Source organism: Protopterus annectens, chromosome 5.part1 (genome assembly GCF_019279795.1).
Source record: "Protopterus annectens isolate FY-2018-M chromosome 5.part1, PAN1.0, whole genome shotgun sequence".
NCBI lineage: Eukaryota > Metazoa > Chordata > Ceratodontiformes > Protopteridae > Protopterus > Protopterus annectens.
This window is the reverse complement of record NC_056736.1, coordinates 777,336,306-777,408,394: the sequence shown is the minus strand read 5'-3', so window position 1 is coordinate 777,408,394 and position 72,089 is coordinate 777,336,306.

Genomic DNA, 72,089 nt, shown 5'->3' with positions numbered 1-72,089 from the left:
ATTGCTGCTCACAGTCTCTGTGTGTTCCTGGATCACGTGTGGATATGTGTTTAGTGACTGCTTGATGTGTATTCACATGAGTCATCATCAGTGGTGCATTTATGAGTGGTAGATTACCATTAGACCAAACACACAGACATTGTACTGTACCTATGATGAGTGTAGAGACCATTATTGACCATGATTGGGCCCTGGCTGATGTTGCCTGTGGTACACAGAGTTTCATAGGTGAGTACTGTTCTATTGGTCCTGGGGCCTACATAAGCCTAGCCACAGGTGTTCCCTGCCATGCACCACCCACTAATGTTATTCCCCTGTGTCCCTGTCAGGCTGTGGCACACACACATGTTACCCAGGGTGTATTCCCCATTCCCCATCCAACTGCCAAGTGTTTTTGTCAAGAGAACCAATGAGTAGCATTGTCTGACATGTATGGGTAGTCCATTCCAGAGTGTGGTGATTCTCCAGCACAGGGCCCTATCCCTCCATTATGTTCTGTGTAATGTGTTGATTAGGTTTAGGGCCCTGGAGCATGTGTTAGCAGAGGGAGTGGGATGTCATTATATGTAGCATGTTCAACTGCTCTGTGTATGACATAGCTGTGTATGCTGGGCAGATGTCAGCTGTGCCTGGGCAATGTGCACTGCAGTGTAGCCACAGTTGTCTGAGATGGACTGTGTATTGCATGTGTTTGAGGCTGGTAATCCCATTAGTGAGGTGTGTGCTGTGTCAGTGCACATGTACAGCATGCATTATGGGTAGGTGTGTTAGATGTGTACATGGCCTACACCTTAGCTATGACATGCACAGTCAATTGCCAAGCCTAACCTTAAACCATACTCACCGACATCTGGCCGCTGCCTTGCTGGTATCCCAGGGGTACCTACAATGACATGGGTTAGAGTTGATGTCAGTGGCAACACCTGTGGCATTGCTACCGGGTGGCTGCAATATTATAGTACAGCAAAAGCTGAAGTCCACAGTACTACAGTTTATGCATTACTGCTTATCGGTACTACACAGCAACATACCCCACATCTCAGACATGCATGGTCTACCTGTACAGATGCATACTATACTGTAGTCTACTGATATGCCCTGGAACCTTACCTTACCCACCTCCATGACCGTATAGGTCTGGAGCTCTTGCGGGTGGGCAGGTGCTACCAGGCTGATGAGCAGCTCCTTCACTCTGTTGAGGCGGGAATGGATGTTATGCCTCCCCCTGTTGCAAGGTGGTCACCCCGCATAGCAGCGGCACAATGTCGTACTTGCTGGAGCAGGTCGCTACAATGGTGGCAGACCTGCTCATAGGTTCGGTTGTGCAACCCCACCTCATTCACCTTGTGGACCACATCAGTCCACATGGCTGTTCTCTCCTGCTGGTCCATGCTTGTCCGTGAGAATAGCAGCTGATAGTTCTGGATCATGCTGGTGATGATGATCTCCTCCTCAGCGGCACTGTATGCAGGGTTTCTCTGGTGTGCCATACTCCCTGAAAGACATAATGATGGAAATATGTCTGAGCAACTCATATGTCAAGTTTACCATGATACTATACACATATCATTCTCCCGCCACCATATCAGCTCCAACATAATGTTCACACTACGCTACTGGAATGTGTCTGGTATGTGTACCATTGGGCCATATATTGTATTGTACAACACCTTATGCTATGTGGTTATAGGCATGCTCCCTGTGGGCACACTGTTTTAGGTCTGTTACAGGGTATTTCACCTGCATGCCATTGTCACTGCCACTATGTTTTCACATATGCATGTGGTAGGCCTGCTATGTGATTGCTACACATCTGCCATTCTATAGTATTGGGGATATCTATGCATGCTGTTGGACATGATCTGGGATTGTGTGGACTATTACAGCCCACGTATGTTCCATGACAGTTACACACCAGTATGTGTAGGAGTTATTTGCCAGTGGGAACACCACTCCAACCTAATATGCACATGTTGCCAGTCCACATCACATCCATGGCCCATCATGGAACCTCATTTTTTACTGTTCCATCACTACCTTCATGTGGAACCACCTCAGGGGATGGTGTCCCCCCATGGAGCACACACAGACATGCGTCTGTCACCAAGTAGGTCACGGGTATTGAGCATAGGGAGGTCCACAGTGACATGGAATATGTGCTACATCACCTGGAGGCATGCAGTACACATACACAAGGTTTGACATACATGTCCCTCCTGCCCAGTGCACAGCCCAGCACCTTTATGTCCATGTAGATGCTGTTGTGAATGTCCATGGGTGGCCACCATGTTCTCTTTGTTCCCATGTGGGGCTCAATGTCCTCCACATTCCAAATGTAACTACCCGTCCACAGTGTTTAACCACCACATGTGCCATATACCAGCCCTGTATGCTGTTTTGTTTGTCACCCAACCAGACCTACATACCAATATGTGCCTAATACCCCTTACCAACATATATACCCCACCATCCCATACAATTGCAATGTTTTCCCAGCATGGGTTACACACCTCACTCCACACTCCATCTTGCAGTCTATTTTTATTTTATTTCAATTTTCAACATTTTGTTGTCTTTTAAAACTATTACATGACTAATTGTTTTGGTAAGGATAGGTTAACCATTATTTTATTGCTGGTTTTGAGATGTTTTACAAGAAGCAATGTACATCAAGCATTTTTATTAATCTTATAAATATATATATTTTAAATGGGTGGTTTCCATGTCTCTTATATTTAGTATTCATTTTATGTTTTTTAACACATTTAACATGGTATTGGAATAAATTTAAACATTCATATTTCATTGTAACTATTTTAACAGTGGGGTTGGGGTGGATTTGTGGTTTGGAAGCTTTGTAACTTATTTTATTTATATGAATTACTATGAGGAACGACGTGGGGGTCACCTGATGTCACGAGTCATTATTTAAGCACATGGGTGCTCATTTTGAAATGTTCTGAAGAAGCCTGGGATTGTTTCCAAGGGAAAGCGCTTAACTATTTTATTGTTGTGACTTCCACTTTTGGTTCTTGGTTTTGTCATTTCAATTTCTACTTTGGAATAAACCTGTTTGTATTCACCGTACTTTATCTGTTGGAATTAATACAGTCCGGTGGGCATTGCACAATACTGTTTATTGGTCACCCTGCTGTGTCGTCTTGGTTGTTACATATATACACATTGCTTGGATCTACTATTTTGTGTGGGCCTTGCATTCATGACTGATTACATATTTCAAACCATATGTGGTGTCAGTTCTTGGCATACATTATTGCATAGTACAGGAATAAAGGTTATCTTTCGACTCTCAGCTAGAGCGTCTTCTGCATGGAGACATGCGTGAACGGGCATACCTTCGTTGAAGGTTGTGCATTAGGGCTGGCAACTCAGCACGTAAAAATCAACTGCCAATCATTAGCGGACCGGAGTTCCGCTGTGGCAACCCCTAAAAAGCCGAAAGACACAACAACAACAGGAATAAAGGTTATCTATGTATGCATACCTGTGTGGTGTCATGTCATGTCCTTTGAATTGTGGGTGGGTATATGTTTAATGTCAGTATTCTCATTTGTGGGAATGGCTGCCACACTACACATTTCACAGGTGTCAGTTACAGGGCTTGTGGCTGAGGGATATATTTTGCACCCAGTACTTCCACACTACATCTACATATGTATGGCTACTGATACCTTTTGTGTATCTATATGTGTATTATGTGTATGCACCTATATATATCTCATATGGCTCTCTCTCTCTCTTATATATGTGTGTATCTATAGATATATACATCTGTGTATATATATATATATATATATATATATATATACATATATATATATATATATATATATATATATATATATATACATATAGCTGTCTATCTGTCTACATTTACAGATATATCTGTCCATATGTCCATGCATGTTCAGCTCATATTTTGGCCTGTTCCTCATTCACTTGGCAATTGTCATGGATGATCCCAGCATTAAAGTCAGTAACTAGTGGCAACACTTTTGAGTTTCAGACTTCATCTGCTTCTACATATGTGTTCTAATACATATAACTGTGTTACTAGCAGCATTTTGAGTGTAATTAGTTGACATATATCCCTATTTATACCCACAGTGTGGCATCCTTTGTCCATACTTCTTGCATTAACAGGTTATGTAGTTTGATTATAATAAATTACCTGTACTGTTGACTGATTGTGCTGCAGGATATGTTTGTGCAAACTTCAGGTTATGTATGTCTGCCATGGTTTAGTGGTAAAACACTTTGTGTATTGTGTGCAGGGTCCTGGGTTCGAGCCTTGGAGAGGTGGTTTATTTTGTTGCTGAGCAGAACAAAGGACATTGGCTACAGAGTGACTGAGGCAGTCTTAAGCAGTTGTAAGCAAGGTTGCACAGGTTTGCGTGGAGCTAAGCAATGCCTACACAGGTTAAGCAATTCAGCAGGTAACTAAGTATAAGAAACTGTAACCAGACTTTAGCAGTGTTTACCCCCATGTAAACGCACCTAAACACACTTACTACTGCTTATTTGTGCTTAAACCTGTTTGCTACTGCCTAAATTCATTATGACACTGACACTGATGCCATTAAATACAGACAAGTAATTGGGTTTAGGACCCCACATCCTTCAGCTGAGTCATGCTAATGCATAACCTATTATTCTATCAGCTTTCTAAGGTTGTGAGTGGAATATGTGCTTTCTGTCCCTATTTGTCCCCCCAATGGTTTAGGTTTTGTGCATTGGTTTTGCTCTTAGAGGATGAGAGGTATGGGTGTAAGCTTTGCCCAATTCGCAATATTACTTACATCCCCAGGGCAGTCCTAATACAACTGTGCCAGCCAACATCTGCAGGCCTAGGCCCATAATTGCATACCCATAGTTTCCCCACCTGCCCCTCCTCTACAGCATTTATCCTTACTGTGGGTGCAGGTGGGGTCTAACCACACCACTGTACACTACCCACTCTCCATGTGTCAGGACCCATGTCGTACGTTGTGTCGACCCATGGGTCATCAGGCTTGCACAACCTACTGGTCCGTGTATGTATACAGCCTGGTTGGATAAATCATTACAGGGACTGACTCTGATGATCATTAATTTTTGGGGTGTCCCACAAGGGACACTGATGTCTTTGTTTCAAGATTAGACTTGGCAGGTCTCTCCCACTGGTAGTAGCCTGCCTGTGGTCTGGGAAGAAGTGGTGTGTTTACTTTTATCGTGTGTTTGTATGTTTCACCTGTCTAGGTGTGGGGGGTTGATGTTACGTGTTACATGTTTGTTGACTGGATCTCGCACCCCCATTGGTATATATATATATATATATATATATATATATATATATATATATATATATGCTGTGTAATACTATTTAACAAATTGTTTTCTAGTCCTGAGGAGGTTTTCTCCTTGTGTCTCTGCTGTAAATGAACCAAAAGCTCAGCTAGACTTACCCGGTTAACAGATGTGATTTACATGCATGATTCAATTAATACCCTAGCTATATATATATGTGTATGTTTACACACATATATACATATATATTTCTACATATCTATATACATATATATGTATATATCTGTATTTGTATGCATACATGTATTTATTTATATATTTCTGTCTATATATATCTAACGACACATGGGTGTATGGGTGTCTGCATATGTATATATCTATATGTGGGTATGTATATGTATTCTGTCTCTGTATGTATACATTTGTACTACTGAGAGGGAGAGGTATATCTCCATGAAGCTATGGGTAGATATACACATACATACCTCTACATATAAACATCTACAGCTGGTTATTCCGTTCTTTGCCATGTAGATTAGACTGTGATGCAGTGGGACTCATAGCGGGTGTGGCTGCTCGTTGGGTGACACCTCTGCCCAATGAACACTTTTGCATACATCCTTGGGGCTGTCCGTTTAGACGCACATCAGCCAACACCTGCACACCTAGATCCATAACTAGCTACCCATAGTTCCCCCCCACTCACACCTCCTATACAGCACCCATCCTTACTCTGGGTGCAGGTTGGGTCTGAACACACCACTACACGCTGCCCACTCTCCACTTCACGGGACCCATGTCGTATGTTGTCTCGTCCCATGGGTCATCAGGCTTTCCTACCCTTGTATTCTGGGTATGTACACACCCCGGCCAGAATGGTCGTCGCATCAGCTTCCTTCCATAATATGTCAATTTTTGGGGCATCCCGCAAGGGATGTTCCTGTCTATGTTCCAAGAATAGATTTCATGGGTGCACTGTGTACTCCCCCTGGTTGTATCCTGCCTGTGGTCTGGGGACCAGTGGACTATTTACATTGTTTGTGGATTTGTGTTTATGTTTCCTCTCTCTGGCTGGGGGGGTCATGCTACGTGTTGCATATTTCTTGCTTGGGCCCCTCACTTCCATTGGCATAGCCTGTGAACATATGTCATTCTTGCATGCTGTTTCCTATCATAGCTGTATATCTGTGCACACACACACATATATATATATATATATATATATATATATATATATATATATATATATATATATATATATATGCTGTATAATTATGTTGTTGTTTGTCTTTTTCCCGGTAAGGGGTCGCCACAGTGGAACTCCAGTCCACTAATGATTGGCAGTAGATTTTTACGAAATGCTGAGGTGCCAGCTCGACACCCAAACTTCAATGAAGGCATGCCCATTTATGCACGTATGTCTTTCAAATGCTACCCAACTTTGGGGAGGACATGCAGACTCCACACAGAAGGCACTCCCAAGCCAAACCAAGAATCAAACAGGAGAGCCTCTTGCTGTGAGGTAACAATGCTACCACCGTACCACCACAGTATTTATATATTTATATATATATATATATATATATATATATATATATATATATATATATATATATATATATATATATATATATATATATATATATATATATATATATATATATATATATAAATCCATATGGGTGTATGGGATGTATGGCCTTAATCTCACTTATCTATTGCTGTGATGGCTTAGTGGTTAACTACTCTGACTATAGTGTACAGGGTCCTGGGTTTGAGTCTTGTCGAGGCAGTTTATTTTGTTGCTGGGTGGAACTTGGGCCGTTGGATCCAGAGTGATCAAGGCACTTTACAGCGATTGTGAGTGGGTTTGCGTGGGTTTGCATGATGGTAAGCACTGCTAACCTTCGGGTACAGTTTCTTACACTCATTAGCTTCTACTTTGCTTACTCTCTGTGGGCAATGCTTACCCCCATGAAAGCGCACTTGCATATGCTTACCACTGCTTATTTGTGCTTAGATCTGCATACATGTGGCTTATTTTTTATGACACTGACACTTCACATGCGCATTTCATGCAGTACTCCAGTTCACATTTAATTGTTATTCTGTAGGTTATATGACAAAATGATGTAAAATTATGTTCATATACAGATTTCACGTGGAAAATGAATTGCGCTGCAGTGGGACTCGAACCAGGAATGCTAGTTCATTAGGCAGATGCTCTGACCACTCCACTGTTGCTGTGCTGCTTCATTTTTATATATATTCCTTGTTATCCTCTTCAGCCTTTTCAGGTGCTTTAACCGTAGCTAGGCGATGGGCAAACCCGCGCACCTATGGTTAGCTGCACTCAGAGTTTTAAAACAAATCAGTAATAGGGTTTCTTCATTTTATTTGACTGTACTGTTGCTGTTGAAATAAAGGGGACTGTTGGTGGGGATATGTGGATACTTGTGAGCTGTCTCGCCCATTTATTTACACATTCTTCATTTCTGCTTTGCAGGGGCATGTTTATTCTGAGAGCTCTGCTCTCAGACACACCCCCTGCACTCGTCCACGCACTGTGTACCATTTGGAGTTCAGGCAGCACACCTTCATTAATATGCATGGCGTGCTGCCGTCCTCTTCTTCAACTGTCACTTCCATGCAGGACTAGATTAGTCCTGTATGGAAGATTAGTAAATCTGGGGGAGTGTGTGAGAGATGTACCTTTACCATCGACTGCTGGAGTAAATTTGGACAATACCTTAACTAGTTCTGAAAAACCCATCACTTGGACCAAGTTTCAGAGGTTGCTGGACCTGGTGGAGCGGATTGCAGTGAATCAGCTGAATCAAAACAACTGTTTGAACTCTAGCCTGCCTGGGAATCAGCTGCAGTTCCAGGCAGAGGGTAACCACCAATCACAAGGTGTGAATGCAACGTCCACGAGAATGAGTAATGGCAAACTTGGGCTGAACAGCCAAGAAATCAGTGGAGCAGCAACTTCTTTAGTGAACAATAGCCAGAACAAGCATTTTGGAGGAGGATTTAACTTGAGATACAACAACAGTGAATTTGACTTTTCAGCATGGGCTGGTAAGCGTTTTAACTTTTTTGAAGTACAACAGCCCAACGCCGAAACTTATACGGACATTTTACTGACATTTAAAAATAAATTAATGCAACTCAAGGGTTTGCAAATGGAAACTGACTACTTAAATGAGTGTATAAATGTATGGAGGGTTCCTAAAGGGCTAAGAATAGTGAAATACCGGAACAATGTGGATGTAAACAGTATTTTTCACAAAGAATTGATTGGACTATTTAATAATTTTGGCACTGAGTTGCTAAAATTGATGGTTAGAAGGTATTGAGAACAAAGGGGTAAAATGCTGACAGAAGTTAATAATTTGCATGTTAAATTTACAACGGATTTGATGTTTGATGTTGAAAGAATAAACTATGTGAATATTTTTAGTGAAATAGATAAAAACTGTGATAGGGTGTTGGAAAGGAAAATTAATAAAATGAGTAGAGACTTGTTTGAATATAGGGAAGGTAGGGCTTACCCCCCACCACCCAGAAGTGTAGAAAAATGTAACCAGAAGTGGGGTTTGATAACAATGAAGTGTTTGAAGTAATTAAGGAACACACTACAACCCCTTTTGGAGAAGACCCTTTAGACCCTTTGGAGAACATACCTACCTTACCCAGGAGAAACGAGAGGTTGGCAGAAAAAACAGAGGTCCAACAGCCACTGGGAATACAGAAATACATACAACATGAGGAGAGGAGGGAAACCGAAGGAGAGGAAATTACAAGAGAACATTTCACAAAAACAACGAATGGAATTAGAGGAAGAGCAGATAGAAAGTAATGAGAACATAGTAAGGACTCATTCTGCAGCAGTAAATATTAACGACAACTTTCACATATTTAATTATACAGATTTAAGGACTCATTCCGCAGCAGTAAATGTTAACGACAACTTTCACATATTTAATTATACAGATTTAAGGACTCATTCCACAGCAGTAAATATTAATGACAACTTTCACATATTTAATTATACAGATTTAAGGACTCACTCTGCTGCAGTAAATGTTAACGACAACTTTCACATATTTAGTTATACAGATTTAAGGTCTCACTAAGCTGCAGTAAATATTAACGACAATTTTCACATATTTAATTATACAGATTTAAGGACTCACTCTACTGCAGTAAATATTAACGACAGCTTTCACATATTTTATTATACAGATTTAAGGACTCATTCCGCAGCAGTAAATGTTAACGACAACTTTCACATATTTAATTATACAGATTTAAGGACTCACTCCGCTGCAGTAAATATTAACGACAACTTTCACATATTTAATTATACAGATTTAAGGACTCACTAAGCTGCAGTAAATATTAACGACAACTTTCACATATTTAATTATACAGATTTAAGGACTCATTCCGCAGCAGTAAATATTAACGACAACTTTCACATATTTAATTATACAGATTTAAGGACTCATTCCACAGCAGTAAATATTAACGACAACTTTCACATATTTAATTATACAGATTTAAGGACTCATTTCGCAGCAGTAAATATTAACGACAACTTTCACATATTTAATTATACAGATTTAAGGACTCATTTTGCAGCAGTAAATATTAACGACAACTTTCACATATTTAATTATACAGATTTAAGGACTCATTCTGCAGCAGTAAATATTAACGACAACTTTCACATATTTAATTATACAGATTTAAGGACTCATTCCGCAGCAGTAAATGTTAACGACAACTTTCACATATTTAATTATACAGATTTAAGGACTCATTCCGCAGCAGTAAATATTAACGACAACTTTCACATATTTAATTTACTAAGGGATTTCAATATGTTCCCACTAGACCTTTGAGAACAGTTAACACTCTTATCGAATTAAAACTGTTCATGAACTTAGACTGTGGTTTTATTTGCATGCAAACGCACTGTCGTTTTATTTTTATCAACTATGTACAGCATTAAAGGAGGTTTTGTGACTCAAGAGTGGTATTTGGTTATCTTTAGATGTAAATATATAATATTCTGGGAGATGAAACTCTCACAAACTCATACACCAAAATCGTCATCAGTACACCACACACACCACATCTCTCTAAGGCCATCACAATACACATAACCTATTATATGATGAGGTTCTAAAGATTAACTTGGTTAAACCTCAGTGACCTCCAAAACACAACAAAGCACTTAGCACATTTATCATATTAAGCCTACCTGCTCACATAGCACAAGGAGTCCCAAAGTCATGAATGCTGAGCTCATAAGGCAGGCATCAACCCAAACAAGCATTCCTGTTATAGGTGACTCCGTTATGAGACATACAGAAGTGCCTCTTACCAGGCTGAACAAGGAAAGAGTGATGGTTATTTGCTTGTCTGGTGCCAGGATTGGTCAAATCACATATGCTCTCAAGTCCCAGTAGGAATGTGTCATGGTTTATGCCAGTGTCAATAACTTGAGGTGTTCCTCTCTAGAAAATATCAAGATAGACATGATTGTGCCCTCACACTATGTGTCCAAGGCAGGTATGATCCCAGCAGTGAATAGCATTCTATTTTGTCCAAGGATGATGCTGTGATGTAAGCAGAAAATAACTGACCTCAATAATTGCCTTTTAGGTTTTGATGTCATTCAAAGGGGGTCCAAGATTTGTAAACCTGTGAGAATATGAGAATATGATTGACAGACCACTCTGCTCCCCAGTGGATGGCCTGCATCTGTCCCTCTAGGGTTTCATTTATTGGCAAATACATTGCTCACCCCCATAGTGCCTTTTTTTAGGCAATGCCATCATGAGAAACCTACCAGTGCAATGAAACAAGCAAAGGAAAATATGAAGGGATTACTGATCAATGCTAGAAGCCTGAACAAGAAACTACACTCCCTAAAAGCCCTTCTTACCCTGGAAGACATTGAAGTATGTGCAGTGACTGAGATATGGTTTAAAATTAGCGGATAGCACTCTGGCTGTGCAGGTGATATATGATGCCTTCCACATGTTTAGACCAGCTACTGCATAGGAGGGGAAATGGTGAAGGTGTATCCGTCTACATTCAAAAGAGATTCACATCAAGGCTGGCAAAGCAGCATGATGCACTAGTGCTTCTTCATGTCCAAATAACCATCAGAAATGTCCTATATGTACCTCTCAAATGTACAGATTTTTGCAGAATATCCAAACTTTTGCCTTATATTTTTGGTCATTTTTTTCACAAAATTGTGTTTTTTTTATGAAATCATTGACGACTGAAGTCAGAAAATAATGGCAGACATTTGAGTTGCAGACTTCATATCCTTCAAAAAAGTCATACTAATGCAAAGTCATATTAGGGTCTGAATGGAGAGATGATAAGTCAGCAAGCAAGGGTAGTACTGCTGAAACTGAATTCATCCTCAAGTCTTAGTGAGTACCTTCACGAGGTGGACCCTGCTTTCACAAAATCTCACCAAGATGACACTGATATATAGACTGTATTTGTATAGCATATATCATGGACAGAAGTAGTTTAAAAATAAAAAAAAGATAGTTGGCTAAACAAGACCCAGGATAAAAAAAGTGGCCAATCATGGTAGGCACACTGGTGCCAGGACTGGAAATGATGACAGTGTAGAATCCTCAAATACAGAAACATTCCTACAGTGGGACCATGCCAGGCCAAGGGGGAGAATGTTCCCCCTGTTGTAGAAAAAAGTAGTAGTCCACAAAAATCACAAAAATTAATCGGCGAAAGAAGAAGAACCATAAAGATGATAATGTGGACTTTTGAGGATAAGAAAGAAATTATGTATTGTTACTGTTATGCAAAAAGTTCAGAATTTCCAGACACAAGATATACAAAATGATTAAGAGAGAAATTAGAGGAAAGAAAAATACTTCCACAAGAAAAACTGTCAGAAGCTTCAAATAAAAAAATTGTATTCATTAATACAACAGATTTGTGAAAAACAGTATATAGATCAAGAAACTTTAATCTGTTTGGAAAAAGAAGCATCTGAGGAAGTGCGAAAATATAAGCAACAAAACATAGAGGATTTTGAAAAGTATAAAAAAGAAATATGGACATGGGAAAAAGAGAGAAAGATTTGATATGGTGCAATATTTATGCAAAGGAGAAAGCCAAGTTAATCAATATAAAGAAGGCAGCCCCAAAGATATTTGAAGAGAAATACAGTCAAAGGCATCCAGATATGGAAAATTTCACAATACAAAAATAGTATCGCAAAGAGGGAATATAGAAAAGAAGATTAGTAAAACAGAAGTTAAAAAATAGAAGTTGAAGTTATGGAGTGCCTGCAAAGTGAAGGATTTGGTGTAGAAGATCTAACACAGATTACATCACAGCATGATGGAATGAATCCCCAAAGTAAGGAGAAGCAGGAAGATCAAGAGACATCTGAAGAAGAAATATGGACATGGGAAAGGAAAAGAGATTTAATATGGTGTAATATTTATGCAAAGGAGAAAGCAAAACAAACCAATACAAAAAGAGCAGCACCAAAGATATTTGAAGAGAAAGACAAGCAAAGGAATCCAGGCATGGAAAACTTTACAATACAAAAAATAAGAAGACACAGAGGAAAAGTAGAAAAGGAGATGAGTAATGGAGAAGTTACATGAGAACCATACCCACAGACTCAAAAATATGTTTATTTCATCCTGGTTTGGTGCTTCCTACATTTTAACACCACTCTGGGACTATTTACAGTTTTTTAAATATTTTTATACATAATTTCTGAGTCTGACCAGATGGGGTCTGGCATCTTGATTTAATTCTGATTGTTTAGTCTGCTTATAGGTATCCCACAATGCAGTGATTGTCTGTAAAAAAATTACATCATGCAGGTCTCTTTCTTCCTAAAGCTCCTGTCACTGCATTGATTTTACATGAATACACTGCTGTCTTTCAGTCAGTTAGTTTTAAGTAACATTTCATGCCATTCAATGACTACTTAAAACACAAACAGTGGAAGCTCAAATTGTATTACTTTGACTCATCTCCCACCCCCCTTCACACCTAACTTCCCTAACAGTCAAAGTGATAAGGATAATTTGAGCTGTTACCTACTGTGATTGACAGCTCACAGCAGGAGACTTGAATCATGTACTGTTTCCTTGCTCTAGCCTTTACTTTCTGTATGGGTAGGGGAAGGACCAAGGAGCTGTGACATCACAGCATGGGTGAGTTTTTAGGATGGTTGTGGTGATGTCAGTTTGGGGAGGGAATTGGCCATAAATCTACCTGAATTCATTGGCCTTGAGGACATCAATGAATTGGAGACTGAAGTGAAACCACCACAGTACAGTGAGGTACTGTTCTAGTGGAGAGAAACATTCGATTTAAAAACATTTTAAATGCTGTATTTTTGTTTATTTATACCAGGGACAGTAAATAGGGAGAAAAAGAACAGAGAATTTTAACATTTAATAACAGAATCCCATTGTTGTCCTTTAAAGAAATAGAGACTGAGGCTATGGAGCACATGTGAAGTGAAGGATCCAGTGCAGAAAATCCAATTCAGAAAGCACCACAACAGGATAGAGCAATGGATATCCAAATTAAGGGGAAATCAGTGGAATGGGAAGCAATTGGTCAGGTGCCATATGAAGATATTTTGCAGCCTTCCACAGGAAACCAGTATAAATATTCACTTGAAGCTAGACAGCAAAGGAAGGAACAGGAAATTTTGGAAACTCTGACTCAGTGAATGTTGAGGAGTGATAGGCCAGTGAGTTCCCATATGACAGAGCAATGGATGGCACAGGATGAAACTGAAGAGAATGTGACACAGGAAGATGCTATAGAACTTTCTATAGAATGCCAGCAGGAAATGGAAAATAAAAAATGTGTCCTCAGTTTAGAAGAAAATGAGCTAAGAGAAGAGTTGCTTGATTTAATAAGGATAGATAGACATATTAAGATCAATGAAAGAAACAGACCGTAGAAAGTCAATAAAACACAAAAAGTCAGAAGTGTGATAAAACAAATGAACACAGCAATTAAGATTGTCCATAGAGATCCATGTGATATAACAGAAGTAAACAGGCTATATTGCTGTGCAGTTAAATTAATAACTGATAAAGTTCTTCCACAAGAACACAGGGTAGTGAGGGAAAGAAAGGGGAGAAATCGAATACCATCATGGAAGTATCAAATAGAGAAAACTATAAAGCAATTAAGACAAGAAGTGCCACTGTTAGAAGACTATAGAAGAGGGAACAGATCAACAAAAATAGAAAGATAGATGTGATAAAAGCAATGCACAGTATTACAACAGACCAGGGTCTAACATGTACTATCACAAATAAACTAAAAATCTCAATACAAGTGGAAAAACTTAGAAGACAAACAGATAAATATAAAGGAAAAGTACAAAATAAGCAATTTATTGATGACCCAAAAAGCTTTATAGAGAATTGGGAAACAAGGTAAAAGGAATTGAAAGACTGCCAAAAAAGAAGTAATGAATATATTTTGGAGAAGTATCTATGAAGATCCTATGGAACATAACAAAGATGCTAAATGGATAGAAGAAGTAAAAGAAAGAATAAGAAGTTTAAAGGTGCAGGATACTTAATGGGATGAAGTAACACACAGAGAGATTGAGACAAAGTTAAGAAAAGCCTCTAACTGGAAAACCCCAGGCCCAGATGCAGTACCTAACATTTGGTTAAAAGTATTAACATCTTTGGATGAAGATTTATCCATGAGTGAGAACTATTTATATGCGCACCCTGAACAGACACCAACCTGGCTAACAACAGGAAAAACAATTCTCCTACTTAAGAGTCAACCTGAAAGCTACTCTAAAAATTATAGACCAATAATTTGCCTTCTGATGACATATAAACTATACAGTGGAATTGATGCCAACAGAGTTTATAGTCATTTAGAAGGAAACTCAATTATGGCAATATAACAAAAGGGCAAAAAAGAAAGCCATATGGAATATGGATCATTTGTTGTTAAATAAAGTCATAGTGGAGAACTGTAAAAAGGGGAAGAATCTAAGTATGGCATAGATTGACTACAAAAAGGCATTTGATAGTATCCCACATTCATGGATAAAACAGTGCTTGGAAATGTATAGGATACACCCTAAACTGATCAAATATATTGCAGTGACCATGAAACAGTGGCAGACCACTTTGAAATTAAGCTATGATAAATGACAAATTATTATCCCAGGAATAAAAATTCAAAGGGGGATATTCCAGGGTGACTCTCTGTCACCACTGCTATTCTGCCTTGCCCTTAACCCACTAAGCTGTCTACTTAACAGCTTAGGCCATGGCTATAATTTGGCTTCTAGAAAACAACAAAGTATAAACACTTCTAATCTTCTCTTTGTCAATGATTTAAAACTATATAGCTCAGCAGATGAGGAAATGAAAGCACAACCGCAAGTTGTCAAATCTTTTTCAGATGATATAGGAATGTCATTTGGTCTTGATAAATGTGCAAAAGCAACCTTTAAAGCAGGAAAACTGCAGCACCAGGAAAACATCAGTTTGGGACAAGAATGTGAAATAAAGGAACTTGAGCAAGAGGGAGTGTATAAATATTTGGGAATTGATGAAGGCTCAACAATAAAACATGAACAGGTGTGAATAAATCTTAATACGGAAAATGCTTTAGAAGACTTTAATCTAAAAACAGTACTGACATCTAGGAACAAAATTCAAGCTGTAAACCAATTTGCTCTTCCTGTCCTATCTTACAGTTTTGAAGTGACTGACTAGCCCCAAAACATGTTGGCTAGATTAGACAAGAAAACAAGAAGGATGATTCATGGTCACCAAATGATTTGTATCAAGTGCTTACCAAGACTATATATTCCCCATGCCAAAAGAGGGATGGCCTCCTTGAAACTGATTACATGTATAGATCTGCAATCATGGGACTCTACACATATCTGCTGACCTTACAAGACATAAACGTAGTGAAAGTTCTGAAACATGAAGAGAATAAATCTAAGATGACGTCTCTGCTTAATCTAGCAGAAGCATATCGGCGTCAAGCAGGAATGAAAATCAAACCAGAAGTAGATAAAAATCAGGCAGCAACTGAATGTACTAAAAAAACAAAAGAAAGAATATAAGGTAAAGGATTAGATGAGAAGGCAAGAAATGTGGAAAATGCATAAATATAGCTCCAAATATAGAAAACTACTGGAAAAACCTCATGTTGATCAGGAACAAATGCAAAAATGGTTAAGGAGAGGTGAATTCAAACCAAGAAATGAAAGGTTAATATTGGCGGGCCAAGAGAGTGGGCTACGTACATGTTGGTTCACAAAATCCATTGAACATGTGGGAGAAACAGACAAATTAACGGTTTTGTAAAACTGAATATGAAACAGTCACACACCTCGTTGCTGGTTGTGACATACTAATGAGAGAAGGACTATATACACTGAAAGGCATGATGTGGCAAGATTGTCGCATTGGGGATTGGGCAAACATTATGGTGTGAAGTGTCTGATAAACACTGGAAAAATGAGCCACAAAGCATCATAGAAAATGATGATGTTTATATCACATGGGATCACCCATTACCAACAGTTCAAAAGATAGATGCTAGAAAGCCAGATAATAGTGGCCAATGAAAAGAAGACAAAAGTAGTATTGATTACTGAAATCTCCACACCCAGTGACTACAGTGTCCTGCATACAGAGAGACACAAAGTTATAAAATATCAGGATTTGCAGGCAGAAACAAGAGCAATGTGGAAGAAAGATACCCAGACAGTTCCAATAGTAGTAGGAGCAATGGGTCTTATAAAAAGAATCTACAATCATATTTAGATATGTTACCAATACATGTAATTCCATACGAATTGCAGAAGGAGTCATTATTGGGCCCATTGCTGGTACTGCGAAAAGCACTTCTCGGTGACATCAAAGATTGAAACAATACTAATTGCATGAACTTTAAATGTACTTTGACTTAGGAATGGGGTTGATTCCTGTCATGGTATTAGAAATCCAAAAGATTTGGAGAAATTAGAAAATTGCAAAACATGTTATTCTATCAGCTTTCTAGGGTTGTAAGAGCAATATTTAAAAATTGTCCCTATTTTGGGGCCTTTGCACCCCTCCCCCCATTAGTTATGGCTTTGTCCAGATTTCTTGCATTAAGAGGTTGAGAGGTATGTTTCCATACCATATATTAGCTAGCTATAGACCTACCTCTATGACTAAAAGATGCCACAACACCTATCTCTAGGAACAACAATAAGTCAGTATTAAACCTCATTTTCCTAAGTGATCCAAACTATTCAGCTATAGACTGGGAAACCTACTCCACTGCTGGTGCACAAGCACAGAGATTCCTGGACTTTGTCACTATAAATGCCCTTGAACAATTAGGCAGAGTACCCATTAACATCGTCTTCATCAACATCCTTTTTTCTCATTTTCTACATGGAGTTGGGGTGCCATGTCAATTGTTGCCATCTCTCTCTATACAGTGCCAATCTCCTGCCTTCTTTGACACTCATGCCTGACTGTAGCAGGTCTTCTCTCATACAATCCATTCACCCCTTTACTGGAAGCCCTTGGTTCCTCTTGCCTTCTTTCTGTCTGTCCCAAATCTTCTTCACCAGATTGTCTTCTGCTTTTCTGTACGTGTTTAAACCATAATAATCTGTTCTCTTGGACCTTTTCTGCAATTGGAGCTATTTTGGCTTCTGCTCTTAATGTCCTTGTTTCTTCATCTGTCTCACAGCGTGCATCCTACCACCCATCTCAGACAGTTCATCTCCATCACCTGTAGCTTCCTCAACTGCTCTGCCTTTACTTCTCAGTTTCTGTACCACACAGTAGTACTGGTCACACCACTGTTTTATACTCCTTACTTTTCAGCTTCTTTGGCATTCTTCTGTCATATACTACACCTGAAATTCTGTGCCAGTTGGTTGCAGCCCCTCTGATTCTAGATCTCCTCTTCATTCAGACTTCATTTCTCCTTAACCACCTCTCCTAGATATTTGAAGCAACCTGTTCCACTGTTTTCCTTTCTACCTCAATTCTTAGCTTCTTCTGAACCCCATTATTTGTTGCCATTACCACTGTCTTATCTGTACTCAGTTTCATCCCATGTGCCTTCTGTTTTGCATTCCATTCCCCTATCCTTTGCTGAAGTTCTTGCTCAGAGTCTACCTGTAATGCCACATTGTCCACATAGAGCAAATGTGTTGATCTGTCCCCTCTGACCTGTTTGCTGATGTAATCCATCACCAGTATGAACAACAATGGGCTTAGAGCTGAACCCTTGTGCACACCCTTTCCCACTGAGAACCCCTCTGTGAGACCAAACACTGCTCTTACTTGAAGTCATTGGGTCTTTGTACATAGCCTGTCCTAATTCTACCAATATTTCTGAGACTTTGAACCACTGTAGGATTGCCCAAATCAGCTTTCTTGGGACCTGGTCATATGCTTTCTCCAAGTCTAGGAATGCCTAGTTAGACTCTTTCCTCATCTCTAGCTTCTTCTCAACTATCTGTCTCACTGCAAACATCAGGTCTGTTGTGCTGCATCCTGATCTGAATATGAACTGCTCATCTCCGATCTTACATCCTACTACTCTGCATATTCACTTATCACCCTCTCCAGAACTTTCACACAATGTGACAGGAGTTTGATAGCTCTGTACTGCCCACAGCTGTGAATGTCCTCTTTGTTCTCAGAGTACCGATTAGGAGGAATAACCTCTTGGATCTTGTCCTTACTAATATGAGAGCATCTTGCACCATCCCTTGCATATCTTCATCACCTGTTAGGTGTGACCATATAGCAGATTTCTTCAAAATGAAACTGAAGCCAGAGATCTCTTCCATCCAAAATACCTTTAGACATTTCTTTAAGACAAACTTATCTACTCCGAAGTGACACATCAGCAAGCTTCAGATCTCCACCAAACCCAGTTAACTCCAGTGAGTAGCTTCAGATCTCCACCAAACCCAGTTAACTCCAGTGAATAGCTTCAGATCTCCACCAAACCCAGTTAACTCCAGTGAATAGCTTCAGATCTCCACCAAACCCAGTTAACTCCAGTGAATAGCTTCAGATCTCCACCAAACCCAGTTAACTCCAGTGAATAGCTTCAGATCTCCACCAAACCCAGTTAACTCCAGTGAGTAGCTTCAGATCTCCACCAAACCCAGTTAACTCCAGTGAATAGCTTCAGATCTCCACCAAACCCAGTTAACTCCAGTGAATACGCAGACATGCGCACCAACACACTATGCCAGCATGTAAGCAGATGCATAGATGCAGCTGAACAGCATAGGAACAAGTGCAAGACAGACCCCAGAAACAAACCACAAACCCACATGGTGGAGCCATAACATCAACAAGCTTTTTAATAAAAATAAAAGAATTTTGACCAAAAGTAAGAAGATTAATTCCTAGAATGTTAGAGCCCTTGTCACTGAAATAAACAAATCAGGGGCTTAATGAAATCCACCAAAGTTAAGTTTTCGGCTAAAATAACTACCCAAGTCAAAGACAATCACAAGGTATTTTTTAGTTATGTTTGTAATCTCAAAAGCAGAATTCAGCAAGGTGCTGAGCTGATTGTGAACAATGTTACCTACACTGAAGCCGAAGATATAGCTAACCTGCTGGCCAATAAATTTAGCTATAACTTTATCCCTGTCTCCCCTCCATCTGTTCCTCAAGATATACCTGAAACTAATTCACCTCCAGCTATCCCATAAGACTAAGTTCTAAAAGTGCTATCAAAAGCTAAAAATACTGCATAGAGGGGTCCTGGAAGTATCACTGGATGAATCTAAAATAGCATGAAGCATGATTTAGCCACACCCCTAACAACAATGGTCAATCCCAGCAGGTACCAAGCAAATGGAGAACTACTGCAGTCATTCCCCCCTGCACAAGGAAGAACCATCCACAGACCCAGGTAATTATAGACCCATAAGTCTGACCAGCCTCATATGCAAAGCCATGGAAACGCATCATGGAATTAGTCAGTCAGGGCATAGATAACCTCCAAACACTAGATCAATCTCCATTTGGATTCATTAATGGCAGATCATGCTTACTCAACCTCATGGATTTTTTTGAAAAAGTCATCAAAGCAACTGATGAAGGCAAAATGAACACAGTGCATACCTTCACTTGGCCAAAGTGTTTGACACAATTCCCCACTTAGGCATAGCAGAAAAGATAAATAAACTAGGAATAAACTCCTATGTCACCTGCTCGATTGCCAACTGGCTCACAGCTAGGATGTAGATAATCAGCAGAGGGAAAGTTATCTCCAGAAAGAGACCAGTCACCAGTGGTTTACCCAGAGTTCTGTGCTTGGACATCTCCTGTTTTGCATCTACTTTTCTGAAGTAAAAGCCAGTACTGATGGGCTGTGGCTGATAAAGTTTGCAGATGACTGCAAGCTAGGAGCAGTCAGTGAATCCCCAAATGATTTAGACATCTTGCAGGAAGGTTTGTTTCAAATAAATAACTGCTGTCAAAATCATGGTCTGAAGCTAAATGTCGAAAATGCATTATTGTGCCCTTTGGAAAGTCATCTACCCCAGGTAACTACTGCATTGACAATACACCCTTAACAGCTGACCTAGTTGTTTGTGATTTAGGAACTTATGTGACTTAACATTTGACCAATATGCACCTTTTGTTGTAAGAAAGTCCTTCTATATTGCACGGCTTATAAACAAAGGGAATGTGTCTAGATCTAGGGATGCCATTGCCCCCTTTATTCAGCCCTCATTAGGATAATCATTGAATGTAATGTTCCCTTTTGCATGTATCTGTCCAGATATATGCAACAACTGAAATACCCACTGTGATACCTTATTAAAAGGATACAAGGCCTAAACAGCATGTCCTACATGGACCGGCTCAAAGCTTGGTATTCTACAGACTGGCAAGAAGTGACTTGTGTCTGACATACATTGCTAATGGATTTACTGCACAATAGCAAGTCAAATAGCATCAGAAATACTCCATCCAGGGATCTAAAACTCTTCTACAACATCAACAGAATGGTTTGGAGGGACAGGTATGTCTCACAGAGGATTCCATTGCTATGGAGCAGACCCCCCCATCCATAGGCGCCGGAACCATAAAGTGAGGGGGAGGTAGCACCCCGGAGCACCCCCCACACACTTTTTGCAGTTGCAAGACCACAGAGTTTTTCTTTAAGGAGGGCCCAATGGAGGATTTGTGTGTGCATTGCACGCTAACATGAATTTAAAACAAAAGTGCGAGGATCACTTCATTGCTGCTGCTAAGCCCGCTCGGTAAGAAATGTTCCATTTTATGAAGCTGCAAGACTGCAGGTCTATTTATGTAAGTGTGAAGCTGCAGATCCATTTATGTAAGCAAGCAGGTCCATTGTTTATGCAAGTAAGTAGCTGCAGGTCTGTTGTTTATGTAAGTAGTTGCAGGTCCATTGTTTATGTAAGTAAGCAGGTCCGTTGTTTATTAAGTAAGTAGTTGCAAGTCCGTTGTTTATGTAAGTAGTTGCAGGTCTGTTGTTTGTTAAGTAAGTAGTTGCAGGTCCGTTCTTTATGTAAGTAAGTAGGTATATTGTTTATGTAAGTAAGTAGCTGCAGGCCCATTGTTTATGTAAGTAGTAAGCAGGTCTGTTGTTTATGTAAGTAAGTAGTTGCAGGTCCATTCTTTATGTAAGTAGTAAGCAGGTCTGTTGTTTATGTAAGTAAGTAGTTGCAGGTCCGTTGTTTATGTAAGTAGTAAGCAGGTCTGTTGTTTATGTAAGTAAGTAGCTGCAGGTCCATTGTTTATGTAAGTAGTAAGCAGGTCTCTTGTTTATGTAAGTAGTTGCAAGTCTGTTCTTTATGTAAGTAGTAAGTAGGTCTGTTGTTTATGTAAGTAAATAGCTGCAGGTCAGTTGTTTATGTAAGTAGTAAGTAGGTCTGTTGTTTATGTAAGTAAGTAGCTGCAGGTCCATTCTTTATGTAAGTAAGCAGGTCCATTGTTTATTAAGTAAGTAGTTGCAGGTCTGTTGTTTATGTAAGTAAGTAGTTGCAGGCCGGTTGTTTATGTAAGTAAGCAGGTCCGTTGTTTATGTAAGTAAGTAGTTGCAGGTCTGTTGTTTATTTAAGTAAGCAGGTCCGTTGTTTATGTAAGTAAGTAGTTGCAGGTCTATTGTTTATGTAAGTAAGCAGGTCCGTTGTTTATTAAGTAAGTAGTTGCAGGTCTGTTCTTTATGTAAGTAAGCAGGTCCGTTGTTTATGGTGTGTGTGTGTGTGTGTGTGTGCATGAGTGCGTTTTTGTGTGTGTGAGTGAGAGAGACACACACAAACAAACACACCACACCAAAAACAAATGCTACAAACAATTTAAGTGCATTAATAATCATTAGTGTGTAGGGGGTGAAGAGCCAGTCTTTGTGTGTAATCAACAAATCTGTTTAAATAGTTTATACAGTTAAATAATGAGCAATTTGGCTTCCCATGACCAAGTTGAGTGCGTGTGAGTGTGTGTGTGTGTGTGTGTGTGTGTGTGTGTGTGTGTGTGTGTGTGTGTGTGTGTGTATAAGTAGACGTCAGTGGCAACATCATTTATTTTAACTTAAAAGTTTTAGTATTACTCTACAACCAGAGTTTTGCTCCCAAAGTTCTCTGATATAAATGAATCTGAGATATCTGGTTAACAATTAAGAAAGCAAGTTAATGATTATAACACTATATGCACTAAATCCATGAATGATAAATCTTTAGATATAAAAACCCAGAATATTATGAATATATTCACTAATATGGTATCAGGTATTTAATTATTCGTTTGGAAGTGTGTAAATGCTTGCTTTGAACTCCTGGATGGTGGTATGCTGTTGAGGACAGTATTTATTCTAAGAAGATGGATGAATTATGAAGTATCCCTGGAGTATCAGGACAAAAGGAGACTCCTACTTTAGAGAAGTACAGGGTGACAGACAGAGAAAAGAAGGAGAGAGAGAGGGAGAGGTAATCTGAGCTACACTACCATAACCAGAATGTCTCACAGCTGATCATAATTCAAACATGAGAAATGTACTCATAAAGTCATTATTCACTGCAATGAAGAGTTTGTCATAGCAACTCACCCCTAATGTCACTTGATATTATTGAAATTCTTATTAGTCTGGTTGACAGAGCAGTGTGCGTTTATGGGTGTGTGTCTGCTTGTATGTGACAAGCTGGAGTATATTACCCTGGAAATAATTTCTCATGAACACAGCAAAATAGAAGAGAAATAACTCAGAAATGTATTTGATCAGGAGGGGAGTCTATCAAAGTGTGTCTGCATATTATGTACACTATAGTTTGATCCTACTTAAATCTCCATTCTTCTTGTCTGTCAGTAGCAGAGTGTATGAGTGAGAGAAATTAGCTTAATACATTAATGTGACCAGATTTCCTTTAAAGTGATTCCATTTCAGTTTCATACGTGTACTCCTTCCAAAAATTGCTACTCTGCAGAAAGGGAAGTTGGGTGATTGTGGGAAAAAAAGCAACTCATACAGGTGGTTAGAATTACCCAAGCTCAAACCCTGAACCTCAGGGATAACAGCCTGTTTTCTTCCCTACCCACACCACCACTTGTGTTTCAGGGAGGTGAGTTTATAAGATTTTCACAGAACATTTGGCTCATACTTTTGGTCCATTCCTCTTAAAATTTGTGGTTTTCTGGCAAATCAGTGAGAACGGAATTCACTAAATAATGATAGCCCTTTAAGTTTCAATCTTCCTATCTTTTTTGGAAACACTTGGTAACACAAAACACTATTTTAGCAACTTTCTAAGATTATACAAGCAATATTTAAAATGTGTCCCTAAGGGCGGCCACGGTGGTGCAGTGGTTAGCATTGCTCATGCTGCAGCTGCAGGTACATCTCTAAATTTGCCCTAGGTGTGTGTGTGGTGTGTGTGTCTTCTGTGGAAGGGGGCACCGCGCTGGCAACTCGAACTCCAAAACTCCACTCAAAAAGCGGATAAGGACAAGGTGATGTGTGTGGCCCTAACCGGGAAAAAGCCGGAAGAAGAAGAAGATTTAAAATGTGTCCCTAGTTCTGGTCCTTTGCCCTCCCCAGATAAATTTTGTTTTTTTCCAGATTTCTTCTGCTGTGAAATTGATACATTTAGTTGTGTCAAATGAATGGTGCAGTGGTTGTGTTGTTGCCTCCCAACAAGAGGTTTTCTGGTTTGATACTTGGCTGGGGTGCCTTATGTGTGGAGTCTATATACCCTCCCTGTGTTTGTGTGAGTTTCCTCTGGGTGCTCTGCTTTTCTCCCACATTACAAAGACATGCATCTGGAGCATTTCTCCATGTGCCTCTGCTGAAAATTGGCTTTGTTCCAAGTTGGAATTTCCTGGTAAACAAATGCTAAATAAATAAATACATTTTAGAAGGAGCTGAGAGCTTCAGGGGAAGAGAAGTTTAGTGCTGCTTATTCCAACTCTGTTTGCATTGTTTGGGTTTTTATTTATTTATTTATATTTGTTGACCGAGAGTGTCTGACTGGACGTAGATCCATTTTCAGCGGAGGCCCGGGGAGAAAAGCTCCATAGTTAAAATATACAGACAGTAGTTACACTGGATTTACATAGCAATTAACAATTTGATCAACATAGCAATTAACAATTACAAACATAGTTACAGATGAAATACATAGTATATCAGTAGACAACTAGAATCTTTATCCAATGCGAAGTACATAACAGACATTAACAATTGTTACAATAAGAATTTCCTGCTGTATAATAAGAAGTTAGGCTTATTAGCATCCAAGCTTGCTATAATCAAGGTAGTTAGTGGGGTGGAAAGAAAGGTAGTGGGTGGATGATATTAGAGTGGGAGTTGCAAAGGCATAGCCAGCATGTTTTTAGGTGTGCTTTTAGTAAAGTTTTGAAGTGGGTGCATGATGGTACGGCAGTAATAGTGGGTTGGAGGGAGTTCCATAATTTGGCTATGGCACAAGAGAATAGTGCTTCTCCAACAGAGTTATTGGCTTTAGTGACCTGTAAGTGATTTATTTTTGTTGCTGGATCTTACTGGTCTGGTGGTGCGATAGGGTTGGAGTAGATTCTGGAGGGATGGGACATTTAGTGGATGGTTTACTAGTTTGTGGGCGAGTGAGAGTTGATACCATTGAAGGAGGTGAGGGAGTTCAAGCCAGCCCAGTTCAGCAAGTGAGAGACAGTGATGACTACGGTAGGATGCCCCTGTGGCAAATTTGGTGATTTTGTTGTGGCAGGTCTCTAGCTTGTTTAAATTGCTTTGCCTTAGGTTGGTATATATTGGAGAGGCATAACGTAGGGTGGAGATAAGGTGGAAATTTGATACTGTAATCTTTGCTGCTTTGCTGAGAAGTTGCTTATTTCTGTATATCGCTCCTAGTTTTTTGTGGACTTTTTTTATGGTCATGGATATGTAAATGTAAAATTTTAGTTTATTGTCTATTTCCACTCCTAGCAATTTGGTGTGTTCAGTTGGGTATATAGTGGTGTTGTCTTTTGCTGTGATGTTAAAGTGAGAGTTGTTTTGAGTATGTTTGTTAGGTTGGAAGATGAGTAGTTTAGTTTTGTTTGGGTTGAGTATTAATTGGCATCAGATAACCAAGTTTCAACAGAGGAAAATGCTTCCTGTGTGACTTTTTGCAGTTTGGGTAGGGACTGAGCTGAGCAGATGATGGTTGAGTCATCTGCGTATTGTATGAGTGTGCCATGTTTGGTGGCAGAGGCTAGATTATTGGTGAAAACAGAGAAGAGTAGGGGTCCAAGGATGGATCCTTGGGGAACCCCTATGGAGACCGGTAGTTGGGGAGATATGTCATTCTGCCATACAACGGATTGTTGGTGGTCAGACAGGTAACTCTGAAACCAGTTGGTGGCTGATTGAGAGAAGGATAGGTTATTGAGGACAGAGATGAGTTATTTGTGTGGGACCATGTCAAATGCTTTAGATAGGTCTAGGAAAGTAGCAGAGGAGAGATAGTCATTGTATGTATGCTGAAGGATAGTGTAAGTAAAGGAGAGTAAGGCAGCGGTAGTGCTATGGTTTAGTTGGAAACCATGTTGAGTATTGGAAAGGAGGTTGTTAGTAAGGAAGTAGTCTAAGACCCGAGAGTGAATGCATCTCTCTAGTATTGTGGAGAGTGGAGAGAGAATAGCTGTCAGGCAGTAATTGGTTAGTTCTGTGGAGGGGCCGCCTTTGTGGAGGGGAATTATATGTGATACTTTCTACAGTGTGGGAACGTAACTTTCTGACAGAGATTGGTTAATCAAGATGGATACTGGGTAGGCCAGAGCATCAGCTGCTATTTGTAGGTATTCACTTGGGAGGTTGTCTGTTGCTAATTTGGTGGGCTTAAGTTTAGTTAAGAGTTTTTTTATGTTGGAGGTAGGGACAGGAGAAAAAGAGAAGACAAGGGGGAGATTACTAGTTGAAGGTGTGGGTTCGTGGGGGGTTGTGTTGTTTAGCTAGTGATAGTATGGTTTGTGTGAAGTGTGTGTTGAATGAGGTAGCAATATTTTCGGAGGAGTGAGGGATGTTAGGAGGAGGGGTACTGACTGTACCTGGGTGGAGGATGGAGTTTATGGAGGACCAGAATTGTTTGGGGTTGTGTTGGGAGGAGTCTAGGGAAGACTCTGGTAGTATTGCAATTTTTCCTGTTTTATTAGCTTTTTGACTGTATTGCGTAGTTCTAAGAATTTCTGTCTAGTTGAGGGGGTTCTGGTTTTGCACCAATGCTCCCAGGCTTTATCCCTGATTTTCATTTCTGACTTGGTGGTTTTCTGCAGCCATGGGGAGGGTTGTGCTTTGGTTCTGGAAAGTCTTATGGGGGCATGGTAATTAAGGATGCTCAGGAAGGTAGTATTAAAAAATTCAACTGCATCATCAAGGCTGAGGTACTTTAGAGGATGCCAGTTACATTCTTTGAGGGATGAGATGAATGTGAGTGGGTTAAAGTTTAGTTTTTTTACGTATTTGATGGTAGTTGACAGGCTTAGCTTAGTATAGGTGTTTTTTGAGTAGGAATGTTGGGGAATGATCACTGAGGCTATCTGATAAGCAGCCTGTTATATATGACTGGGGGCTCTTACTGACTAGTATCCAGTCCAGGGTAGTGTGCTTGTTGAAGTTTTTATTTATCCTGGTTGGCGACTGGACTAGTTGGGTGAAGCCATGAAGGTTTAGATGATGGGTTGGATGGTTGCCAGAACAGGATTGCCAATCAATATTGAAAATGCCTAAATTATAGTTTCTTGGGGGAGATGGTGGGTAGACCAGCTGAGGATGTTTTCTAGTGGATGGATGTTTTGGCCAGGTGGGAAGTAGCATCCAATTATGTTGATGGTTTTATTTTGGTTTATTTTGAGGTTGGTATATATTATTTCTTCATTGCCTATTTGTGGAGCTGATGATGTTTAGATCTGGATGTTTAGATGCTGTTTTAATATTATAGCTACGCCACCTCCTTTCTTGTTTAGCCGGTCTACTCTTAGTATGCCATAACCGGTAGGGAGGATTTGCTCACTGGTAATGTGAGGTTTTAGCCAGGTTTCTGTCAGGATGACTGTATCTGGGGAGTACAAGTCTATGGTGGCATGGAGTTATGAACTTTTTTGGATATACTTTTAATATTTAGGCTTAGTAGAAGGAAGTCACTTGGCTTTCTATTGGTTGTGATTTGGGAGAAGTTGTTGTTTCTAGTCTGATTATGAGGAGTGGGGTTGGAGATGGTAGGGCTAGGGTTGGGGTGGATGTCTCCACTTAGGGCTAGTTTTGATATGCACGAGGTTATTAGTTTTCTCAGTTTTTAAATGTGTTTGTTTATTAGGGAAACTTTATGATTGTGCTCTGTGGGTAATAGGTATGGTGGGAAGGTTACTATGTTAAGTTGTAGGGATGCTTTATGTTTGAGTAATATAGTTGATAGAATATGTGGGGGGTGCATAGGGATGATTCTTTAGTTGGTGGGAGGGGAGATGAGCGAGGGTGACATGAGTGGTGGTGTGAGTAGTAGCACAGTGCTAGTGGTTGAGTGGGGGAATGATGGAGCTTTGGTAGGATGTAAGATATGAAAGGAGAGTGCATGCAGTGAGCATAGGTAAGGTATGCCTATACATGTTAGCTGAGGAGGAATGATAGTAGTGGGAAGATGGAGGAGGTAGTGTTGGGTTTAGTGCCGTGGTTTGCTTTTGGAAAGATGGGAGGGGTCTGAGTGTGTAATAAAGGTAGGACCACTGGGGATGAGAGGGAATAGGGTCTAGGGTGGGGAGCGAAGTGGGTACAGACCCTGTTAGTTGCTCTTATGAGGGGGCTGGAAACAATCAGGTAACAGATTAAACTGATAAAAGAACATATGATAGTGAATGTGGAGACTCCGGTAGGTACCCTGTATTTCCATGAACTATCAGTTTGCTGTGCCCCAGTTCAGGCAGTTTTAGTAAGTTTTATGGCAGGGATGAGCATAAGGTGCTCAAAGGGTGGTTGTAGTTTTAGAAATGGTGCCTGCCACAGGTAATATTTATTTATTTATGGGAGGGGGAGAACAAGGGTGTGAACAGGCAGTTCTTCTGTACTGCTGCTAATGAGATAAAGCAAAGACAAGTTTGTGTTTAAGAAACAATCACAATTGACCAAGGACTGCTCTGAAGCTGTAAGTCATTTCTTAACCATTTCTCAGGTGGAAAAACAGGATAACCTTGTATCAGTAGGCTACTGTGGTCTCAGTTTAAATTAACAAACACACAGTATTGATCAGTTATGGATACTATTTGCTAACTGAAGGGAATAAGAGAGAAAGTGGAAGATGAGTGTGTGTGTGTGGGGGGGGGGGCTGCTTACAAGCCAAAGCAGAGTGCTCTCCAGGGGATAATGAATATTGGCTGAAACAGGTAGACACATACTTAAAGTTAACTTTAGCTGTTTGTGTTTGCAGACAGTTCAGACCCAGACTGCGCTTTTCTTATAACAATGTGTCCACCAGTTGGATAAAAGATAAAGGTGGTACCACAGCTGAATACTTAGAGTGGTGTTAGGTTGGAGAGACACTGAGCTCCTCATGGGGTCTTTAGCAGAGTGGGTTGTAGTTTTAAAAGTAGCACAACAGGTAGTAGCCTTACTTTTGATGCAGAAGGCTGGGGGTTCTACTCTCACAGTATGCATATGGATGGCTGGTACTGTACTGTGTTGTACTTTAAAGGAAGTGGATGCTGCAGTCCTGTGAATGTCCTCCTTTGGAGGAGTTACCTAGTAACTATGAACATGTTTCAATTTGCCATCCACTCTCCATTGCAATGTTATTAGTTTATCAATTTTTTAATGTACCATAGGCAATTTATTCTTCAAGGGCAACAGCAACTTTATTTGTAGATGAAACAATGAGATATAAAGTTGTTTCCTAGCAGCAACCTCTTCATTAGTTAGAGATCCCTTTAATGTGGAATTATTTATATGACGTCTGCAGACATTTTCTATATTTACTGATATTGGTGGATTGTAATGACAGAACTTTGAATGGTCCTTTATGGTTGACATTTTCTGAAATGGGTAGTTTTGTCATTATTGGTCCATATATTTTGTTTCATTGCTTATTAGAACACTGTTCAAAACTACAAATGTAAAACACATTCTAACAACTGATGCTATATTATACAAGGAATATAATTTAATACAATCAGGAAGGTGAATCAAAGAATGAATACATGTATGCATGGCCCTAAAAATGTGTTTGAAAACAGCCCAGAGGAAAGTCTGAAAGGCTCAAACTCATGGGCAAATTTTAAGCTTTACTCTTGTTACCAAAGCAATGGATGACGGTGAAACAGTTCATACCACTTGACCTTGACCTGGCCAAGCCTTTTGACACAATCCCCTACTCGGGTGTAGTACAAAAGATGAATAATGCAGGAGCAAACACTTGCTGGATTGCCAACTTGCTCACAGGATGCAAGAGATCAAAATAGGAGAAGGGACCAGTCACCAATGGAGTCCCCCAGGGTTCGGTACTGAGACTTTGTTTGGCATATACATTTCAAAAGTAAAAGGAAATACCAAAGGGCTTTGGCTGGATAAGTTTGAGATGAGTGCAAGCTAGGAGCAGTTGTGAATCCCTAAATGACTTAACCATCATGCGGGAAGGTTTGTTCCAAATAATAATTGGTGTCAAAATCAAGACAATGCCCTCTGAGAACTAACCCAATTATTTGGTGTTTGGGAACTTGTGTATACAGTGACCTAACTTTTGACTAACATGCGCCCAGAGTCATAAGAAAGCCTTTCTATATTGCACAGCTTATAAAATAATTGATTGTGACTAGATCTAAAGATGTTGTCCCACTCTACAAAGCTCTCATTAGGTCAATCATTTTGTATAATGCTGACTTTGGCATTATCTGTCCAGTCCCATGCAACAATTGGAACACCTTCAGGGATACTTTATTAAAGGGATAGAAGTCCTAAACAATAGGTCCTGCATGGACCACTTCAAAGATTACTATCCTCAGTATCCTACAGAGTGCTTAGCGGTGACATGTCCTGCATACAAGGCATCCTCCGACCTAATACAAATGGACCTACTGAACATCAGCAAGTCAAATGGCATCAGGAATACTCAGTCCAGGTATCTAAACTGAATGTTGTGGAGAGATGGATATATATCACAGAGGCTACCACTGTTCCAGACAGACTCTCCATAAAAATAAAACAAAGCTCATCCGTCCATATTCAAATGCAACTTGGATCTAAGGATGGGTAATAGAAAATGTACTCCAGGATTGCCCCTCATGCCACTAATGGACACAGACAGTTCTTAAATGCTGCATCCCTTACATGGGTCCCCTGAAATTATCTATGGTTTGATCTCAGTTATTCTCACTAGAGCTAATATACAATTATCAGCCATAATAATATGACCACTCAGAAAATGTTATTTCAAGCACCAAAAGGGAATTGGCTAAGCTTAGAATGTCCTCCATATGAACCTATGTTGTGGTAGTAAATAGTTAAAAAAATTGCCCTTTTTAGATCACTAAGTGGCCCTATCACCGTCTGGCCCCAGTCTTCAACAGCGTCCGGCACCTCTGCCTGCATCCACATAAAACAAGCTTCATCCACGTCCATTTTCTTTATTTTTCAAACATCTTTATTGAATTATCACTTGTGACACAGGCACATTTACAGTCATATAAAAGTAATCAAACAGTAATTAACATAACACATATTATACTTCATATATATTACTATATATCATACAACCTAAGCAACATTACATAAGTTATTCATTTCCTACATTTTTTTTGTTAAACAAGAAACATCTTTATTAATCCATCACTTACTATATAGACACTCATACATTTATATAAATGAAAACAAACCACACCGACACAACCTAGTTGAAAGCATTTTTCATCACAATACTGACACACTCCCAGTTGCAAACATTATACATCATTTAAAATCTACCAAATGTTTTTCAGTTAAACATTGCATAGCTCATTTAAGTCCTGCCTTCATTTAAACCTCATTCCTCCCCTGTATGTATTGTTCCCACAATTCCCTTTTTTTCCTATGTAGTTTGCACCAACCCTTTTCTAAAGACCTCAGTTCCAGTTGTTTTTTCTCTATTACTATATTCACTACTTCTAGTATAGTTGATTTAGCTTCAATTTCTGGTGCAGTGGTTGCATTGCTGCCTCAAAACAAGAGGTTTTCCAATTTGATTCCTGGCCGGAGTGCCTTCTGTGTGGAGTCTGCTTGTCTTCCCTGCGTTTATGTGGGTTTTTTCCGGGTGTTCCGGTTTCCTCCCCCTTTACAAATACACGTGCCTGGAGTGCTTCTCCCCGGGCCTCCACTGAAAATTCAAGTCGGACTTTCCTGGTAAACACATGTTAAATAAAATAAATAAATAAAATAAATAAATAGTAATTGCATTTTTTTGGTAGCCACCATTATTAGACACAGCAAGGCCTTACCATGTCTAGGCAATTCTGATTCCATATCATAGCTCAGAAAAATCATCTCCCTTGTCAGACCAATCTGTCCACCCAGCATCTCTGACAGTGCATCTGTCAGGGAATCATTAAAGTCCACCAATTCACCACATTCCCAGGAAATATTTCCCAATTACCCCTTTCTTCCCCATCACACCTCCAACATTTGTTGTCTGCCTGAGGAAAAATTCTCTGGCATCTACTAGGAGTTTAGAAATAACTATGTAAACATTTCCAGACAAAAATCCTAAATCTTCTAGATTTTGTTGCATATTTGAGAGACATACATATATCCTCCCATTGTTTCTTTGTGAATTGCTTATCCAGTCTCTCTTCCCAATCCTTTCTAACCTCCTCTTATTGATTCTTATAGTTATCATGCACTATTTTATATGCGCTACTGATTATTCCTTTTTTAATGGTAGCTTCTCTTCTAGAGTCTACTAAAACTCTACTAGTGCTTGTCTTTCATTTAGGACCCCCCCACACATTTATTTCTCTTTGCCTATACTCTGAAATCAATCCCTGATAGGGAAGGCATTCTCTAACCTGCAGTCCAAATAAAATTTTGGCTTCTTCCCATTCTATCATCTTTCTCTCTCTAGTTATTTGCTTCTAATACCTTGGTTCCTCTCCCAGTTTTCTCCAGTAAATTCCAGCCCCCTCTTGCCTACTGTCTATATCTCTAATTGAGGTCATCCCTCTCAGCAGAGTCTCCTTTCTCCATTCCTGCGTTGACTTAGTTCTTAGAATACTTTCATGAATGTAATATTCTGTATGATTACTGTTTTTCTCCTCAAAGGCCTATATCCAAAATTCCAGTATCTCCTTGTTTCTTGAGCTTCCCCCCTGTTTCATCAACACCCTTTTCCACTTTGAATTATAGTTTTCTGTTTGTGTTATGTATAGGGGTCTTATCTGTGTAGCTCTGAAATACCCATTCAAACTGAGTAATCCCAATCTGCCCTGTCCTACTGGAAGAATCAACTTATCCCACTTGATTCTTGTCGTCTTCCCTCCCAGATAAAAGTCCTTCAGCTCTTTATTAATTGCTATCCACAACTTCTCCTCTGGTTGATAAAAATATGCCTGACCTCTGTATAAGACTTAAGGGAATAAATGCATTTTAACTGCTTGTATCCATACCTATATAACAAAGCCTGCGCTTTCCCAGTTTTTGTATTATCTTTTGTTTAGTGTCTTCCGCATATCCGTAGCTGCCACACTAGAATCATTTTTAATCCGTACTCCTAAATACTTCATTTTAACATGTATCCCTGTCCATTTTCAAGCACAACTTGGTAGCTCTCTAGAGGAGAAACAGAAAATGTATCCCAGGACTCCCCCGCCGTACTACTGATGGACAGATGCAGCTCCTAAATGCTTTATTGCATACATAAGTCCCCTCAAATTATCTATGTTATGATCCCAGTTATTCTCATTAGGGGCAATACATAATTATCGACCATGGGATTGATGTGGCCAATCTATAACCAAATGGGATAGGTTATTTTGAGCATAAAAGGGATATTGGCTAGGCTTAAAATAGTCTGTAAGGTCATCCAGCCTACTACTTACTTATGAATCTATGAACCTACCTATTGATTCCACTCACTTAGCCGTTCAACCCACCATCATTTTATGTTTTGCTGCAGCAGCTTTACCTACATCATGAAACCAAGAACCAAGAGAGTAAAACCTTTTATTCACCACATATAAACAGTAGTAGCAAGAACATCCACATAAATCCAAACAACAAATCGGTTAAGTGCTTTCATCTGCTTAAATAACAGATTTCATCAGAACCCTTTTACCTGTAACAGTTACACACAGATCCTTTATCTCTACTCGTCTTTCATGTTCCACCTCGCATGTCCCCATCAAAATACCTAATTGTGTACCTTTTTGGATGAAATCCTCTCTGCCACATATTTCATAACTTTGATGTTTTGAAGTCCTACAATAATTTCTGTCATTGTGTTAATTATCAGAGTGCACAATTAATATGTGTGAGGACTTCCATGTAATTTTAGCTTGTTATAGCCCCTCACAAAATGCAAACATTTGAATGCCAGCCCTGTTTGCACCCCATTTACTCACCTCCCCATTTGTGACTGCAGTTATGTTTTTACTCGGGCAGCAGCCAAAATGTATGATGCAGCAGGTCACACTGAAAGCTAAAGCATGACTTTAACAGCTTTATATCATCTCCCAAGTCAGCTGTTACAAGCATCTATCTCATCAAAGAGATTTACCTCCCAGTCATTCACTAAGGAAAACCCTTCTGTTTTAGGATTCCCTTTCCTTTTATCTCATATTATAAGAATCTAACACAGTGATTTGCCTATTAAAAAGTATCAAAGATTGCTTGAGTCAGTGCAGATTGCAAAGACAGTGTGAGCTAATGTGAGAATTAGTTTTCAGCAGCTTAGTGAAAGCTGTTCACTCAGACAGTTATAATTATTTCTTTCAGCTTGCATTGCTTAAGTAATTTATGCCTTCACCAACCTTATCATTTTGGAATTAGTTCTGTTTGTATGGAGAGACCCTGAGCAGTTTCTTCTCGCAGTGAGCAGAAATTAAATATAGCTTTCATTAGCCACTGTATAAATTAACTTTCAGCTTTCCATTGCAATGACAGTGTAACCAGGAAATGAGTATTCTGCACACGCTCAGCACTAGTTAAATTTCTTCCTGCAGAAGTTTCTAATGATGGGAGACACAGTACATGAGGGCACCGAAATAACAAAGGTATTGATGTCATATGCAAGGGCACTGAAATGTCAAGCGAAATAGTGACATCATATACAACGTCAGAGAAGTACCAACAAAGATAGTGACATCATGTAAAACGGCACAGAAATATCAAAAGTGATAGTGCCATCATATACTGGTCAAGATCTTATGTAGACAGCCCACTTTCCTTCATCTTGTCCCAGTTTACTTACTTTTTAGTATGCTTATGTGCTTATCTCATGTAGTTTGAACTCCCGACTGCATTTGTCAGTTTTACCTGGTAAACGATTATGCTTTGATTCATGCCCATTTCTTATTTTATTCTTTGTTGTTTGGATCCATTAGGGATCTATATCTGTTTTAAGGGTTATTCAGGAGCTATGGTTAAATAATACACAACGTACATTAAAGGAGGTCACATGAATCAGACTTAGTTACAGGATGTTTATTTATATTATTTATACACCACAAAATCTCATCCTTCTTTATAGTTCCCGCACAACACTTCGTCCTAACAATAAGAACTTACTCATCATCTCCAAGGCCAACAACACTGCAGGAGAATCTTTATTTTACAGCTATATATCTCGTGGTTTGCTCTGGTTTGTGCGAACGACATTCTGTCAGCAGCACTGCTGCCAAAAATTAGAATGTCATGCACGAAACATAAATGGATGGGATAGTTGAACACATTTATGTGAATGCAATAGTGCATTCACATAAGTGTACTCGACTATCTGAACAGAGATCGCGGTACAGTGGGGACTGCAAATTCATCCATATCCCAACTGTAGTGTGATCGCGGAGTAAGAATATATTAGTAGGGGGGTGTGGGGGCACAGGCCCCCACAGGAGGGTGCAGGGCAGCTTGCCCCCCTGCAAAAATGTGATATGTCATATAGGAGTCTGATTTACATCAGCTTCTATATGGCTATCACATGATGGTTTTGGCCACAATGTTGACTCAAATGTGTCGATCATTTGGGTCGACATTGTGGCCAGTCAGAATGTTTGCATTCAGGTTTACTGTTCATTGTTTAGAATGGCAAATGTTTTGCCGTTCAAACAAACAATAGTAAACCATATCTCGTATATGGAACTCCCTTCCTAACTCCATTCTCTCAATCTCATATTCATGAAGGCGCACTGCCGTGCTCTAAAATGGACACTGTTCTGTGCACAAGCACAGGGAGTGTGTCTGAGAGCAGTTCTCTCATAATACAAATGCCCTCTGCACTCGAGAATTGCCGAACGGCAATGTAAAATGAATGAAAGCCTCCAAGGACACTTTAGTGTCTGTGGGGAAAATAACTGACAGCCTACCTCAGAAAAACACACATATATGGCAGAATGTACACATTCTGCCATATATGTGTGCACCATATACCAGAAAAGAAGTATAGTTCATTAAAACGGCAGTGTGACACAATGTATACACCTTGCAAAATGCATGCTAATGCAAAGCCTGTCATTCTATCAATGTTCTAAGTTTCTAAAAGCAATATTTAAAATATATTCCTTATTTTTTTTTCTTGTGTGCAATAAAGTTTAAGCCTAGCTGAGTGGATGTGCCTGTCATGTAGCTATGCATAGCAGAGTTTAAACATCAAAAGAAGCTAAATAAAAATATACACAATGCTAAAAGTGAAACTGGAATAGGGTAGTGGTTAGAACATTCGCCTAGCATGTAGTCAGTCATGGTTTGTGCCCCACAGCAATGCAGGCATTTTCATATATGAAACACAACTAAAATGTATTTTTCATAAATAGGTAGTGAATATTATTATGTATATGCTAACCAGGGTAGTGCATCAGCCTCAAATGTGAGGTGTCACTGAAATTTAAACTTTAAGCAAGATTTAGCATAGCTAAGCAGATTTGCACACTGGTAAACAGGGCTTAGCATCTACCCCTTTAAGCAAGGGTAAGTTGGTACTAGGCTATCTGCCCTAGGGTCTATACAAGCCTAGCCATAACAATTCCCTGGATATTTCTTCCCACAATAGTTGCTTCCCTGGACCCCTGTCTAGCAGGATGAATTTCCTATCTCCCATCCAATTGTCAAGGTTTCTTTTGAAGATGGCCAAGGAGGTGCTCTGCTTGACATGTATGGGCAGTATATTCTAGAGTAGGGGGAGGCTCTGGGTCAGGAACCTATCCCTCCAGCATGTTTTGTTCATTGTGATGACAAGGTTTAGATCCCTGGAGAGTGTGGCTCTGAGGGATTGGGATTTCTTTAAGTGGAGCATGTCCAAAAGCTCAATGTTTGACATTGCCTTGTATGTTAAGCAGAGATTGCCTCTGAGTAGATGATATGCCACAGACTATACCTGGAGTTCTTTTAGATGGTCAACATAGGGCATCTGCTTTAGGCCTGTGATTCTTTTAGTGAGGTATTACTGTGGCCTTTCCAGCTGTTGCAGATATCTTGTGAGGTACATACCAAAAGGGGCATTGTACTCTATAATGGGTCTAATGAGGGATGAGTACAGTGGGACAATGACCTCCTTTTTTCTGGATGAAAACCCTTAGTGATGAGGTGTGCCACATAGAAGGATTTCCTGACTGTTGTGGCGATGTGGTTATCGAAAGTGAGACCACTGTCCACCTGTGTGCCTAAGTCTCTCATCACACTTTCGGTGTTTAGTGTACTGCCACCTATGTGGCAAACTCATGGGTTACATGGTTTTTCCCAAAGGGGATAGCTATACATTTTTTGGCATTAAGAAACGAATAATAGGACGGAACTCCGTCCAAGCTACTGAAAGAAGGCTGTGAGTGATTCCAGACTCGAATAGGATGTAAATAAATTTAATGCACAAAAATGCTCGAAAAGCTCATACACTTCAATAAAATCACGTAATTCTTAAAAATCAATTGTAAGCGCTTTCATCTGCTACATGCAGACTTCATCAGACCAGGTAACACAATCAATACTGCTGTTTTTAAGTACCTTTTGGCGCCAACTTTCAAACTGCAAAAATACATTTAATCCTTGCATCTACATATAAAAATGCTCTGCATACATTTAAAGAGCCAATCCATCAATTGTTTAAACCACATAGCACACGACAAAGTCTCATCACTGTGACAATATCTTATCAAACTTTGATGTGAATGCATTGTGTGTGTAAAATAACTAACTTCATACCTACTAACTATATGTAAAAAAATAGATTGCAACATACTCAACAATGCCTATAACTAAACTCTCTTGTGCGGACCATATAACAATTACCGCTGAATCTTATATGCGAACGCATAATATAATAATGTAATAAAGTATTTTAAAATATTTTGTAAGAGATATTATATAAAAAATATAAAATATATAAAACATTTAAAAACAGTATGTATATACATATATACACACCTGTATCACTGGCTTATTTCAATAACAAAAATGGTTTTATAGAAATAAAATTGTTGATGCCTGGTTCTCTAGTGGCATCTGTAGAAATTTGCCAAACGCTTTCCCTTTTACTTAAAAGTGCTTTAAAATTCCCTCCTTGTTGAGTGCTGTATACTTGATCAATAATGGCAAATTTATAAGTATGTAAACTGCCACATTTGTTGATGTGCCTATATAATGCATTTTTTACATCTTTGGTTTTTATCCTATATAGATGGTCATATGTTCATTTCTTTAGCTGTCTTTCAGTTTTTCCTATGTAAAAAGCTGGGCATACAGAGCACCTAGCTAAATACACTATATTACTACTGTTGCAATTCCCCTTTTTAAATTTTACATAGGTTCTGTTCACATCTCCTAACCTGCATCCTGCGTTCTCATTTATAAATCCACACTGATTACACACCCCACATTTCTTAGTACATTTTCCAGTCTTATCCATATAATTAGACTTTGACATCTTTTCTAAGTATTTTTTTTTTTGCATTCAGGCCCATTTTATATACAAATTTCATTCTGTCTCCTACCATCATCTTAATATCATCATCTACTAATAAAATATTCCAAAACTTGCTTATAATATGTTCTATATCTTTCACATAAGGGGTATATGTCAAGACACAAACTCTATTCAAATTTATATCTTCCTTTGTTCCAATTTGTTTAAAATTATTGATGTCAGTACCCAAAATGGGTGTATATCTTTTCCCCCATTCACTCAACACATAGGTTGAAATATCCTGAAGCAAGGACTGGGGGTACCCCCAATTTAGAAACATGGTTATAATATTATCCATTTCTTTTTGCAGAATGTCAAACATAGATGACATTCTAGCTACATGCACACACTGGCCTTTAAAGATATTTCTTAACATATGCTTAGGATGACAACTATTACACTCTAAATATGCATTAGAATATGTACTTTTCCTGTATATTTCTTATTGAAAACCCATTTCAGAATGGCTGATATATGTATCCAGATAAGCAATACCTCTATTATCAATTCTGTGTGTAAATTTCAAGAATTCACTTGTTTGATTTATATATGCTATAAAATCCTGAATGCTTTCTTCTGGGCCATTCCATAAGACAAAAATATCATCTAAAAATCTCATGTAATATGTGATGTGTTTATAATAATCACTGCTAAATACAAACTGGTTTTCCCATTCTAACATAACCATGTTAGCGAAAATGGGGGCACATGAGGCACCCATTGCTACGCCTTTCGTTTGTCTATAATATTCCCCCTCATAATAAATAAAATTGTTATCTAGCACTAATTCCATCATGTCAGTAATCAAATTAATCTTTTCCCAAGTCATATCTGAATATTTCCTCAGACTTGAAGCAAAAATCTTCTAGTCCCTGCTGTTTAGGAATACACCTTTATTTTTATTTCTATAAAACCGTTTTTGTTATTGAAATAAGCCAGCGATACAGGTGTGTATATATGTATATACACACTGTTTTTATATGTTTTATATATTTTATATTTTTTATATAATATCTCTTACAAAATATTTTAAAATACTTTATTATATTATTATATTATGCGTTCGCATATAAGATTCAGAGGCAATTGTTATATGGTCTGCACAAGACAGTTTAGTTATAGGCATTGTTGAGTATGTTGCAATCTATTTTTTTACATATAGTTAGTAGGTGTGAAGTTAGTTATTTTACACACACAATGCATTCACATCAAAGTTTGATAAGATATTGTCACAGTGATGAGACTTTGTCGTGTGCTATGTGGTTTAAACAATTGATGGATTGGCTCTTTAAATGTATGCAGAGCATTTTTAAATGTAGATGCAAGGGTTAAATGTATTTTTGCAGTTTGAAAGTTGGCGCCAAAAAGTACTTAAAAACAGCAGTATTGATTGTGTCACCTGGTCTGATGAAGTCCGCATGTAGCAGATGAAAGCGTTTACCATTGTTTTTTAAGAATTACGTGATTTCATTGAAGTGTATGAGCTATTCGAGCATTTCTGTGCATTAAATTTGTTTTTTACATCCTATCTGAGTCCAGTATCACTCACAGCCTTCTTTCAGTAGCTTGGACGGAGTTCCATCCTATTATTTGTTTCTTCAGGTGTTGTATCCAGCATTTTTTGGCATTAAGCTTGAGTCCATGGCTCTGGCACCAAGCATCTGTCTAACTGTAGCTGAGCACCACTCAGTGGGCACGAAGCCTGAGGTGAGGCTATGATTAAACATGACACTTAGGTGAGGTGCCAGTTCATTTTGTAGTTCATGTAGTATACAGCCCGGGATGTCATCTGGTCCCATGAATGCTGTATTCTTAGCTTTGGAGAGTGCGGTTTCTACCTGTGTGGCCATGATTACCGGAATTTGGCAATCTTTTGGTACTGAGATGGGCCCTTTAGGGGGTGAGAGGTGGGTGGAGATGGCAGTAAATTGATCTGCCAGGATATTGGCAATATCCTTGGGATCAGTATATTTAATGCCATTCTGCTGTAGCTCAGAGCATATCTGAGCATTGCCATTTAAATTCTTGACATAACAATAGAATGCCTTGTGGTTGTCTTTGGAATCTCTGGGAATTTTATTTTCGTAACTAGCTTTGGAGGATTTTATGAGGGATCTCAGCTTCTTACTAAGGCTGGTAAGGGAGTTTTTTGCATCCTGGGATTTTCCTCCTTTTTGCAGCAGTTTCTTTCTTCTGTTGTATAGTTTGTTTATGGCAGGGGACCACCAGATTGGCTTCCTTTTTTTGGAGGAGAGCGTCTTGGCTCTATATGGGATGGCACAATTCATGCACGAGTGGATGTGCTCATACAGTGCCTTAGTGTAGGATTCAGCAGTCAAACTTTCAGCTCCCATCTGCATGGATGTCATGAAGTTTGTCACTTCAGACTTGAGTAGAAGTTGGCTATGGAGAAGTTTTTTACGGAGGTTTCATTACTGAGGGGTGGGATGTGGATGTCAAGGGTGATTTGCTTATGGTCAGATCTGACCAATGAGGGGGTGACCACTGGTGTGGAGCATCTATCTCCCATGTTGGTAATGACCAGGTCTAGGATATTGGAGCCCCTGGTGGGACAATGGATTAGTTGATCCAGGGTGTTGGAATTTATGAATTCCAAGAACCACTGAGAAAAGGTGTTGGTACCCGAGTAGTTTTCCCAGTTAATGGCTGGGTAGTTGAAATCAGACAGTATTAGGGTGTTTGGTTGTATCTTAATATTTTCCACTACGTTTAGAAAGGTGTAGTGAGAATCTTGGGGTATGCTGGGGGATCTGTAGCAAGCTACAATTTGGATTGCAGTCTTGCCTAGTGTTAGTTGCACCTGGGGAATTTCAGATGCATTGTGTTGGGCAACTAGCCTGGAGGTGTGAATATCCTTGGTGAATATGTACACTCCTCCACCTTTAGTGCTTCGGTCTTGGTTTGGTGGCCGAAAAGTGTGGTAAGAGTTGTAGCATGGTATTGCAGGGGTGCTCTCTGGAGCCTTGAACCAGGTCTCAGTTACTGCACAGATATCGATGATCTCCATTTTTAGGAGTGCCTCAAGAGAGTGCATTTTGAGATTTAGACTTCTACCATTGAGTAGCATTACCTTCAGATTTTGCATGCTTGTATCTGTTACAGTGGTGGTTTTGTCCTTTGAACCTTGCCTAAAAAAGGCACTATAGGGGTGGCAAGAGCTTTGGCCAGTAACCTGAATCCCTGGGGTGACAGGTGCAGATCATCTCTGGCAAAGCATCGTGGTTTGTCGATCATGTTGTCCCAGGCAGAAAGATACTCGATCCCCTTTGAATGACACCAGAAGCTTAGCCAATTGTTGAAATCTATCATTTTATCCTTATACTGTGGTATCATTCTGGGTGAAGGCAGGATGCTACTCAGGGCTAGGGTCATACCTGCCTGGGCTACATGATCTGAGAACTCTTCCATGTCTGTTTTCATGTAGTCCAGGGAGGTAGGTCTCAAGTCATTCACTCCAACATGGACAATGACAGAGTCGTATTTGTACTTGTGGAGTGACTTGAATGCATGCGTTATGTGGCAGATCCTGGCATCCAACAGGCAGCTGATTGTAATTTTCTCCTTGTTCAGCCTGGTGAGCGGGACATCAGTCTACCTGACTATAGAGTCACCTATGACTAAAGTGTTGGGTACGTTGTCTTGCCTTAGGTGCTGTTGTTGGGTGGCACACTGATGTTGTCAGCTATGTGTCACTTTGGTTGTGACTGGTGTTTGTTTGCATTTCAGCTTCTGAGGTCCTTGTTGCTTGGGCAGGTTAATGTTAAGGACCTCCACATATGTGGGTTTAGTGTTGCTATATGTGGGTGTTGATGGTGTGGGTTTTGAAGGGCTGTGTGTTGCTTGAGGTGTAGTGCAGGTGTTAACCTTCTCCTCTTGACTGTCTAGCACAATCTTGGCTGGAGAGAGCTTTGCTTCCAGTTTGCCTATGTAAGTGCATCTCTCACAGGTTGTAGTGTACGGTGGTAGGAGGAGAGGGTTGTATGTGTACATGAGGCAGTTGCTGCATTGTCCCAGTATACCCAGATTCACCAGGTGGACAGGAGAAATCACCGGAAGCTGGCCCTTGGACATGCCTGTTTAGGTGCTTTTTTGTAAAGTACAAGAGCTGTTTTCCCTTACATTTGCAAGGTACTCTGCAATTATAGGTTGTTTAGTGCCTATGATTAATTTCTCCTTATTAACAAGGAGAGTTGAGTGCTTGTATCAATTTAAGGCTTCCTAGTGCTTTTCAGCAGGTTCTAGAGCAAGTGCTAGTCACAGGTTCAGATTTTAGTGCTACTACTGAGAAACCAGCTAGGTCTAAGGGGAAATTTGAAGAGCAGACTTTCTGGCACATGGAATACTTTAACCATAGCCCCGTGGTGCTGCACAATGTGAAAAATGTGCAAACACATGCGTTTTTAAGCCAGAAAGTTGAAAGGGATAGAAATCAGCCCAAAATGGCTAAAATTACAATTTCAGAGCTGGAAACCACTCCTCCAGTGTTAGATAGGCAGTACAATGCTCACCACTCCCACTGGTAGGCAGTAGGACTTCCCTCTGCTGCAGCAAGGTCTGGATAGCTCTGAGCACAGAAAATAAAGTCCTGAGACAAGCAAAGCCTAGGATATGGACTGGCTAGGAAAGGTGGGAAACAAGCAAACAAGATAGTATTTTTTTTTGGTTAAAATAGGCTAAACACTGCAAAAATACTCTAAATAAACACAGCAAAGGCTAGCAAACTTGAATGTGTAGCCCTAAATAGTAAATACAATTAGAACTCTCCAAATTAGCAATTTAAAACTTTTTAAATGAAGCAAGGCAAATGCACAACTGAAAAACGATTTAAGAGGCAGTAATACAGTAGAATAAGTAGCTAGTTTACATATACAGAAACGTCTATATATACAGAAAAGCAGCTAAAAAACACAAAAAACAATTTAGATGCTGTGCAACCTAGAGCACTTGAGTTTTAGCAATATTAAGGCAAATACAGTTTTAATAATGAGCTGTATTCCCACCTGTGTGGTTTAAATACAGCTACGCGAGGTTGCCAATGCTTAGCTTAGCTCAGCAGTTTCAAAACTGTGCAATCACAGTAAAGGGTGAGAAATTAGCCCTATTTAAACCACACAGGTGGGAATACAGCTCATAACCAGTTGTAGCTCCCCACTGTAAGTACTATGGATGGTGTAGGTGAAGGTGTGTGCTTTTGGGTGCAGCGCTAGGGCATTCAGGAGTCCAGGGTCATGGCCAGACTTCTCACTAAAGACCATGAAGGGTAACTGCTGCAGGACCAGTACCAGGGCTCCCAAGGGTCAATATCAGATAATCAAACTTTTAAATGTTCGAACACTATATGGTCGAGACCATATATTCGAATTTTTAAAGTTTGAAAAAAACAAAACAAACAAAAAAAACCCAGAAAAAAATACCTGAAAGCTTAAACAGGGGGCAAGCCCCCCTGCACCCCCCACACAACAGCTCTTTAAATATACCAACTCTGAGATCGCACTACAGTGCAGACTGTGGAGATTTCCATTGCTGCACTGTACGGGGATCTCCGTTGAAATGTTTGAACTTTTAAAAGTTCGATCATATGGTGTCGACCATATGACATTTGAACTTTTAAAAGTTCGACAGCGTGATAGGAACACGGGCTCCCAATACAAAGTGGAGGCCTAGGACCAACTTGCAGAAGATCTCACCACTGCCACTGGCATCCCTCGGATTAATGAGTAGGTCTGGCACCACTTTGCCAACTTGAAGCAGAGGGACAGGGACATTTTGGACCAGTGGGTCCAAGATGCCTGAGCAGGGAATGCTCCAGCCATGTGTAAGTATTAGTCAAAATAAGTGTTATCCCAAGTCCAGCCTGTGTATATGATGGATAGTTATGCATAAATGTTTTCCCTTATTTCCTCTAGAGCTGCAGATGAGAGGGCTGTGAACTTGGAAGCCCATGCCAGCAGGCTGCTAAGGCTGCATTGGGAGGCTGGTGAGTAACAATCTAGCTGGTATTATGTAGGGATAATAAATAAAACATAGTAGAATGTCACCTTGCAGTATTTAAAAACAGGTATGGTTTTTAGTGACTGAAGAAGCCAGTAGGAGAGTATTAGTGACATACAGGTTATATATCAATAAAAGTGTAATTACTTGTCAATAAAAGTGAAAACACCAGACTGGTTGTGTTTACTGTGGTATTGTATGACTTGAAATGTTTCATGCACCTAGATCTGATATCTGAACAGCAATGTTGTGTTAACCACTGTTTTCCACACTGTGCTATGTCAAAAGATATGTATAGGAATGTATATATAAGAATAATGTATTCACAAGGTCAGATCATACAACCAAGAGAGAATTAGAGAGAAAACATTCAAAAAAGAGACAGCAGATTCTCAATAGCTTGTTCTAATGAAACACAAACTTGTAGTTTTAGCAGAAACAGCCACGGTATGAATTCTGGGTAAGCTGTATGCATAATTTCAACTAGGATTTTTTGAATATGTGTAGGCACAGTCAGGTAATGTCAACATAAATTCCCTCCACAGATCTTCCAGGTGAAAGAAGGTATAAAGTAGCTATAAGAAGCCTGTAGTAATACTGTGTCCAACACCCACAGTCCAACCCCAAGGCTGCAAATGACAGCAAGATAAGTACATACAACAAGTGGTTTCTCCCAAAAAATGTTCAAAAGTGTCATGCTGTCACAGCTTCTGGTCCCTGCCACCAACAACCAGGGTGACAAATAGAAATCAAGGCAGAGTATGTCAATAGCACACACACACACGCACACGCACATGCTCGCACACATACACACACACACACACACACACACACACACACACACACACACACACACACACACACACACACTATGAGTGCACATATGTAACCCTGACTATGTGAATATGGGCAGCAACAGTCATGTAGTATTAGCAAACATTCCCTTTACAGGTCTTCCAGGTAAGAGAAAGTATAAAGTAGCTGTAAGAAGACTGTAATTATACTGTGTACAAACATGCCACTGCCCAACCCAAGGCCATAGTTGTTGTAATAATACCTGTAGAGTAATGATTAGAGCAATGATCATTAAAGCTGTGACCACTGCAAGAATCTACATTTGTTAACTGACATCTTTCTCTCTCACCCACCTTATCTTTACCAATAATCTAAACACATAAATGAATGGGTATGTTTTCTACCAAACCTACTGTTGGGACATGTGTCCTGTTGTTCTACAAATGTTGAAATGTATTCCAATTATTGTTCCCTGTTCAAATTCTATCATTGGTAGCCTGTTGCTATCAATGTAACCTGCATGCAGGTATAATGCATGTGTTCTGTTAGCTATGCAAGTGTTCCAAATCTGTTGTTTTGGGTTAATGGGAATACTCATGCATGCTGTTATAACTAATCCTGGAATGTGTTTACCATTACTAACCAACACATGCTCTAAAACTGCAACACCATAGCACATCTGGGAAGGCAGATCCAGTAGATCTGCCTCTGCCACCTCATCTGGCCATAACACTGGGCCCCAGCACATTTGGGAACCACCCCAGGACCTCCTTGTCCACTGGTCCTGCACCACCTTTGGGTTGAACTGCCTCAGGGGATGGGGCTCATTCTTCCCCGGGTGTGGAGATGGACAGAATCCTGTCACCCAAAGCTAGGTCTGGGGTCTGGTGCGTAGCGAGCTCTGCAAGGAATTGGGAGATCTGCTACACCAGTTTGAGGGCTGCTTGGTGCAATTAGAGGGTCAGCCTGCCCCTCCTGCACAGCCCCCAGCATAGCCACCTTCAGGGCCATGAAGGTGCAGTGGTGACTGCCCATGGGTGTGGACCTCAGTCCCACTGTATCCATTTGGGGGCTCGTGGGCTTCCAATTACCAAACACCCCTCCCCATCCAAGGTGATTACCCCCCAACTTGTGTCATATACCACTCCTGTATGCTGTCTTTTCTGTCTTCTGACTCAACCTACCTCCCCAAATATACCTACTATCCTTCCCCAACATCCCACTCTTACGTTAAAAAAAAAAAACAATCTGTTCCCCCCCAAAAAATGTCCTATACATAGCTGTCTATTTTGCACGTGCCCACTGAGTCATGTAATCTTGTCTAACTGGATTCACAACACATTATTGTTGTCCTCACCGCTCTCTCTCAAGGGTTTGAGTGTCCAAATTTGCTTCCAAATTCAGTGTATATGCACAGCTGTTGCTGAAGAAGAAATAGACAGCTATGGACCTTCTCTACACCCATCCTGAACATCCCTAGCTATCTTTCATATTGTTTTACCCTATTTGTGCCCCCTTTTTCACCACTTTCCTATCACCCTTTCTTCTTTTCTTTTAAAGAAATTAACATGGGGGTAAGTGGGAATAAGCAGTAGTAAGTGGGAATAAGCCTTTTTGTGCAATACTAAGTGATGCCTACACAGATTAAGCACTTTTAATGCTAACTGTCAGTCAGCATAGTTAACCAGAAGTTAGAATTGCCTACCGCCACGCAAACCCACACAAACCTTCTTACAACTGCTTAAAAGTGCCTTAAGCACTCTGTATCCAACAGCCCTCATTCTGCCCAGCAACAAAACAATCAGCCCTTGCAAGTCTTGAACCCAGGACCCTGCACACCATAGCAATTTACCACTAAGCCATCTGAGCTGTAGATAGGTCTGATGTTTTTTCAAACATATCATGCAGCACATTCATTCAACAGTAGGGAAAAGGTTTGCTAATATTAGACATGTGTTGTACATAGATATAAATGTATATGTGTATGGAGATGCATACATATATATATATATATATATATATATATATATATATATATATATATATATACACACAGATATATGCTAATATGTAATATATGTAAAGATATACATATAAAATATACACACATATGACATAATTATATATAGAAAAGTAAATCTATACATACATATATATATATATATATATATATATATATATTTATAAATATCTCAGTATTTATGTAAAACACGTTATCAATATCAGTATATATAAATCTATACATATAGCTGAATATATATATGTATATAACTTAAATATATATAGAAATGTAAATCTATGCATACATATATATAAATATCTCCGTATGTATGTAAAACAAATGTTATCAATATCAGTATATATAAAATATATATATATCTGAATATATATATATATATATATATATATATATATATATATATATATATACAAACACACACACACAGACACAGCCATGACATACAGTGAAAAGCCATACACCCAACTTCCCAGAGGCACTCAATGGACATCTACCCAAACAGCACAGACCAGCAAGACAGGCACCTACTCAGACACCCTGACATGGCACATGCCAAGGGACACAAATTTAACCTACACAGTGTACCCCTCAACCTAAGCTCCTAAGGCTAACCACCTTGCACAATACAGTGATCACGGGTAACTCAATACTGAGGCGCACACATATCCCACTCACTAAGTTGAATATGGAGCAGGTAACAGCCAAATATCTATCACATGCCAGCATCCAACACATGACACAGCCAGTCATGGCATCCCACAACAGCTACAAGTATCACTCTGTATCCACGTGGGTGTGACTGACCTGGGACACACCTCCCTGTATCACTCTGTATCCGTGTGGGTGTGACTGACCTGGGACACACCTCCCTGCCAGCATCCAACACATGACAGAGCCAGTCATGGCATCCCACAACAGCTACAAGTATCACTCTGTATCCATGTGGGTGTGACTGACCTGGGACACACCTCCCTGTATCACTCTGTATCCATGTGGGTGTGACTGACCTGGGCCACACCTCCCTGTATCACTCTGTATCCATGTGGGTGTGACTGACCTGGGACACACCTCCCTGTATCTCTCTGTATCCATGTGGGTGTGACTGATGTGGGACACACCTCCCTGTATCACTCTGTATCCATGTGGGTGTGAATGACCTGGGACACACCTCCCTGTATCACTCTGTACCAATGTGGGTGTGACTGACCTGGGACACACATCCCTGCATCACTCTGTATCCATGTGGGTGTGACTGACCTGGGACATGCCTCCCTGTATCACTCTGTTTCCATGTGGATGTGACTGATCTGGGACACACCTCCCTGGACTACATGACAAGAGACATGGTTGAACTCTCTGATTATATGGCCCAGGCAGGTGTGACAGTAGCCCTGAGCATTGAACCGCCATCACCCAGAATGATGCTGTGGTACTATCAATAGATGATTGACTGCAACATTGGCTTACATGTTATGTGTCCTTCTCAGGGGATCCATTACCTCTCTGCTTGGGATGACATGATTGACAGAACCCAATGACTTGCCACAGATGTCCTACATCTGTCACCGCTGGGCTTCCAGGTACTGGCTAAGTGTCTTGCCATCCCTATGATGCCTTATTAAGCAGTGTTCCTACTGTAATTACCACCATAACAGCTAGACATGTATGCAGTCTGAGGGTCATGGTGCTCAACAGTAGACATCTAACTGTCAGGATGCAGTCATTCATAGCAGTAGTTGGAGTGGAGGACACATGTCTGCTGTAATGGAGAGGTGGTTCACAGCAGCAGACAGCAGACCTGCACTATGCATTCCACAGCTTTCAGCCCTCAAACATGGACCACACCACACCTCCACAGGTGATGTTGTCTCCATATTCATTATGGATAGGAACACCTCCAGACTAGTATCCCAACATAACACAATGGAGAGACTTTCAGTACAATTGCCTTGGGGTAATAGTGCAATCCAGACCATATCCTGCTATGGGTCCACATTTATGTCCCTAGACAGTCAATGCACATTCCTCAACACCCTGCCATCTATGATGGTCAAATACAACACTGACATAGTATGAGTCTTCAACTACCACTCCATCACCTGGGGAGAGTAGCCAAGTGCCAGTACAGTGGCCCAACACTTCTGTGATTCATCATTTCCAATGCCCTGAACAAGCTCATACTGACCCCCAGTAGAGGATGTAACAACCTTGACTTGTGTTGACCACTTAACTATGGGACCATTGCTCATCCCCAGATGTCAATCCCTGGATGGTGAGATCCACACAGGTTGTAATCAACGTGGAACTGAACATGTCAGCCACACCCCCTACAAAGATAACCACCTTGAAAAACCTCTTCAAAGCTGACTTTGCAGCCATGAAAACTGCACCCATGGCAATGGGAAATAGCTGTATGACTGTGGAATCATACACATATGCACTGTACAAACAGGTACACAAATGCATGGTACTAGCCAGAGCCAACAGAAGCCAGACACTGTCCTCCAAACACTGGGAGACAATGTGATGGTCCCCTGCCATTACTAAAGTGTAAATCAGAAGGAGGACACTGTTGCAGAGAAAGGTGGTGTCCCATGACTGTTGAACTCCCTTATTAGCCTCAACTACAACTTTGGATCCTTCATGGAATCCCCTATAGGCATCTATGATGGCAGACATGCAGCAGACACTGATGAAAGTCACAACAGCCTTTGGTAGTTACATCAACAACCTCCACAGCATTAAGCACAAGTGCTGCGAGTTACTGCACAATGCTAATACCTATCCTGAGACAAGAGATATTGGCCACAGTCTTGGCAACACATTCAGTGCCAACTTTACCCTCTCTTCCCCCACTGGTGAAGTGCTGAGTGAATGTGTTCTCACATGCTGTATGTCAGTTCTGTTCTTGGCATCTGTGTGTCACCAGGATGTGGCCCTGCAGCAAGACCATGGGATATGGCAGTGTGGTAACACATCCATGCCATAGGCAGAGTACAGTATGTGCACTGAAATCCTTGGTCTGTAACACAGTGATTGTATATGCCTCACAGATTATAGGGCTAAAGGTTGTACATAGGTATATGTTGATTTACATCTGTTGTAGAATGGAGAATGGTACATGTTGTGGTTTGGACACACGTCCACTAACCACAGCCACAGGAGAACACACACACGCACACACACACACACACACACACACACACACACACACACACACTTGCCAGTACTGAGTTTCAAACCCCTACCAAGCTATGGTATTGCTATTACAGTGTTATGCATTTATCGCATGTGCCATGGAGCTTATAGGATGGATGTTGTCCCATTGCCAGTACTGAGTTTTGAACCCCTACCTAGGTATGTATTGTTAGTACAGTGTTACACATTTATTGCATGTGCCATGGAGCTTATATGATGGATGTTGTCCTAAGGTACTTATAAGGTGAGGAACATCACCAGCCCTTGTAAATACTGGCATTGAGTGATGTAGTGGGTGAGAGATTTCAAATAAAATTTATCCTACACACATATTTACATTTGCCAGGAGTGAGGTTCAAACCTTTATCTAACTATGTTTGCAGACCATTATGTTACACATTTATCACACACACCACTGACCTTACATAGTTGAGGGTTGCCAACAGGTATTTCTAAGGTGAATTATATCTGCAGAACTGCTAATGTTAGGCACTGAGAAGTGTACTGTGTGTAAATGGGGCCAAACTCTTTAAGGTACGGACATATATATGTACAGACACATTTGCCAGGGATGAGATTCAAACTACTACCTATGCAGTTATTGCTACTGCATTGTTTCGCATTTATCACACATGCCACAGATACTATAGGTAGAAAATTGTCCAAACATACCTCTAAGGTGAGTGACATCAGCAGCAGTACTAAAGCAGGGTTAAAGGAAGTGTAGTAAGTGTGAATAGCCACAAAATCAGGTGTTTATAAGGACACACACTCTCTTACACAAACATTTTCATAGTTGCCAGGACCAAGATTAGAACTCCTACCTAGCTAGTGTGCCACACTATAACATTACGTAGTTATTGCAAGTGCCACTGAGCTTATATATTTTAGAGCTGTCCAAAGGTATCGTTGAAGGCGAGTGACAGCAGCAGTGCTAAAGAAGAGGTAAGGGAGGTGTAGTAAGTGTGAATGACCACAAAATCAGCTCTCTACAAAGACACACACACACACTTTCTCACACAAACACAATCATTTTCACAGTTGTCAGGAACAGGATTAGCACTCCTATGTAACTAGTTTGCTACACTACAGCATTATGCAGTTATCGCAAGTGCCATCAAACTTATATGCTTTAGAGTTTTCCAAAGGTATCTTTGAAGGTGAGTGACATCAGCAGCAGTGCTAAAGGAAGGGGTAAAGGAAGTGTAGTATGTGTGAATGGCCATAAAATCAGGCCTCTACAAAGACACACACACTCTCTCACAAACACACATTTTCACAGTTGCCAGGACCACGATTAAAACTCCTACCTAACTAGTTTGCTACACTATACTATTATGCAGTTATCGCAAGTGTCCCGGAGTTTATATGGTGGAGAGCTGTCCAAAGGTATCTTTGAAGGTGAGTGACATCAGCAGCAGTGCTAAAGAAGGGATAAGGGAAGTTTAGTGAGTGTGAATGGCCTCAACCAAATTCATCTAGAAACAAACACACACACACACACACACACACACACACACACACACACACACACACACACACACACACACACACACACATACAACTTTACATTTGACAAGACTGAGACTACAACTGCTACATTGATACTTATTTGTACTGTAGTGTTACACAGTTATCACAAACACCACTGAGACTATAGGGCTGAGGGCTAACCAAAGGAATTTCTACAGTGAATGACATCAGCACATCATGTGATATAGGCCAATGAGATGTGTACTGGGTAGGAAAGGCCCCATAATGGGACTCTCTCTGTCTGTCTTTCTCTTCCCCACGTCTCTGTGTGTGTATGTTTGACATATTATATTATGTTATGTTGGTCTTAAATATGTGTGAGTATTCCTATCCAATATGTGTGTGTGAAGTATCAGTTGTGTACAATTTGGTGTGTGTGCACAGACATCTGCGAATAACCAATATCTGTAGTCCACTGTGTTGTCAGACATAGGCTTCATTTCTCGACGTGTAGGAGCATGCCTAGTATGACCTTCTATATTGAGTGTGTACATCCATTCCAGGGAGGTTTGGACTTGAGTTCAGGGTTTTGTGTGCTACAACTACACCTAGCAAACTGTTTGTTTCTGCAGGATATCTGTAAATGGGTTGCCAGTATGGAGACACAATGGGTGTAACAAACGGGGGATACTGTAACTATTGCTGTCTGTGCTGCTGGTGTAACACTATTGGTTGTAGTGTAGATTTGCTGACATATGTACAGTTTTACACTGTGCTATATTATGTAATCAGCTACTTACAGTTATCATTCTTTGCTGACAGTTATTTACCAGGGAAATACAAGATGAATGAAGCTGAGATCAATATTCTGAGGCATACAGACTACACATTCTGACACACACCTGCCATTGTGGAGAGGTAGCTACAGACAATAGACTGCTGGTTCTGTGTAAACGGTGCAGCACCTTGTTAGTGTGCTGGCTGGGGATCCCCTCCTTGTGGAGGGGTAGCTACAGACAATAGACTGCTGGTTCTGTGTAAATGGTCCATCACCTTGTTAGTGTGCTGGCTGGGGATCCCCTCCTTGTGGAGGGGTAGCTACAGACAATAGACTGCTGGTTCTGTGTAAATGGTGCAACACTTGTTAGTGTGCTGGCAGGGGTTCCCCCTCCTTGTGCTTTTCTCAACTTCACGGAATGGCTATATCCTGCTGATGTCATACTTCTCAGCTGTACAGATACACCCAGGTTATCCAGAGGCAGGACTCATATATCTGGTCAGTTTACCTTCACATTGGGGTTTACAAGCAGTTTTGTGGCTATTCATTCATGGATTTGCAGTCAGGGGGTAGTATGGGTGGACATTAGAGTTTCAGACTTCACACACTCCATGACATCCATGCTTCTACACCACCTTTTGTTATTCTCTCCTCTTGCTAACATTATGTAAGCAATACCTCAGAGGTTCCCTATAGTGGGCTTTTATCCCAGTAATATTTATGGCCTGGTCCACAGTCCTTGCAGTAGGACATGAGGAGGCATGCTACTGGCATTTGGCAACATGGCCTTACATTTGTTTTCTGTTTACTGTGTTATGTTGTTAGTTAGGACCCCTGCCATTCCATACATTGGCACTATGGGTGAGGCATGGGCCTTTGCCAGAGGACTGTAGGCCATTTGAGAGTGCTGCAGGACATCTGTAGCAGGCCAGTGCATTCTGTCAGTCATACGTTCCCAGGCTGCAAGCCAGTGGATTACCCTGGGGTGACAGTGGTAAGTGGTTGAGGTGTTCCTGTCAGTCCTTCCTGCTCATACTGATCCATGGGTGTGGACGTGGTCGGGTTGCTGCTTACAGCTATGGACACACCTGCATTGGACACCTATTCAGCATGCAGCATCATGTATGTATTCCCATACAGAGAGGGGTTTATGCTGTTCTCATTCCCACTAGCAAGGATATGACCTGTGATAAACCTGTGGCTGATGGTGGGGTGAGCTGGGTGCATGTGTGATATGGAAGCTACTGGCACCTGACTCACAGATATACCTGGGACATTCCCCTTATGCTGTCTTGTGTGTGGACATGGGCAGCCTGTCATCACTTTATAACTGTGCCTTTTGTGTTCTGTCAGAGATTGGCCAGACTACCAGTATTCCATACTAGAGGGACAACTAATGTAATGCTAACCTCTATCTATAATTCCCAAACTCGTGTGCAGTTGACAGTTATTTTATATGCACACTGTGTAGGTTACTTCCACCTGTGTACTGTTTCTATGTATGGGCTCCCATTCATGGCGTGTCCAGCTTTCCGATGTTGACACATTTTGACATCTGGGCAGTGAGTATGTGTAACTGCTGATATGGGTGTAGCTGAGAAGCAGTGTGGTTGGCACTGGAGTTGTTGGAACATGGCCCTGTCGTCCACTGTACCGTATCTAGGCCACTGAGATACAACCATCCAGGCCCACATGCTGACCATTTCCAGGCAATATTAAATACACAAAAAGCTTGCCACACTGACCCCTGCATATTGTACACATGCAACAATGTAGATTGGGACAGCTCTGGCAATCTGTGCAACAGTGATATTACTCCACAAACTTACATGTTACTGCATTTATACATGGGATTGTGGGGGGGGTGCACACCTGAAGACTTTAAACATTTGCAATGACTGTACTGGAATTTCGGTTACTCTGTTGGCTTCCATTTCATATTGTATTGTGACCTATCATGCAGAAAGGAGGCATATCAGTAGAGTGTGCATGTTAGACCTTAATGATATAAATTTCAGTTTTAGACTTCTTACCCATCAGAACTAAAATGCAACTGCCAGACCTGTTGTATCTCTGTGTAGGTCTGGTGGGTTGCTGTTCACCATTGCCATCATTTGGGGGCCTTAGTCCATCCTTTCTTTATGGTCATCTACACTTGTTCTGCAGGGTGAGGCTAGTGGTGGGTATGTGACCATCATTGACATCCATGTTTGTGACCTATTGACACCCACAGTTATTTGGGCCATCACATGTACTGTGGTGAGGGTTGTCACCTTGTGTAGTGCTGGCTAGTATGTTGACACCAGTATTTGTTATGAATTTCCTGCTGTCCCATATAACTGTCTGCTGCTATCCCATTCAGCCACCCAATTCCCTTGCATGCTTGCATCCATATCATACATACAAGTATGAGAACATACTACTCCATTCAGTAAGTGATAGGAAGGGTGACTTACCTTGTTGCTGGGCCAGTATTGAGGATGGTGCTGGAAGGCTGACTATGTTGGATGCACATAGTACATTCCCTATACATGGTAAAGCTCAAGTAGTGTCATGTTTGGCATCCCTTTTACTGTATGTGCATGTTGGAGAGAGGTATCATTCCCTGGGTCCCTACAGTGTCAGTGTGTGTACTATGCATTGCCTCTTTGCCAAGACATGGGCATACTGAGCATGCCTCCTTCTGCCTACAGTGGAAGGCTCGGGATGTTCCTCCTCTGAGTCTCTGTGCCTGTGCTGTCCTTGGCAATGGTGGGAGGCTGTGTGGCCCCTCCCTATGCTGGTCCTGCTGCAGCTGTTTCTCCAGGATCATATTGTGTAGCACGGCATATACTATGAACATTTGTGTGCATGTAGCTGGAAAGTACTGCAAGTCTCCACTGGATATGTCAAGGCAGTGGGTTAGAATTTCTACCTAAGTAGTGTTTTGCACTACAGTATCACACAATTATCACCAGCACCATGGAGCTTATATGTTGGAAAACTGTCTAAAGGTATCTCTGAAGGTGAGTGACATCATCAGCAGTGCTAAAGGAGTGGTAAGGGAAGTGTAGTAAGTGTGAATGCCCTCAAAACCATGTCTCTACAGAGACGCACACACTCTCTCATACATTTTCACAATTGCCAGGACCAGGATTAGAACTCCTCCTTAACTAGGTTGCTACACTATAGTTTTACACAGTTATCACAAGTGCCATGGACCTTGTAGGGTTGCAAGCTGCCCAAAGGGTTATTTCAAGGTGCCTGACATCAGCAGGAGTACTAAAGTAGGGCAATGGGAAGTGTAATGAGTGTGAATGGCCTCAAAACCATGTTTCTATAAAGATACACACACTTTCACACACAAACCCACACATTTTCACTGCTGGCAGATGTGGGATTAGAACACTTACCTACCTAGTTTGCTACACTACAGTATTACGCAGGTATCACAAGTGCCATGGAGTTTATAAAGCTGCAACCTGCCCAAAGGGTTATTTCAAGGTGACTGACATCAGCAGGAATGCTAAAGTAGTGAGCGTGAATGGCCTCAAAATCATGTCTCTGCAAAAACACACACACTTTCTCTCTCACACACACACACACACACACACACACACACACACACACACACACACACACACACACACACACACACATTTTTACAGTTGCCAGGGCCAAGATTAGAGCTCTTACCTAACTAGTTTGCTACATGATAGTATCACGAAGTTATCATGAAAACCACAGAGCTTATGCGTCGAACAGCTGTCGAAAGGTATCTTTGAAGGTGAGTGACAGCAGCAGCAGTGCTAAAGGAGGGGTAATTGAAGTGTAGTGAGTGTGAATGGCCTCAAAATCACTTCTCTACAAAGACACGCACACTCTTTCACATAAACACACACATTTTTACAGTTGCCAGGACCAGAATTAGAACTCCTGTCTAACTAGTTTGCTAGACTATAGTATTACACAGTTATCACAAGTGCCACAGAGCTTATAGGGATGCAAGCTGCCCAAAGGGTTATTTCAAGGTGACTGACATCAGGAGTGCTAAAGTAGGGCAATGGGAAGTGTAATGAGTGTGAATGGCCTCAAACTCATTCATCTAGAAGCACACACATTTTGACAATTACCAGGACAGGAATTAGAAGTTCTGCCTAACTAGTTTGCTGCACTACAGTATTACACAGTTATCATGAGTGCCATGGAGCTCAGAGGGTTGGCAAGGTGCCCAAAGGGTTATTTCAAGGTGACTGACATCAGCAGGAGTGCTAAAACAGGGCAATGAGAAGTGTAATGAGTGTAAATGGCCTCAAAATCATTCATCTAGAAACACACACACATTTTCATGGCTGACAGGACCGGGATTTTAGAACTCTTACCTATCTAGTTTGCTACACTACAGTATCACGCAAGTTATCATGAGTGCCATGGGGCTTATAGACCTGCAAGCTGCCCAAAGAGTTATTTCAAGGTGACTGACATCAGCAGGAGTGATAAAGCAGGGCAATAGGAAGTGTAATGCGTGTGAATGGCCTCAAAATCATTCATCCAGAAACACACACACACACACACACACACACACACACACACACACACACACACACATTTTCATGATTGCCAGTACCAGGATTAGACCTCCTACTTAACTAGTTTGCTACACTACAGTATTACGCAGTTATCATAAGTGCCATGGAGCTTATAGGCCTGCAAGCTGCCCAAAGGGTTATTTCAATGTGACTGACATCAGCAGGAGTGCTAAAGTCGGGTAATGGGAAGTGTAATGAGTGTGAATGGCCTCAAAATCATTCATCCTGAAACATGCACACACACACACACACACACACACACACACACACACTTTCATAATTGCCAGAACTAGGATTAGAACTCCTACCTAACCAGTTTGCAACATTATAGTAATATGCAGTTATCGCGAGTGCCAGATTGCTTGTAGGGTTGCAAGTTGTCCAAAGGGTTATTTCAAGGTGACTGACAGCAGGAGTGCTAAAGTAGGGCAATGGGAAGTGTAATGAGTGTGAATGGTCTCAAACTCATTCATCTAGAAACACACACACACACACACACACACACACACACAACTTTACATTTGACATGACTAAGATTACAAATGCTACATGGATACTTATTTGTACTATAGTGTTACACAGTTATCACAAGCACCACTGAGACTATAAGGCTGAAGGCTAACAAAATGAATTTCTTCAGTGAATGACATCATCACATCATGTGATATAGGCCAATGGGATGTGTACTGGGTGGGAAAGGCCTCATAATGGGATTAGAGCAGGATATACTACTTCAGACTGTTTAAAATCATCAAGCATTACCAACAGTCAAGGACAAGGATATGACACTGGTGGTATGAATTTAAGGGCATTTGTATGCACCATGTGCCTGCCATAACTTAAATCTTAGTGATGGAGCACATTCATCACTACAGGCAGTGTCTTTGGATGTCTACAGGTAGCGTCTTTGGATGTCTGCAGAACATTTATGTACTCTGTTCAACATCAACAAGCTGATGGCAGATCTTGAAACAACACAAACGTCACTGTGAAGCCACTGTTGGAGAATCACTGGGAATGCAGGATAAGCCACTGTTGGAGAATCACTGGGAATGCAGGATAGAATCTGTCAAGGCAGCAAGATTTTAGTTGAAGGGAGTCATGAAAGCATTACAGAAGATAGGTGAAGGTGTGTGTACAAGTGATGCTGCAACATATCAACAAGCAAGGAGACTGTGCTTGGAATTTGTCATACCAATTCACTGTATATTTAGTGGTTTGGTATGATGTTCTGACATAGGCAAACCATGCAAGCAAGGTTCTGCAGAGTCCATCGGTTGATATTTCTACAGGTGTCAAAATGCTGGCATACACTATGGACCCACTGAAGAATTACAGAGACGGGATTCCAACATCCCATGGGTGGTGGCTCCAAGATAGCAGAAGAACTGGATGTTGGCCCCAAATTTCAGGAAAAGAGGAAGAGGAAAGTAAAGGGCTTCTTTTGTCTATGAAGGAGAGGATAAGACTCTACAGGATCCAGTGGTAAAACTACACGTAGAGTCGCTGCTGGACACAATACAGTCATTTACTAACCGGTATGAACAGCTTTCAGAGTTTGGACTTTTATCAAATATTAAAGCCTTGAGTGAAGTTGTGGAAGCCACACATTGCTCCAACAGTGCGCAGCTCTGAAAGAACAGATAGTATAGCAGGCCACTGTGACATTGATGACTGATCTTGGGCATGAACTGAAAAGCCTTTTCTCGAATGATAATGAGTCTTCACCGCTGACTGTTAACTTTCCTCATTCGCAACCACTTGTAAGACATATATATAAATACTTATGTTTCACTTTTTGCATTTATTTGACTGCACCTGTTATAGTGGCTACTGCCGAATGTAACTTTTTTAAACTGAAACTCATAAAGGCATACCTTGTTCATTAATGAGTTCGGAGAGACATTCGGGGTTAGCTGTGCTCTCAACTGAGCATGAAGTGGGACAAACTTTATCACACAGCAGCCCTACTGAAGACTGTCTAGCAGAAACCTCTAGGTATGTGCTCATATTTCCTTTCCAGTAATATTTTATAATGCTGTATGGCTGTAAATTTCAGGTAGCACCTTAGCCTGGCTTGTATATTATGCTGTGTATTCGCTGATTTTTTTTCTTACTCCAGCAGGTAGGACCAAGTAGTACAAGGAGGATGAACCTAGCAGGATTTGTTGAGGCCAGGACAGTTGGGAGTGGCAGGATTTGTTGAGGCCAGGACAGTTGGGAGTGGCAGGACTCATTGTAAGGCCAGGACAACAGTACAGGAAGAACAAATTGCTAATGGCACTAACAATAGCAGCAATCAGAAAGGCTGAGGAGCTAACTGCACAGCGAATATAAATGACACTTTGGTGGTCTTTGACTTCACCTGTTTCTATCTAACTCAGTAATCCCCTTAGCTTTCCTTGTATGTCTTCTGTAGTCTTTTCAATGTCTGTCCCATGGGTGTCTTGTGTGCCTCTGCAGTGTCACTGTTCTGTATGTCAGTAACTGTCTGTCTTTTGTGATGGGGTCAGTTTATCTAATGCTGCTTGTGTATTTCAATGTTGACATACGTCTGTCATCGTCTTCAGTTTGGGAGTCTATGTTGTCAGTTCTGTCCAGTGGTAGTGCTGTCTTTGTCTTGTGTGGGTCTCTGTTCAGTCTTGAAGTAGTTTTGTCCTGGTCTTTTCTCTCTCTGTCCTGTGTATGGGAGTTTGCATGGATGTCTCTTAGCCTTGCTTTATTGCTGTCTTTGTCTTGTGTCTCCGCTGTGTATGGGAGTCAGTGTGGGTGTCTTTGTGTTACTCTGTGGGACTGGCTACCTTGATTCCATACAGAGGCTTGTCGTAGTGTAACAACATTGCTACTAAATGCCAGTGAGCCATAGCTCTGAACCTTTTGGCACAAAATCTGGACAAAGCCAAAGATAATGGTTGACAAAGCACCAAAAATTGGGACAACTTTTAAATACTGCTCTTATAAACTTAAAGTTGCTAGAATAAAAGGTCTTGTGTTACCATGCATTTTCTGAAGGATGTGAAGTCTGAAACTCAAATGCATGTCATAATTTAGTAAATTCAAACCTCACTGATTTGCCACAAAAAAATCAGAAAACTGCACATTTTGAGGAACAGACCAACAAATGAGTCAAAGTTGGACATTCTGTGAAAATCTTGGCAGTTGAAGTGTGCAGTCAGTATGCATGTACCTCTGTGAGTGGCTACTTTGCTGTGGTACAGAGAGGCTTGTCATAATGTAACACTGGTACTAAATGCCAGTCAGTGTGTGTACCATGGCTTTCGGTTCTTAATGGTCTGAATGTAGTAACACTATAGTGATCATTTAATGGTGCTGCATGAGCTTGACATGGGGTTTGATGGCAATATAGTCACACTTTATATTCTCCTGGGTAGGGCCCCGACTTAAACTTGCTGGGGCCCCCAAAATGTTAGCACCAGCGCTGCATACTCATAAGGCATAATGGAACAGCAGAAGAGGGAGTGGCTGACCCCCGGTTCATGCTGGCCAAAAGGACTACAACAGAGAAGCTGGAGAGGAAAGTGGTCTGTGGAGTAACCATCGACCAGTGCAGATCCACTCACTATGGGTTGAGGTATAAACTAAGTCTGTGCCAACAAGGACTCATTGGTAAGTTTTTTTCTTTCTTTCTAGGTACTGTGGGAGAAGAAAAAGCTGGACTGGAGAGACTATTCATGATGAAACTAGCTAAGAAGCATCAAAAGTGGGTAATCATTGCTGGAGTGAATATGTAAAGAGGTAAATTTTACTGAGTGTTCACAAGCAGCACATATACACACACAGGGCACTTTCCTCAGTCCCTTAGGTTATAAAGAAATACAAACAGAATAAAGTTTCCCTGTCAGTACTGTTCAAGCACTCTCACACTAACAGAATCTGACAAGTAGCTCATCACATTGGAATTTTCTGCCCATTCTTCTGTTACATTTTCTAATCTGTAAAATGTAAAGTTTACACAATATTTTACAAAACTGGCACCAAATACTGTCAACCACTCTAAATCCTAATTACAGGTCCCTGACGTAAAACTTCTGACATTGTGAAAAATACCAGGTTTCTTAAAGGAAGAATAAAAACAGATCCATTGGTAATTTTCTTAAGGGGAATAACTTCTTAGTGGAAAGGTTCCCCAGCATGGGCCTATCTGCCAGAAAAGAAGGTCTAGGCCTACTGTGATCTTGAGATGTCCAAGAGATGCTTCTTTTTGAGATGGTAAGAAAGAACTGAAAGCTTTATTCTGACTGATTTCCCTCCATGGGATTAGCCAATAAGGAATCAGAATGAAGGAATGGGGTGGGGCACAGCTTTTTGTTGCTGGCCAGTTTTTCTCAGGGTGGGAAAACAACCCATATAGCTTAAGGAATACTGCAAAACGGGGAATGATAAACATCAAAACTTTGTACAGTGCTGTTCTTCAGAACCTCAGGCTGACACAACAACACCATGCTTTCTATTTCTCTTTCTTAGTTACTATACTGCCTGTGTAGTGTATTAACTACATACAACATCCATACATTCTAACCCTATATCTTATTCTCATGGTAGTCCCTGCCTTTCTCATCATTGTGAACTGGACTGTATTGCTAATTCATATTTTCTGGTAAGCAAAACATCTGTCTCACAAAGATTGCTTGTTTAGACAGACTTACTGTAAATTAAATTTTCATTCTCTGGATTTAATCTCCCTACACCTCTTGTTTTGTGATTTGTTGTCTAACTAAATGTCAGAGTGTTATATTGCCTGCTAAATGAATGGAAACTTTAATGCATATTGCCAAACGTTGAATTTTATAGCATTTTATGATCCTGACTTCTAGAGTTTCAGCCTTTCTCTTTCCCTCAGGCACACACACACACGCACACACGCACACACACACACACACACACACACACACACACACACACACACACACACACACACACACACACACACACACACACACACACTATGTCTCTGAGGTGCAGTCTAAGCTGCATTTTTGCACACTAGCAGCTTTCAAGTGTTTTATTTTTTTCATTCGGAAATAAATGATTAAGCCCTGCATCTAACATCAGTAAAACTCCTTATGAAGGGCTCAGATCAGCTTGAAGGCTTGAGTAATGGTGAAACCTATGTTGGTTCAATAAAAGATATTGCATCATGCGTGTGTTCCATCATCTTTCTCTTATTTAAGAGGGAAGGGGTCTCACAAATAGGCACAAACATTCTTTTTCATTGTGGTTTGTGTAAGCATATTAGTAAAATGTTTTTAATTATACAGCAAGGTTTGTGTATTCTTGTAAGTGAGACAGGAAACGTTTCCATCACCCATGCATTTGTTCCTCATATGTTCATAGCTGAATACTAGGCTACAACCTCTGGGGCCTTTATAAGCCTAGCCAAGTATTTTAAATGTACCCCACAAGTTTATGTGCTAGCTTTTTAAGTCTAATGAGGCTTCCCAAATGTATCGTGCAAGTCTGGGTACATAAGTGATTATTTTAAGGGATATGTGCAAGCTAGGACAAAATTTAAAGCCTGCCTCTGTAAATAGCAAATAAGACACACAGATTAACCTATGCTGAGGTACTTAAAAGCAATTTTTCTAAGCATCAAAGATCAGCTAGACCACTCTTGTCAAAGATATGGCTCAGCAAGCCAAAAGTCACTCAGAAAAAAAAGCACCTAACACCACATACGCTGTCACTCTCAGTGGAGCCCTAAACACTAAGCCCGTAAGACCAGCAAACACACATCCAAGGACTCTCATTGTAGGGGACTCCATAGTAAGATATATTGATGTCCCTCTAACAAGGCTGAATAAGGAGAAGATAATGGTTCATCATAGGGGACTCCATTATAAGAGGTACTGATGTCCCTTTAACCAGGCTGAACAAGGAGAAGATAATGGTTCATCATAGGGGACTCCATTATAAGAGGCACTGATGTCCCTCTAACCAGGCTGAACAAGGAGAAGACAATGGTTCATCATGAGTGGACTCCATTATAAGAGGTACTGATGTCCCTCTAACCAGGCTGAACAAGGAGAAGATAATTGTTCATCATTGGGGACTCCATTATAAGAGGTATTGATGTCCCTCTAACAAGGCTGAACAAGGAGAAGATAATGGTTTAATATAGGGGACTCCTTTATAACTGGTACTGATGTCCCTTTAACCAAGCTGAACAAGAAGAAGATAATGGTTCATCATAGGGGACTCCATCATAAGATGTACTGATGTCCCTCTAACCAGACTGAACAAGGAGAAGATAATGGTTCATCATAGGGGACTCCATTATAAGAGGTACTGATGTCCCTCTAACCAGGCTGAATAAGGAGAAGATAATGGTTCATCATAGGGGACTCCATTATAAGAGGTACTGATGTCCCACTAATCAGGCTGAACAAGGAGAAGATACTAGTTCATCATAGGGGACTCCATTATAAGAGGCACTGATGTCCCTCTAACCAGGCTGAACAAGGAGAAGATAATGGTTCATCATATGGGAATCCATTGTAAGAGGCACTGATGTCCTTCTAACCAGGCTGAACAAGGAGACGATATAAGTTCCTCATAGGGGACTCCATTATAAGAGGTACTGATGTCCCTCTAACCAGGCTGAACAAGGAGAAGATAATTGTTCATCATTGGGGACTCCATTATAAGAGGTATTGATGTCCCTCTAACAAGGCTGAACAAGGAAAAGATAATGGTTCATTATAGGGGACTCCTTTATAACTGGTACTGATGTCCCTCTAACCAGGCTGAACAAGGAGAAGATAATTGTTCATCATTGGGGACTCCATTATAAGAGGTACTGATGTTCCTGTAACCAGGCTGAACAAGGAGAAGATAATGGTTCATCATAGGGGACTCCATCATAAGATGTACTGATGTCCCTCTAACCAGGCTAAACAAGGAAAAGATAATGGTTCATCATAGGGGACTCCATTATAAGAGGTACTGATGTCCCTCTAACCAGGCTGAACAAGGAGAAGATAATGGTTCATCATAGGGGACTCCATTATAAGAGGTACTGATGTCCCTCTATCCAGGCTGAACAAGGAGAAGATAACGGTTCATCATAGGGTACTCCAATTTAAGAGGTACAGATGTCCCTCTAACCAGGCTGAAGAAGGAGACAATAAAGGTTTCATTATAGGGGACTCCTTTATAAAAGGTACTGATGTCCCTCTAACCAGGCTGAACAAGGAGAAGACAATGGGTCATCATAGGGGACTCCATTGTAAGAGGTACAGATGTCCCTCTAACCAGGCTGAAATGGTTATTCATAGCGGACTCCATTATAAGAAGTACTGATGTCCCTCTAACGAGGTTGAAATGGTTCATCATAGGCGACTCCATTATGAAAGGTACTGATGTCCCTCTAACCAGGATGAACAAGGAGAAGATAATGGTTCATCAGAGGGGACTCCATTATAAGAGGTACTGATGCCCCTCTAACCAGGCTGAACAAGGAGAAGATAATGATTCATCATAGGGGACTCCATTATAAGAGGTACTGATGTCCCTCTAACCAGTCTGAACAAGGAGAAGATAATGGTTCATCATAGGGGACTCCATTATAAGAGGTACAGATGTACCTCTAACCAGGCTGAACAAGGAGAAGATAATGGTTCATCATAGGGGACTCCATTATAAGAGGTACTGATGTCCCTCTATCCAGGCTGAACAAGGAGAAGATAATGGTTCATCATAGGGGACTCCATTATAAGAGGTACAGATGTCCCTCTAACCAGGCTGAACAAGGAGAAGATAATGGTTCATCATAGGGGACTCAATCATAAGAGGTACTGATGTCCCTCTAACCAGGCTGAACAAGGAGAAGATAATGGTTCATCATAGGGGTCTCCATTATAAGAGGTACTGATGTCCCTCTAACCAGGGTGAACAAGGAGAAGATAATAGTTCATCATAGGGGACTCCATTATAAGAGGTACTGATGTCCATCTAACCAGGCTGAACAAGGAGAAGATAATGGTTCATCATAGGGGACTCCATTAGAAGAGGTACTGATGTCCGTCTAACCAGGCTGATCAAGGAGAAGATAATGGTTCATCATAGGGGACTCCATTATAACAGGATCTGATGTCCCTCTAACCAGGCTGAACAAGGAGAAGATAATGGTTCATCATGAGTGGACTCCATTATAAGAGGTACTGATGTCCCTCTAACCTGGCTGAACAAGGAGAAGATAATTGTTCATCATAGTGGACTCCATTATAAGAGGTATTGATGTCCCTCTAACAAGGCTGAACAAGGAGAAGATAATGGTTCATTATAGGGGACTCCTTTATAACTGGTACTGATGTCCCTCTAACCAGGCTGAACAAGGAGAAGATAATGGTTCATTATAGGGGACTCCATTATAAGAGGTACTGATGTCCCTCTAACCAGGCTGAACAAGGAGAAGATAATGGTTCATCATAGGGGACTCCATTATAAGAGGTACTGATGTCCCTCTAACCAGGCTGAACAAGGAGAAGATAATGGTTCATCATAGGGGACTCCATTATAAGAGGTACTGATGTCCCTCTAAGCAGGCTGAACAAGGAGAAGATAATGGTTCATCATAGGGGACTCCATTATAAGAGGTACTGATGTCCCTCTAACCAGGCTGAACAAGGAGAAGATAATGGCTCATCATAATGGACTCCATTATAAGAGGTACTGATGTCCCTCTAACCAGGCTGAACAAGGAGAAGATAATGGTTCATCATAGGGGACTCCATTATAAGAGGTACTGATGTCCCTCTAACCAGGCTGAACAAGGAGAAGATAATGGTTCATCATAGGGGACTCCATTATAAGAGGTACTGATGTCCCTCTAACCAGGCTGAACAAGGAGAAGATAATGGTTCATCATAGGGGACTCCATTATAAGAGGTACTGATGTCCCTCTAACCAGGCTGAACAAGGAGAAGATAATGGTTCATCATAGGGGACTCCATTATAAGAGGTACTGATGTCCCTCTAACCAGGCTGAACAAGGAGAAGATAATGGTTCATCATAGGGGACTCCATTATAAGAGGTACTGATGTCCCTCTAACCAGGCTGAACAAGGAGAAGATAATGGTTCATCATAGGGGACTCCATTATAAGAGGTACTGATGTCCCTCTAACCAGGCTGAACAAGGTGAAGATAATGGTTCATCATAGGGGACTCCATTATAAGAGGTACTGATGTCCCTCTAACCAGGCTGAACAAGGAGAAGATAATGGTTCATCATAGGGGACTCCATTATAAGAGGTACTGATGTCCCTCTAACCAGGCTGAACAAGGAGAAGATAATGGTTCATCATAGGGGACTCCATTATAAGAGGTACTGATGTCCCTCTAACCAGGCTGAACAAGGAGAAGATAATGGTTCATCATAGGGGACTCCATTATAAGAGGTACTGATGTCCCTCTAACCAGGCTGAACAAGGAGAAGATAATGGTTCATCATAGGGGACTCCATTATAAGAGGTACTGATGTCCCTCTAACCAGGCTGAACAAGTACAAGGTAATGATTCATCATAGGGGACTCCATTATAAGAGGTACTGATGTCCCTCTAACCAGGCTGAACAAGTACAAGGTAATGATTCATCATAGGGGACTCCATTATAAGAGGTACTGATGTCCCTCTAACCAGGCTGAACAAGGAGAAGATAATGGTTCATCATAGGGGACTCCATTATAAGAGGTACTGATGTCCCTCTAACCAGGGAGAATAAGGAGAAGATAATGGTTCATCATAGGGGACTCCATTATAAGAGGTACTGATGTCCCTCTAACCAGGCTGAACAAGGAGAAGATAATGGTTCATCATAGGGGACTCCATTATAAGAGGTACTGATGTCCCTCTAACCAGGCTGAACAAGGAGAAGATAATGGTTCATCATAGGGACTCCATTATAAGAGGTACTGATGTCCCTCTATCCAGGCTGAACAAGGAGAAGATAATGGTTCATCATAGGGACTCCATTATAAGAGGTACTGATGTCCCTCTAACCAGGCTGAACAAGGAGAAGATAATCGATCATCATAGGGGACTCCATTACAAGATGTACAGATGTCCCTCTAACCAGGTTGAACAAGGAGAATATAATGGTTCATCATAGGGACTCCATTATAAGAGGTACTGATGTCCCTCTAACCAGGCTGAACAAGGAGAAGGTAATGGTTCATCATAGGAGACTTCATTATAAGAGGTACTGATGTCCCTCTAACCAGGCTGAACAAGGAGAAGATAATGGTTCATCATAGGGACTCCATTATAAGAGGTACTGATGTCCCTCTAACCAGGCTGAACAAGGAGAAGATAATGGTTCATCATAGGGGACTCCATTATAAGAGGTACTGATGTCCCTCTAACCAGGCTGAACAAGGAGAAGATAATGGTTCATCATAGGGGACTCCATTATAAGAGGTACTGATGTCCCTCTAACCAGGCTGAACAAGGAGAAGATAATGGTTCATCATAGGGGACTCCATTATAAGAGGTACTGATGTCCCTCTAACCAGGCTGAACAAGGAGAAGATAATGGTTCATCATAGGGGACTCCATTATAAGAGGTACTGATGTCCCGCTAACCAGGCTGAACAAGGAGAAGATAATGGTTCATCATAGGGGACTCCATTATAAGAGGTACTGATGTCCCTCTAACCAGGCTGAACAAGGAGAAGATAATGGTTCATCATAGGGGACTCCATTATAAGAGGTACTGATGTCCCTCTAACCAGGCTGAACAAGGAAAAGATAATGGTTCATCATAGGGGACTCCATTATAAGAGGTACTGATGTCCCTCTAACCAGGCTGAACAAGGAGAAGATAATGGTTCATCATAGGGACTCCATTATAAGAGGTACTGATGTCCCTCTAACCAGGCTGAACAAGGAGAAGATAATGGTTCATCATAGGGGACTCCATTATAAGAGGTACTGATGTCCCTCTAACCAGGCTGAACAAGGAGAAGATAATGGTTCATCATAGGGGACTCCATTATAAGAGGTACTGATGTCCCTCTAACCAGGCTGAACAAGGAGAAGATAATGGTTCATCATAGGGGACTCCATTATAAGAGGTACTGATGTCCCTCTAACCAGGCTGAAAAGGGAGAAGATAATGGTTCATCATAGGGGACTCCATTATAAGAGGTACTGATGTCCCTCTAACCAGGCTGAACAAGGAGAAGATAATGGTTCATCATAGGGGACTCCATTATAAGAGGTACTGATGTCCCTCTAACCAGGCTGAACAAGGAGAAGATAATGGTTCATCATAAGGATCTCCATTATAAGAGGTATTGATGTCCATCTAACCAGGCTGAACAAGGAGAAGATAATGGTTCATCATAGGGACTCCATTATAAGAGGTACTGATGTCCATCTAACCAGGCTGAACAAGGAGAAGATAATGGTTCATCATAGGGGACTCCATTATAAGAGGTACTGATGTCCCTCTAACCAGGCTGAACAAGGAGAAGATAATGGTTCATCATAGGGGACTCCATTATAAGAGGTACTGATGTCCCTCTAACCAGGCTGAACAAGGAGAAGATAATGGTTCATCATAGGGGACTCCATTATAAGAGGTACTGATGTCCCTCTAACCAGGCTGAACAAGGAGAAGATAATGGTTCATCATAGGGGACTCCATTATAAGAGGTACTGATGTCCCTCTAACCAGGCTGAACAAGGAGAAGATAATGGTTCATCATAGGGGACTCCATTATAAGAGGTACTGATGTCCCTCTAACCAGGCTGAACAAGGAGAAGATAATGGTTCATCATAGGGGACTCCATTATAAGAGGTACTGATGTCCCTCTAACCAGGCTGAACAAGGAGAAGATAATGGTTCATCATAGGGGACTCCATTATAAGAGGTACTGATGTCCCTCTAACCAGGCTGACAAGGCGAAGATAATGGTTCATCGTAGGGTGTCTCCATTATATGAAGTACTGATGTCCCTCTAACCAGGCAGAACAAGGAGAAGATAATGGTTCATCATAGGGTATCCATTATAAGAGGTACTGATGTCCCTCTAACCAGGCTGAACAAGGAGAAGATAATGGTTCATCATAGGGGACTCCATTATAAGAGGTACTGTTGTCCCTCTAACCAGGCTGAACAAGGAGAAGATAATGGTTCATCATAGGGGACTCCATTATAAGAGGTACTGATGTCCCTCTAACCAGGCTGAACAAGGAGAAGATAATGGTTCATCATAGGGGACTCCATTATAAGAGGTACTGATGTCCCTCTAACCAGGCTGAACAAGGAGAAGATAATGGTTCATCATAGGGGACTCCATTATAAGAGGTACTGATGTCCCTCTAACCAGGCTGAACAAGGAGAAGATAATGGTTCATCATAGGGGACTCCATTATAAGAGGTACTGATGTCCCACTAACCAGGCTGAACAAGGAGAAGATAATGGTTCATCATAGGGGACTCCATTATAAGAGGTACTGATGTCCCTCTAACCAGACTGAACAAGGAGAAGATAAAGGTTCATCATCAGGGACTCCATTATAAGAGGTACTGATGTCCCTCTAACCAGGCTGAACAAGGAGAAGATAATGGTTCATCATAGGGGACTCCATTATAAGAGGTACTGATGTCCCTCTAACCAGGCTGAACAAGGAGAAGATAATGGTTCATCATAGGGGACTCCATTATAAGAGGTACTGATGTCCCTCTAACCAGGCTGAACAAGGAGAAGATAATGGTTCATCATAGGGGACTCCATTATAAGAGGTACTGATGTCCCTCTAACCAGGCTGAAGAAGGAGAAGATAATGGTTCATCATAGGGGACTCCATTATAAGAGGTACTGATGTCCCTCTAACCAGGCTGAACAAGGAGAAGATAATGGTTCATCATAGGGGACTCCATTATAAGAGGTACTGATGTCCCTCTAACCAGCCTGAACAAGGAGAAGATAATGGTTCATCATCGGGGACTCCATTATAAGAGGTACTGATGTCCCTCTAACCAGGCTGAACAAGGAGAAGATAATGGTTCATCATAGGGGACTCCATTATAAGAGGTACTGATGTCCCTCTAACCAGGCTGAACAAGGAGAAGATAATGGTTCATCATAGGGGACTCCATTATAAGAGGTACTGATGTCCCTCTAACCAGGCTGAACAAGGAGAAGATAATGGTTCATCATAGGGGACTCCATTATAAGAGGTACTGATGTCCCTCTAACCAGGCTGAACAAGGAGAAGATAATGGTTCATCATAGGGGACTCCATTATAAGAGGTACTGATGTCCCTCTAACCAGGCTGAACAAGGAGAAGATAATGGTTCATCATAGGGGACTCCATTATAAGAGGTACTGATGTCCCTCTAACCAGGCTGAACAAGGAGAAGATAATGGTTCATCATAGGGACTCCATTATAAGAGATACTGATGTCCCTCTAACCAGGCTGAACAAGGAGAAGATAATGGTTCATCATAGGAGACTCCATTATAAGAGGTACATATGTCCCTCTAACCAGGCTGAACAAGGAGAAGATAATGGTTCATCATAGGGGACTCCATTATAAGAGGTACTGATGTCCCTCTAACCAGGCTGAACAAGGAGAAGATAATGGTTCATCATAGGGGACTCCATTATAAGAGGTACTGATGTCCCTCTAACCAGGCTGAACAAGGAGAAGATAATGGTTCATCATAGGGACTCCATTGTAAGAGGTCGGATGTCCCTCTAACCAGGCTGAACAAGGAGAAGATAATGGTTCATCATAGGGGACTCCATTATAAGAGGTACTGATGTCCCCCTAACCAGGCTGAACAAGGAGAAGATAATGGTTCATCATAGGGGACTCCATTATAAGAGGTACTGATGTCCCTCTAACCAGGCTGAACAAGGAGAAGATAATGGCTCATCATAGGGACTCCATTATAAGAGGTACTGATGTCCCTCTAACCAGGCTGAACAAGGAGAAGATAATGGTTCATCATAGGGGACTCCATTATAAGAGGTACTGATGTCCCTCTAACCAGGCTGAACAAGGAGAAGATAATGGTTCATCATAGGGACTCCATCATAAGAGGTACTGATGTCCCTCTAACCAGGCTGAACAAGGAGAAGATAATTGTTCATCATAGGGACTCCATTATAAGAGGTACTGATGTCCCTCTATCCAGGCTGAACAAGGAGAAGATAATGGTTCATCATAGGGGACTCCATTATAAGAGGTACTGATGTCCCTCTAACCA